Consider the following 72,089-nt stretch of genomic DNA (forward strand, 5'->3'; position numbering starts at 1 on the left):
ATCCTTATTTGTTATTTTTTTCTATTTGAACTTAATAAATATTAGGTAAAATCTTTATTACATACAGCTTGCTTAAAAAATAGTATATCTTAAACCTTACTCTCACTGGAATTGGCTTAGAGATCTTACTTAGAGAAGTAGAAGGGGAATAAGAAAGTGGGTCACAGGGAGGGGAGCAATATATGGGAGGGAGAAGTTGGACAGGCGATTAAAAGCAAAACAATGGTGTGGAAAGAGTAAAAGGAGAAAGGATAGGATTAAAAGAGGAAATCAAGAGGGAGGGAAATTCACAGATGGTAATTACAACTGTGAATGGAAATGGGATGAACTCACCCATAAAATGGAAGTGGATAGCAGAGTGGATTAAAAACCAGAATCTGTTTTTACAAGACATTTAAGGCAGGTAGACACAGAGTAAAGAAAAGAGGCTGAAGCAGAATCTATTATGTTTCAACTGAGACAAAAAAAAAAAGCAGGAGTAGCAATCATGATCTCAGACAAAGCTAAAACAAAAATAGATCTGATTAAAAGAGCTGTGGAAGTTATGGAATTCAGGTTGATAAAAGATGCTATAGACAGTGAAATAATATCAGTACTTAATATATATGCACCAAATGGCATAGCATCCAGATTTTTAAAGGAGAAATGAAAGGAGCTTAAGGAGGAAATAGTAAAACTATACTAGTGGGGACCTCAACCTTCCCCTATCAGAACTAGATAAATCTAACAAAAAAAGATGTAAAGGAAGTGAATAAGGATAAAAAGGAATATACCTTCTTTTCAGCAGCAAATGGTACATATACAAAAATTGACCATGTACTAGGGTATAAACTTCACAACCAAATGCAAAAAAAGCAAAAATAATAAATGTAACTTTTTCAGATTACAATGTAATAAAAATTATAATCAATAAGGGCACATGGAAATGCAAATTAAAAATTAATTAGAAACTAAATAATCAGATTATTTATATATATATATACACACACACACATATATATATATATGATCATGGCTTTCAAAGTTATTCTGCTTTGTGTTTTTTCTGCATAAAAAGATACTTTAATCCCTCTTCATCTTTGGTTGCCCTCTCCCTGTTCCCCCCTTAGTTTTCCATCACCCCAGTGAAAAAAGAAAAACCAAGCCCTTGCATTACCAAACAAAACAAATGCCCATCTTGGTGGTGTTCAAAAAATTATTTCCATCCTTATCTTTATGTTTTCCTAGGTTTCTCTCAAGCTTCTTGAGAGTATACTGTGTAAGAATATTCTATTATATTTATATACCATGATTTATACAACCATTTTCCAATAGATGAGCACCTCTTTCCCCTATTTTCTATGCTACTTAAAAAAAAGCTGCTATAAAAAGTCATATATATATATATATGTATATACATATATGGGTTTTTTCTTCTTTAATTTTGCTGGGGGTAGAGGTCAAAGGGCATGCACAACATAACGATTTTGGGGGCATAGTTCCAAATTGTTTTCCAAAATGGTTGGACTGATTCATGGCTCTACCAATGGTCCATTTGTGAGTCTTTTTTCTTGTAGCCCTTCCAACACCTGTAGTTAAATGATATTTAACTATACTCTTAAGAAAAGCTTGGAAATGAGCAATAAGGTTTTTAAAAGATTTACTTTAAAATTGTTTAAAGTAAACTCTTTTGTCTCCTTGGGGTGGGGGTCCTCAATCATCCGAAAAGATCTATTATTTTAATGCACTAGAATGATATATGATTTCAAAAGATTTACAGTTTTTAAAAATGGTTTAAAATAAGATTTTTTTTTCTCCCAGAAGATTTCAGTTATTTGGAAAGTTCAATGCATTTTAATGCACACTGGGAAAGGTGTCACAATATAACATTTGAAAGCACTGTATTGTGACTAGATGAATGTAGCAGCATATTAGTAGCCTGATTTCACGCTATCTCCTCCCCTCTGCCTTTTAAACTGATATTTCCTCCAAAGCACTTCCTTATTTGTATAGTGATTTCATTAATTTGGTAAAACTCCAGGTTCTTCTAGCCAAATTTGACAGGTTTCCCCAGTTTCATTGCTTACACAAGAGGGGATTTGGGCTCTGTAGACTCATGGAACACTGAACTTCCAAAGAAAGGAGCTAAACAGTAACCTAACTGGAACTTCAACAGGGAAAGCCTAATTCATACTTGTTTTGATCTAGCACTTGCCACTCAAATATATTTATTTAAAATGTTACAGAGTAGTGAAAGTATATGATTTATCATTTGTTTATTTAGGGATATGTTTTGGGGGTTTGGGTTTTATAAGATTATTCACTTAAAAAATGAACAACCTGGAAATATGTTTTGCATGATAACACATGTTTAACCCAGATTGAATTGTTGCCAGCTTTAGGAAAAGGGGAAGGAGACAATTTGGATCATATAACTTCAGAAAATTTATTAAAATAAAAAATAAAATTTTTAAAAACTAAAAAGTCAGAACAATGAAAAAATGTGGGGAAAAGGACAATGTTAAAATCTTTTTATTCAAAGTTTTTATGACAATATGTAGCAATATAACTATCCAAAGGAACAACAAAAAACTAACCAGTTACTCCTTCAGGAACAAAGTAGAATGACTCTTGTGTGAATTACGCTAAGTATAGGCCAAAAATAGATTATTCAAACTTTTACAATTTTAATATTTTGCCCTTTTAAAGTCTCAAGTTCTACTTGTCAGCTTAAATTTTTTTTTGCCATTTATTTACATCTCCAATTTTATACATGATTTTCTCCTGTTCTAGTTTTAGCAAAATGTCACTAAATTATAGTAATGCTTCATTGGGGAATGGAAGTGCCCCTGCATTTTCAGAACTATATCAAAAGAATGCAAACTCTGGCAGATCTCTTCTAAGCTTGAAATGACTAAGTTCAGGGCAGAGAATCTGCTCTGATGTCTCATCTGAGGCCCCGCCTACGTAAGTCTGGTGAGGGAACCAGGGGATGAATATTTTTGGCCACGGCAACTCACCAGACTTTTACACTAAGTCCTGGAGGAACTGCAGTCTACTCCAGTGGACTTGGGTGCTTATGAAATTAGATTAAGGATCCATGAGGTATTAGGCAAAATGTCACTGGCAAAGCTGTAAGCGACAGTAAAAAAGTACACTACTACCATAGTAGGAAAAGCACTACATTCAAAGTCAGGAACACCTTGGTTTGAATCTTGACTATGTTATTTACTATTTTTGTGATTTTGGTAAAATCACAGTTTAGGGCTTCTGTTTCCTTATTTGTAAACATGAAGGGGTTGGATGAGACAGCTTCCTTTCCAATTCTAAAATTTTATAATATGAGCTACTTAAAAAAAACCAATAGGAAGGAATCTTGCTATATGATAGATTTGACATTTATACAAACAAATTCTAATTTTCTAGGTTTAGAATCTTTCTTTGCCTTAATCATGATGGGCAAATCATTCATTCCCATTTTCCTGGGAGAAAGGCCCTTTGGGGGAGGTCTGGGGGGGGGCGTCAATGGTATATCAAAGCTAACATAAACCAACCCAACTGACTAAAAAAGAGTGAGAAGAGTGACTGAAGTCTATTGAATTCTCTAAGACGACAGGTACTAGGAAAATTACTTAGGTTAAATGAATAGTACAAGTTACAGAAACTATTAAATGGGAATTTTAAAAAATTTCCTAAGAAAATATAATATCTACAAAGTCCTAAAGTTACAAATTCATTAATATTCTATTATAAATTATCAAAATATTTTTCTGTGTAAGAATATTTATATGTATATCCATGTAATATCCATAATATGAAGTATACACTGTGTATCAATACAGGGTTGGTCACACACAGTAGGCACTTAATTTATTTAACTAGAATTATTAAATCAGCTCTTAATTGAGTTTTCTTTGGAAAAGGAGTCTTTAAAAATTCAGAAAAAAACAGAATGAATTTTGTCATCAGGCAAAGTAAAAAGTATGAATTAAAACTGAAGTAATTTTAAAAGAGAAAAGTGCAAATGTATAACTCCTAAAGTTTCTAGCATTTAGATTATAAATCAGATTCTTTCAAGCCAAAACTTTACAATTTTAGAGGGCTTCTCTCTAAAGCATAGAAAGTACTGTTTCATCTCAGAGTCAGTCTTTTAACCAGAAGCTGATGAAATTATGTGACTACTAGTAAGGCTCAAATTCCACTGGAATTTGTCAATGAATCTGGGAGGCAAATTCCATGTATCTTGGCAGCATTTGGGGAAGTCAGGGGTCAGGGAGCAGAGGTTGTTTTGTAGGAAAGTAACTGTAATAAAGGTCCAAACTTTCTTATGTTGGGCTTTAGCTGCCTTAAAAAGAACTATCCTACACACCTGATTTTGTGCTATAGGAAAAGTCCTCCAAATTAAACTAGAGTACTAGGCACTAGGATCAAACACTTTCAATATGTATTTTTGGTGATAACCTGGGAGAAAAAGAAAATATTTGGTGCCTTTTTTCCATAAGTCCATATCTGATAAATAAAATAAAAGTGGAGCCAGTGTGGTCAGATAGAGTTCCCAATCAGTTTGTCTCACAAATGGCTTGGGCTTTGAGTCGCTCCAATGTCAAATATGGGAGAACAAGATAAAGCTAGAATGGGAATCTTTGGGGAAATGGGTCTTTGCAGGTAGTGTAGTATAAGATAGGAGGCCTCCAAAGAGCATATGGGGATGAAAAAAGAGGAATCAGGCAACAGAAACTCACCCAATTTAGCACAGCTTCTTAAATCTACTTTTCAACTCTGTTCTCTAGAAGATAATTTCCTTCTCATTAAACCAAAAGCTCCTTGAAGGAAGAGGCCATGTTTTACTTCATCTTTGTACCCCCGGGGCCTACTTTGGTGTCTTGCACACTTATATAAACTGTGGCTGAGGGGCCTGCTAGGTGGCTTGGAGGATGGAGAGCCAGGCTTGGAGATAGTAGTTCCTGGGTTCGAATCTGGCCTCAGACGCTTCCCAGATGTGTGAACCTGGGCAAGTCACATAATCTCTGTTTGTCCTCATCTATAAAATGGGGATAATAAAAATAGCAACGGCCTCCCAGGATGAGGATCAAATGGGATAATGATTGTGGAGGGCTTAGTGCAGTACCTGGTGCACAGGAAGCACTATAAAAGTTTTTGCTATTATTGTAATCGTAATTGTTATTATTTTTACCCTCAGACAGGACACTTGAGGTTCTTGAGGGCAAGGATGGCTTTTTCTCCCCTGTATCTTCAGCACATAGCACAGTGCCTTGAACAGAGAAGAGACTTAGTAAGCGCTTGCTCAAATTGAACTGAATTATAAGGCCATTTAAGGAAGGGGATCATTTTTTCTGGCCCTTGCAGGCCATAAGGCACATCTGTGACACGGGCCCAAAAGCAGGCAGAGGGATGTGCTGTCCAGGCCAAGTTAGTTCTGTAGCTTCCTTTTGTGAGCTGATGGGACTAGGCCCGAGGCCTGGCACCCTGAAGACCAAAAGCTGCTCACACTACACAGAGGGGCCGACTGTGGAGTTATGAATAAGAATGCTGGATGGTGCTGTGCTTGGTGATTCTGGTGGAAGACGCAGTCATGGTAGAATGAGATGGAAGAGATTCCTGTAAATCTGAATTCTGTAGGGAGGCCATCTTTGAGGTCTGTAGGTTAGAGGCAGGCTCCAGCCCTCCTTCCGTCACCATCACGGTCTGTAGGCCCGAGCTCGGGGCCAGGAAGCTCTCTCTCTCCCTTACCATAACATAGCTCGAATCCGGAAGATCTGAAATGTTTCCTAGGCTACCAGCCATGTTGCCCTGAGGCCGGAGCACGTGCTCAGTGACCACCATATTGCTTTGGTCTTTGCGCTGCTGGAGGAGCTGCTGTTCTACCAAAGCGGAGGCGGGGGCGTATACCCTCTCAGTGACCACCATATTGCTTTGTTCCTCGCGCTGCCGGACGAGCGGCTGGTCGACCAAAGCGGAGGTGGGAGCGTATACCCTCTCGGTCACCACGAGGCTCTGCGGGGGCCTGGAATTGAGGATCAGAGTGCTGGGGGGTAACGGGGAGCCTGTGGCATAGGATGTTTCTGTGATGACGATATTCCCAGGAGGCAGCAGATCCGGGCCGGGTCTCACCACCTTCAGCCCCTGCCTGGAAGATAAGGATCGCTCAGTGACTACTTCCTGAGTTGTGGTCTCTGAGGCTGACTCACTCAGAGGCTTCGGAGCCTGGAAGCTGATGCCGGACGAGGAGGAGTGGGACTTTTCTGTCTGAAGAGTATTCTGCTCATAAACGGAATGGGAAGCGGTACTCGTACTGGCTTTGGTGGGAAGTTTGGGCCCTGGGCTGGGCTCGCTATCTGTCTCTATCTTTTGTCCCGTACAGATTTCTGCTAGCATTTTGAATTTGATTCCCAAATCATCCAGGTAACGGTCATCCCAGTCACCCTCGATGAAGCTGCAACAGCCGATAGAGCCATGAAGAGACTGTGAATCTTCCTGAGAATAAACTAGAAGACAGTCTTTTGCTGCTTGAAGCTCGTCATTGTCAACATAGGAAGCAGCTTTCTAAATAGGAAATAAGAATAAAAAAATATATCGCTTAGGAATAAGGTCACTTTCAAATAACTGTATTAGAATTTAGAAAAGAGAAAAAATTCAATTGGATCTCAAAATCTTGGGTAGAATTTTAAAAAAAGAACAGGAACCCCCTCTCCCCCAATTTCTTATTTCCCCTAATTTGTCAATTGAGATAATGATTAGCACATCACTTGGAACATTGTAGGTGCTATACAAATGCTTATTTCCTCACACCCTAACAAAATCCTTTTACTCTTCTAGTATTGAAAAGGAAGAAATTAAAAAAAAAAAAAAAAAAAAGGGAGGTGGGAGCAGAACTTTGTAATTTATAAGCATTTAGACATGGTAGAGCATAATTAAATTTGCAGAATGAACTAGAGAACTCTCTTGACCCCTTTTAATTCTTCTTGGTGCTTCTCAAGCCCACAAATTCAGCCAAAGCCCCATGGACAGTCAGGTAGTCACTGTTCTTAAGAACCCCAAACTCCTAAAAGTAATCTGTCCTCATTTCTAAACCTACTTTCCAAATACTAAGAGGCAGTATTTTTTGGGGGGGAAAAGAGGGGGATTGGCATTTAAGCATCATTTCCATTTATTAAAAAAAGGGGAAAAAAAGTAATAATGGTTACCCTCTTTTTAATTCCTTCCAAATTTCTCATGAATAATTTAAGTTACTTAATATATAGTATTATGCTAATAGCAAAATCACCTATTTTTGCTTATTCTTTCTTTTTTCTTTTGAAAAACACTTACCTTCCATCTTAGAATCAATACTGTGTATTGGCTCTAAGGCAGAAGAGCAGTACGGGCTAGACAATGAGGTTAAGTGACTTCCTAGGGAGAGAAGTGTCTGAAACCAGCTTTGAACCTCCTGTCTCTATGCCTCTAGATTTTTGATTCACTCTGCCCCCCCACCCCCTTTCCCCTTTGCTTATTATTTCTAAGCTTTCTGCTGAAAAAAAAATCTGAATTAGCAAATGTTTATTTTACAGTTTGATTATTCTTATATCCTTGCCACATTCCTATACAAATGATCTCCAAACAGATTCTTACATCACTAAAGTAGCTTTTCAGATATTCTTCATTCAGTGCCACAGTGGTTGTCCTGGCTCCAGCTGCCCCCGTGGCTCCAGCTGTTCCCATGGCTCCAGCTGCCCCCAACACTGTGGCACCACTCATGGCTCCAGCTGCCCCCATCACTGTGGCACCACTCATGGCTCCAGCTACCCCCATCGTTGTGGCACCACTCATGGCTCCAGCTGACCCAACAGTTCTTGTAATTCCACTAGTCAGAAGGTTTCTATGTTCTTCCCATCCTCCATCTATCACAGTCATAGTATGATGGCCTGAGCTACTTTCCCTCTTGGTTGATTCATTGCTTATAATTCCTACTCTAGTTAATCCTCCAGGGGTTGCTCCAAAATTTACTCCGGCATCTGTGGCCAGGAGAGGTGTCACTACCTATGAAAACAAAAAAAGATACATTAGAGATGCTAGAGGGATGGAGGATAAGAACAGGATTTTTAGAGCCTAGGACTCATGAGAATAGGGGCAGAATGAGCACATTACAGTGTTTGGAAGGAATGGACCCTTCCTTGCTGAGGGGTATGGGGCTTAATTTGCACAGTTTCTTCCTCTTCTTTATACTCATGGTATTGCTTCCTGGAGCCTTTGCATACCAACCAAATGCAAATGGTCTCCTATGAGTCTGAAATATTGGGCAAATGTCCTACAATACACCTGAAATGCAAAAGGAAAATAATTTTTATAACATCTGATAGACATGCCTTGTCTTCAGGTGGTGCCCCTTCATTGTTCCACGGATGCAGCATCTCTACAGTACCAGGTATGGCTGTGAAGCCATGGGCTCCTCCTCCTCCTCCACCACCACAGTGGCACAGAAGCAGTAAAAGGGGTAAAACTGGAGAAGAAAAAAAATAAGTATGGGTTAAATTAGTTTTTATATATTAATAATTCTTTGCATTCAATTCAGGCTTAAGAATGGCATTTCTGTCTCATTCTGCCCTGTAATTAGATCACAGAGATGGACTGGCTCTTAGAGGTTACCTAGACCAACCCTTTTATTTTAAAGATGAGGAAACTGAGGCTTGGATAGGAAATAACTTCCTTAAGATTATCTAGGTTGGCAACTGGGTAGCTCAATGGATTGAGAGCCAGGCCTAGAGACGGGAGGTCCTAGGTTCAAATCTGGCCTCAGACACTTCCCAGCTGTGTGACCCTGGGCAAGTCACTTGACTCCCATTGCCTACCCTTACTACTCTTCTGCCTTGGAACCAATACACAGTATCGACTCCAAGATGGAAGGTAAGGGTTAAAAAAAAAGATATTATCTAGGTTAAGTGGTGTGTCCAATATTTGAACCTACCTTATTGAGTCTAAATCCAATAGTCTTTTAAACAATCCACACTACCCCTCTTTCTGACACTCTACACCTTATGAAGATTTTCCTTTTCATCTTGTCCTTCCTTACTGTATATTTTGTTGGGATCTCAAGCAAAGATTGTAGACTCTTAGCCAGAAGTGTCAAACAAGCAGCATTGTAGCCTACAACACTGCTGAGTATTACCCAAATCAGATTAAAAAGTAACTGGGAGGGGAGCATCTGGGTAGCTCAGTGGATTGAGAGCCAGGCCTAGAGATAGGAGGTCCTAGGTTGAAATCTAGCCTCAGACACTTCCCAGCTGTGTGACCCTGGGCAAGTCACTTGACCCCCATTGCCTACCCTTACCACTCTTCTGCCTTGGAGCTAATACACAGTATTGACTCCAAGATGGAAGGTAAGGATAAAAAAAAAAAAAATAACTGGGAGGGGGCAGCTAGGTGGTTCAGTGGATTGAGAGCCAGATCCAGAGACAGGAGGTCCTGGTTTCAAATATGGCCTCAGATACTTCCTAGCTGTGTGACCTTGGGCAAGTCACTTAACCCTGATTTTTTAGCCCTTTCTGCTTTTCTGCCTTGGAATCAATAGAATTGAAGGAAGGTTAAAGGTTTAGGGAAAAAACTTAATTGGGAAATAACATTTAATAAAATAAATTAAAATACAGTAAAACATGGGTAATATGAATAGGTGTTTTTCTAAGTCAATGTCTCTCTCAAGGATCCTTAAGTATGGTTAGTGGCTTGCATTTCTATTTGAGTTTGACACTACCACTTGTTGTTGCATAATGAGTGCCTCAAACGATAGCAGTTTTAGTTTCATGTAGATTATCTAAGATCACTGTGTGTTTTAAAGTGACATCTCTCCTGGCCATAGATCCTGGAGTAAATTTTGGAGCAACCATTGTTAAATAAATAAGAGTAGGTGTTATAAGCAGTGAATTGACTTCAGATATTTGTTCTGAAGCCATAATTGAATATTTCTGTCTCTTCCCTATTATCAAGACAGGATTCCTCAACAGGATATAAGTGGCACAGTGGATAGTGCTAAAACCAAGTGTCAGGAAGACTTATCTTCCCAAGTTAAAATCTGGCCTCAGATATTTACTAGCCATGTGACTCTGGATAAACCACTTAACCCTGTTTACCTCATTTTCCTCATCTGTAAATTGAACTGGAGAAGGAAATGGCAAACCACCCCAATATTTCTGCCAAGAAACCTCAAATGGGTTATGAAGAGTTGGACATGACTGAACAACAAATTCCTCAATAAGGCACTCCTATTTTCAGGCTCTAGCTTACGGGTCCTTATCCTTTTTTGTGTCTTGGGTCCTTCTAGCAGTTTGGTCAAACTTATGGACTGTAACTCAAAACAATTCTTAATGCATAAAAAAAGTACATAGAGTATAAAATAAATCATTTACATTGAAATACTTTATCGAAATAAGATAAAGAAAAGTTCATGAACTCCAGGTTAAAAACCCTTGCTCTGGGTTTTGTTATATTAGTTTAGAGGTAAGAAGTGGAGTATTTAGTATATTATTTTTATAGGGCAGCTGGGTTGCTCAGTGGTTTGAGAACCAGGTCCAGAGATGGGAGATCCTGGGTTCAAATTTGACCTCAGATATTGCCTAGCTGTGTGATCCAAAGCAAGTCACTTAACCCCCATTGCCTAGCTTTTACCATTCTTCTATTCTAGAATCTATTGATTCTAAGACAAAAGATAAGAGCTTAAAAAATAAATAATGACAATCAATTTTAAGGTTAATTGGTAAGTCTTAAATCTAGACAGGCAGATCTCTAAAATGGGCAAAGACTTAAAACATTTAGAACTGAAGAAATCTTCTGAGTTTAAAAAAACAAAAACTAAGGAAACTACATTTGAACCTTGCTATGTTTCATCAGAGCAGAATTTGGTTCTTAGGTTCTATTCAAATTTGAGAAGTACCAAAAGGATTTCATTAAAAAGCATTTTTGTATCTTGGACAATTTCAGGTCACAGGCTTGCATCTTGTTTAGGTTCTCAATGAAGAAGGAAGGATGACCTCTTTTTGGTTTACAGAGGCAGAAATCAATGTCAAGAGAATTATTGACTTGACTAGATTCAAATGAGCCTGAAATTGTGACAAAAATAGAGATGGGTAGTTCTGAATCCTTTAGTCCATGATGGCTGCCTCAGCACTGGCTGATTCATCATGCCTTCCTTTTTTCAAAAGGTAGAAACATTTATTCAAACCATGGCAGGCAGCCAATCCCACATTAATCTACTTTGCTGCATTTGCTGACTTTAGGCAAAACTGCCATCTTCCATGATTCTTTTTTAATATAGAAGAGCTGACAAAATATACATCTGTAAGACCATTATAAGCAATGAAAAGACTGGGCTCAAAATACAGTGTAACAGAAGGCAGGCACCCAGGATGAGCTGTCTGTTGACCAAGGGTTCAACTCACGAGTTACCTGTTGGGGTTCTTAAAAAAAACATAAAGTCAACAAAGAAAGGCTGTTTTAATACTTACGTAGCAACAGAAGCAGTGCGAAAATCATGAGCCCAATTGCTCCAGACCCCAGCCCCACATAGGGTTCAAAAAGGGGTTCAGCACAGCCACTACCACTCACACAGTTACAGACTGTCAACTTTAGGATCTGTTTTTCAGGGCAGCTTAAACCTTGGTTGTCACTCACTGACAGGTGGACTTCACTTCTACCTACTTTTAATTCTTTGGGTATTAACCATGCGCTTGTACCTAGAGTATACAAAGGAAAGAAAAAGAGAAAAAGAAAAATACAAAAAAGTTTGATAATGAAAAAAAATTTTTCTGGGCACTAAAAAAATATTCTGTTCCATTCACAGATTTTATTTTTATTTCTGCCCTTACTTAATGAATTTCTACATGTAAATCCTATGGTTTAGTAGGGAAGGAATAAAAATGGCATCAGAGCCCAAAATGACCTATTTGGCAAAATGACATTACCATGACTTTTTCTGATCCTCACAGCAACCCTATGATACAGGTTTGTGACAAGTCCAATGTTTCTTTAGTACGTCACTCTGTTTCTCAGGTTGTTGCTTCTATCTTACATTCACTGATTACACAACCAGGAATTCCTGTACCTTCTTCTGTACATTCTATTTCTCCCATGTTTAAAGTAATTATCTTTAGCTATTTTCATACTTGGTACTTGATAGTACTTGGTACTGTACATCAGGGCAGATCTGGATTCAAATTGCATCTTCGATATTAGCTATGTATCTCGGGCAAGTCATTTATCCTTTCTGGTCTTTGAGTTTTAGTTTCCTAATCTGTAAAATGAGGATAATGATATTTATAGTATCTGCCTCTCACAGGTTTTTTCTTTTTTGTGTGTGAAAATCAAACAATATAATTTTACAAAGACATAAAGATCTTTGTAAACTTCACATTTAAATATTGGCCATTATTATTGTATACATATTTTATTTCTGCTTGTTAGATTTTAAGGCCCATGAGCTAATATTTTATACATTGCTTATAGTGTCTTCTACATAGTAGACAGTATATCTATATGGAATGAAAGGATTGTTCAGAGACAACTAGTACCTCTGGTGTGAGAGTTTGCCAGCTCTTTTTAGGACTATTAATCCACTTTTGGTATCTTCCTCTCAATCCTCTCACTTGTGGCCCCAAGAAGCTGTAGGATACACAGCAGTCACATTCTAGTAAAACTATCTCAGCAGATGGGCTAAACTATGTTAAGGGTAACCAACAGGCCAACAAACAAATTTGTCAGTGAGTTTGGGGTGGGACAGGAGGAGTCTACCCCAAACTTCCCACAGTGGAATGGGTGAATGAGAACAATTTATTTCAGCAACTATGAAGGTGGCTTTTTTTTTTTTAAGTTCTCTGTGGAGAACTTAAAGCTTGGTTAGACATCAAAGAAGTCAAGGCTAACCACTGCATCTTGGGTTGGCACCAGTTACTCTGAACTTTTGTCTTGCCATTGGATGTTGATGTCTCTGGAAGAGAGCATGAGCCTGAGAACTCTGTGCAACTCTGCCTCATTTAAATCTAATTCACTTTTGAGGCAAGAAATGACCCTGTGATGTTACTGGTCCTCTCTGAAAATAAAGGATGATGGGGCAGCTAGGTAGCACAGTGGACAGAGCACCAGGCTTGTAGTTAGAAGGTCCTAGGTTCAAATTTGGCCTCAGACACTTCCTCGCTGTGTGAACCTAGGCAAGTCAATTAACCCCAATTGCCTGGACCATGCCACTCTTCTATTTTAGACTTGATCCCAAGACAGAAGGTAAGTATTTAAAAAAAAAAAAGAAAAAGACGAGAGATGAACAAAATACAGATAGTATATATAAATGTTATTCTTTGACCACAAAATTACCATGAGATTTGTCCACAGTAATATTCCAACCTTTATTTCACATTATTATAAGCCTGAGATGGGTTTTTGTACAAGTGCTGGAGCAAACTGAGTTCCTCACTTGACCACTAATTACATTTAAGAAAAAGTTAACAATTTGATATCTTGCCTCACATATCCCTAAAACCCTGCCAAACAAAATCACAACAGCTTCTAGATCTAGAAAGAGCAGAAGATTTCTGAGCTCTACTACCTACTCAGGGTCACAAATGAGTTCCAAGTAATTACATGGGAACCTTGAAAAACTTGCACTCATTAGGATATTAGATAGCACTTTATGGTTTGCAACATGCTTTACAAATATTTTCTCATTTTATTCTTAAGACAATTCTGGGAAGTATTCTTCTCTTTAGCAACCCTTCCCACTATTAATTATTGCTAGTCTTTATATAAGAGGTTTAAGGGTTATAAAGTAATTTGCAATAATTATCCCACTTTATTCTCATGATAACCCTGGGATGTAGGTAGCTAGACTCTGTAGCTACAAAAAAGAAGGTATTTCTTTGTCTGAAAAGTTTTAGGTATCCAAACACATATACAGAGATACAATCTCATTTTAGGATGTAGACAAAATTTTCTGGTTAGGTCTAATATTTAGAGAAATATGGGAAAAACGAGTCTATTATGCATATGAAAAAGGGAGCTGAACTATCAGAAGAAACAGGGCTTCCTGAGTATGCTTACTTTGTTGGTGTCCAAAGTACCAATTCTCTGCCATTCCAGCTGGTTTGTCAATGACCGCAAAGCTGAAAGGGGCACTATACGGATAACCATCCAGGTCCCTGGCAGTAACATTCACATATGTTGAATCATCACAGATAGTTTGTACTGGATTTACAAGTTCTGGACAGTTATCATTAATATCTTTTACCATGATTTCAATGGTACCAGTGACTGTTTTGCTAGGAATGTCTGAAAAAAAAAAGTGTGCATTGATTAAAAATCTTGAAAGAAATCCGTATTATGAATTTTCTTCAAAATCAAGCATAACAAAGAAGAGAATCTCAGAATCACATTTCCCCCACATATTACACACAATCACAATTTACATTCAGATGACAAGATTTTTATCATGCTTGAAGTGAATAGAAATACAATATTATACACTTGGAAGATGATCTGACTTCTTACACAAAATCAGAAAGCATGAATTATTAGGAAAAAACACAATGATGCAACTCACTTAAAAACTTACCTTTAGTGATAGCCAGGATCTTTGCAATGTAAGTACCATTAACGACATATTTAGATTCATAATCAGGAATTTTAGCAAGTTTGATTTCAGACGTGACAGAATCCACTGTGATCCAATTGTCAACATCTTCTCCTTTGGCATACCTGTTCAGAGATTATAAATAAAAATGACTTCATTGTAAACAAATTGACCATTCACTTTTCACAGAAAATGTGGAAGAGCAAAACCTAAACTTGAAGTCAGGAAAAAAATTCCTAATGAATTATGGATAATACTAATTCCAAATAAATACTAATTCCTAAAAAATTCCTAATAAATTATAGATAATCCTAATGAAAAATTCCTAATGAATTATGGATAATACGGAGTGGACTTCATGAAGTCCCAGCTTCCCATCTTTTATAGGAAATTTTTCCCAAGCCCTCTTAATTTTAGTATCTTCCTTCTATTTATTATTTCTTATTTATCCTGAAATATAGCTTGTTTGTATATAGTTGTCTGTAGATTGTATCCCCCCCATAGACTGTGAACTCCTTGAGAGCAGGAGCTGTCTTTTGCCCTTTTTTGCCTTCCAAGTACTCAGCACAATGCCTAGAACATAGTAGGTGCTTAATAAATAGTAAATTGTTAGATTGAAGAAGGGATAGGCTCTCTTTCAGTGAAGGTCTTCAAGCACAGGCTATATGGCCACCTGTTAGTTATGTGTCTATTTTGTCTAGGTATGGATTGAACTGGATGGCTGATGGGGTTCCTTCTAACTTTCAAATGTTAAGATTCTTTCACTTCCAATTCTAGGATTCCAATATCTCTTTCTTGTGTAACACACACCCACAGATACACCAGCATCTTGCGCCAAAGGAAGCTGTAACTGATTAAAATTTCTCTTGGAATGAAGGAAACATGGTTCCTAGAATTAGCAAGATGACAATTCTACTGTACAATAACTTGCTGTGAACATATACAGAATTCAGCTCTAAATACCCCATTCTGGAAAAGCCACTCAGAAAGTGGAACACATCCTGAGCAGGATAACCAGAAGAAGAAGTTTAGAAACCATACAGCAAAGAGCAGATGGAAGGTCCTTGGGATGACCTTTGGCTCTGGAGGACAGAGCTTGGTGAAATGAATAGAAGTTGCAGGGTGTCAAATTTATCTTCAGTATCAAGAGCACAATTAAGAGGCTGAGGTTAGAGCTTAGCATAGTGCCTAGCACATAGTAGGCACTTAATAAATGTTTATTGATTGTTCAGAGATGAAATGGACTGCCTCAGGAGAGAGGTAAGTGTTTTTCCCATCCTTGAAGGTCTCTGAACCAACGTAAGCTGAACTAATTTTTAGGAATTGGATAGAAGGCATTTTTATGTAAGTATTAGTCAGAATCAGTTGTCTTGGAAGCCTCTTCCAACTCTGAGATTCTGTAAAATTTTTGGAGAGAAGAATACAAAGAGTAGAGCCTAGAAACTCGTGAGGTCTCCAAATTCCATCATAATTTTAATGAAACAGAAACAACTTACTAAAAGAAAGTCAGGGGCAGCTGGGTAGCTCAATGAATTGAGAACCAGGCCTAGAGAGGGGAGGTCCTAGGTTCAAATCTGGCCTCAGACACTTCCCAGCTGTGTGACCCTGGGCAAGTCACTTGACCCCCATTGCCTACCCTTACCACTCTTCTGCCTTGGAGCCAATACACAGTATTGACTCCGAGACAGAAGGTAAGGGTTTTGAAAAGAGAAAGAAAGAAAGAAAGAAAGAAAGAAAGAAAGTTAACAAATATCTTACGTTACATGGGCTATCTGCCCAGTGTCCTGATCATAGGCTTGAAATTTTCCAATAGTTCTACCTATTTCCGACCTTTCCATTTGTTCACTAGTTTCGATCCTGATTGATTTGCTTCGAAAATAAACACCTTCCACTACATTTTTCACTTTGATCTTGAGAGGAACGGATTTTGCTTTGAACTTATTTTTAATTGATTTGTGAAATGGTGCTTTGTTGGTGACAATGAACTTCAAGTCAAGACTCTTCAGAACTTCATAATCCAATTCCTAGAAAAGAAAAATAATGGATTTTTTTTAATTTTTGCTAAAATCCTCAAGCCTTGGATATAATGGGAAGACTCATTAATTTTAAATTTAAATATAAAATAAACATTTATCAACCTCTGAAAATTCTACTTACCTTAACAAGAGTCACAATTCCTTCATTTGTTTTATTATCTGTTTCTACACGGAAATAACCTTCTTCATTTCCTGAAATAAATGTAAAATTTGCCAGCCAGTTATCTGAGCCTACTTCATCCAAGTCAGTTACTTTTATCCGCATGACTTCCACATTTGCTTGATTTTCTTCAATTGTATTCTCATACTACAAAAGATGGATACATCGTTTTGAATTAATTATACACCATTTGATCCAATTTCATGTAAACTGAGATGATTTTTTCATACAGCTAGATTGCATTAGCACAAAAATATGTAAACACACCTAGCATAAATACTCACCATCTCAAATTCAGCCACAGGTATGTTATCATTGACATCTAAAATGTTAATTTGTACTTTGGCTTGACTGGCTGGCTTATCTGTTTTTTGTCCATTTCTATCACTTGCTTCAACAATCAGACTGTAGTGGCTCTGTTTCTGTTTTTAGCAGGGAAAAATAATCATTAATGAAAGTCAATTATTTTTCTGGTGTAATGGAAAGAAGGCAGGATTTAAAAGAATCAGCAGATTGGGTTTAAGCTCCAGGTTCTATCAAGCTGTATTTTGGACAAGTCACTTAACCTCCTTGGGCTTCAGTTTCCTTTTCTATAAAATCAGTGGATTGGATTAAATAACCCATTAAACCCCTCTTCCAGCACTGTAAGCTTATTATCATCTCTTTTTGATTATTTTCTTGGAATAGGCTATAGCAAAATATACTTCATTTACTGAAAAAACTCACAGCTCATGGTCTCAAGTAAGATTCTCTTTATGAACAATATGCAAATTAAGAATATATTTGCTTATTAGCTGACAATTACTTTGTAAGAATATGGAAGGGGTTGGGGCAGGAAGAACTATAACTGGTGATCCTGTGTAAGTGAGGTACTTTTCATTAAAAAATAATACCACCATCTTGATGCTTTTATTATGGAGCCCATACAAGAATAAAAAGATTACTGGTTCTGGAGTACAGAAGTTGGATTCAAATCCTGCCTGTGATATTAACTATCTCTATAATCTTGACTCAATCAACTTCTCTAAGCCTCAGCTTCATCGTGTATAAAATGAGGGGGTTAGACTAGACTTCTTCTGAGGTTTCTCTTAGCTCTAGATAAATGATCCTATAAAAAATTGTATTTTCAACATTGTATAAGTACAATACCCATAAGCCTTGCTTCTTGCCTCCCTTTCTTTCCTAGCCACCAATTAACACAAGAAAACTGTCCCAACTAATAACCTTATCAGTGGTCAGGTACTAATTTCCCATATTATGACTTGAGATTCTTGGGAACTGGTGGTCCAGCCATTTAAAATAAGTTTTGAAGTAACAAAGAAAGTTCTTGACAAAGAAAATTCAATCCCAGGACAGGTTTTTGTATTTCTCTCCCATTTAGTGCTACCATGTTATTGACAACATTTAGTATGACCTAATGGACTCTTATGTTAGTGGAGTCAAGAACTTTATTTAGCTGGCTTTAAGGACACTAACTAGAGATAGGAATTCTTTTCCCAATGAAGTTGAAAAGAAAGCACGAGATATTGAGAGTATTTTATGAATATTTTAATCCAGAGGACCTGGGTTAAAAAAAAATCACCTCTACTACTCTCTGTATAAACTCCAGTATAAACTAATTTCTTCCCACCCATACAGTGATGAAGTTATTTTGCTGAAGTCTATTCTAGCTCTAAAACTATGATCCTTGAATTCCTTCTACCTAAATTTTTCTATTAAAAAAATTTCTATTAAAGTATTCTGAAGCACTTATGAAAAGAATGTTATCTACTTCCAGAGAAAGAACTGCTGGAGTTAGATACAGATCAAAGCATACTATTTTTCATATTAGTTTATTTACTGTTTTGTTTTGGAATTTTGGTTTTATAAGAGTATTATCTTGCAAAAATGACCAATATAGAACTATGTTTTCCATGATGATATGTATAATTCAGATAAAATTCTTATAGCCTACAAGGGGAAGAGGGAAGGAAGTGTTATGTAGAGATGGATGCATGGAATCCCTGCAAAGATACAGGGACTGCCCCCTCACCCAAAGTTCTCCAGGGGGGTCCCCTGGAATTCTGGGTGATGCTGTCCCTGTATCTTTGCAGGGATTCTATGCATCCATCTCTACATAACAGAAGGAAGGAAGGGAGATAATTTGGATTTTATAATTTTGGAAAATGTATATGGAAACTTGTTATTACATGTAACTGGGAAAATAAAATATCTTCGAATAAAATAAAGAAAAAGAAAACCCCTTACAATGGGGGATTCTAAACTTAGGAGTCTGTGAATTTGTTTTTTAAATAAATATTTTGATAATAAGTTAAAAATAATTAGATTCCTTTGTAATCTTATGTATTTTATTTTGTGCATTTAAAAACATGATTTTGAAAAGGAGTCCATAGATTTCATGAAATTGTCAAAAGGGACGATGACATGAAAATAGTTACTAACCCCTGCCTTAGTGCAAAGAGTAAAGAAGATCATAGAGAACCCTGTTTCAAATCAATTATCATGAGGGAACTGCAAATCAAATTAACTGTGAGGTTTTACTTCTTTTAATAAAGTCAAAAAACATTTATTTAGTGTCTACTATATGCCAGGTACCGCTAAGCATTAGACCCAACAAACTGGCAAAGATGACAGAAAATGAGAATAGTCAATGCTGGAGAGGTTGTGGAAAGAGAGGCATGTTAATAGGCAGCTAGAAGGCACTGTGGATACAATGCTAGACGTGGCCTGAGACACTAGCTGTGTAACCTTGGGTCAGTCACTCGACCTTAGTTTGCTCATCTGTCAAATAGTGTTGATAATAGGATCTACCTCCCAGGGGTTGTTATGGAAATCAAATGAGGTAATATTTATAAAGTGCTTTATAAACAAATGCTTAGTTATTGATTTATTGTTTGTTGGTGTAGTATTTTTATTCTAAATCTATACAAATATGGGGGCAGCTGGGTGGTTCAGTGGATTGAGAGCCAGACCTAGAGACAGGAGGACCTGGGTTCAAATCTAAGATCAGACACCTCTTAGCTGTGTGATCCTGGGCAAGTCCTTTGCCTAGCCTTTACTGCTCTTCTGTCTTGGAACCAACACACAGTATTGATTGTAAGAAGGTAAGGGCTTTAAAAAAATTGCTATTGTTATACTTGGCTTCAAAGTATATGAGAAGGTATCTTCCCATTCCTTCAATGATGGTGAAATAAAAATATTTTTTAAAATGGAGGAAGGAAACTAAAATATACATGATATAGAAAATATATAATATAAAAATTATAATGCATAATTTATATAATTTAAAATATAATTATAAATATTATATAAATATATAAAAATATAATAATCATTTGAACCCAGGAGAAATGAAACAAGAATGTGAAAGTACTCTTTTACCTCTCTATCCAGAATAAATGCTGTTGTTAGAATCTCTCCTTTGTCTTTATCAAGGAAGAAGACAAAAGGCTGGGCTGGTTCCTGAGACACAATCTTATAAGAAACTTGGGAATTGACATGATTTTCCTCATCAGCATCTGTTGCACTAATTTTCATCACAAGTGTATCTGGAAACAGAACAAAAATATTTTCCACTTGATTCAACCTCCTCTCTCTATAGTTTCATACTTTAGATGGGCTTTCATTTAACTTTAAAATTAAGAACAGAGTTGTCAAATGTGGGAATATAAACCAAAGGAAAACAATTCTTTACTTGCATTTTGTATTAGAAGTGGGTATGCTTCTATTTTCCTACCTTTAAAATTTGTGTATGTTAAATCTATAATCCCCAACTCTAACCCTACTATCTTACACAGCACTTTTTAAACTTTTTAAAAGAAAGATTATAATTAGCCTAGAATAATTTTATTTTAAAAATATATTCCTGGTAGTTCTTTTATTCCAATAAGATATTGGGTTAGGAGTATACTTGCTCAAAAATATTTAAAAATTCCTTTAAGTGCTTACTGATAAACATTAAGAACTTACTTGTTGAGCTTAGTTCTTCAACAGACCCAACAAAGACATCTTGGGTGAACACGGGCTCATTGTCATTTATATCAAGAACTTTAATTCTCAAGTCCAGTGGCTTTTCCAGGTTGTTTCCCCTCTCATCCAAAGCATAGCCTGTTAGCTGAAATTATATTGCACAATTAAATAAGGAATGAAATATTTCATGTTAAGTAAAATTAAAAGGTTATTTGAAAATTAAAGTTGTTAAATCTCACATTAAAACAAATGCAAACTAATCCCACTTACGTTATACATTGGAACTTCTTCTCGGTCAAGAATCTTAGTAACATTCAGTTCACCAGTAATTCTATCAAAGACAAATACACCAAAAGGTGCTTCTGTAATCCCTTGTCCAGTGTAACGATATGTAACTTTTAGGTTTTGTTCATGGGCAATATCAGAGTGTATCTGGCAGAAAAAAGATAGATTGAATACATTAATAAGTTTTTAAAAATCCCTTTATAATTTTTAGGTGAAAGCTTTTATAAAAGAAAAATTTCCTTTGAAAAGGTTAGAATTCTACAAGGTAGAGTTATTTTTCCCTGAAAATTCTTAAAATTAGGGAAAAAAATATATATATATATGTATATATATATAAGAGAAATATGATCAGTGATACTTCATTTTTTTTTTGAAGGAACTCTATGGAGAAACAAGCAAGAACCAGACAATACAATACCTCTGAGAAGTAGATACAGCTGTTGGAGTCTGTGCACTAAAACTAAGGGAGTTTATTCAAGTGAATGGCTTAGAACAAGACTTCTTATTTTAGTTTAATGATTCTTGTTTAGTCAACTTTAAGATAATTGTTGATCTTATTTCCAGGACCAGTAGAGAATAAAAGATGAAAATAGGAAAGGCAGAACTCAGTCATACTGAGGACTGGCACAGCATTAGAACTAAAATCTATGATGCTTATTATACTCATCAAAGAAGTAGTAAAATATTTTTAGAATGCTTTCTATTCGAGACTGCTAAGACCATTATTTTGACATTAAAAGGATTAGGACTAAACATCAGTTATCTGGAAAATTCACTCATGAGAAATATAAGGAATACCTCATTTCCCAATGAGGTTGGACAAAAGAAGTACTGCTGATGTTGGATGATGTTATTGTACAAGTTTTAATACTGGTTCTTAACCAAGGATGTTATAAACCAATAATTGAAAACATCACTTTAATATTTCCCCAAAACTAGGACAAAAGCCTGGATTTGGTTCTGCCACACAATCCACATATTTCAAATGGCACAGGAGTTTTATCTTGCCTCTCTGACTTACTCTGGCAATTGGATTCTTCTTTGAGAGGTCCTCCCCTTCCCTAAGGGCTACAGGAGCAGTGATCCACTCCCGCTTTTGTCGGATTAAGTACCCTCTTGGAGTGATCTGATCATTTTCATTATCTGTATGTAAAACCTATGAAGATAAAAGGAGGAAGAATTATGAGTCTCTAAAATCTTTGAGATTATGCTATGGATATACATATAGTTTTCAAAGTATAATTTCCTACAAGTTTATTTGACTAAACTGGTTTTTAAATGCCTACTTTCCTCCTCCAAATTCCATTAAAAAAAGATAAATATGACTTTTAAAGAAGGACAGAAGTAGAATATCAGTTTTTGGTTTCTGTGGTAGTATAATCCTTTTGGCCTCTTCTTCATTTTCACTGAAGGCTGAAAGGCATACAAGATTTTTTAGAGTTTACAAACTAGTAAAGTACTGTTAATAGGTCATATCTCAATTTATTATTAAATAAAAACCAGTTTCATTTTTCTACTAAATTTTGGAGCTAGTCAGCTGCTCAAAGTTATAAGAAAAAAACAACCTTAATGAAAAGCTGACTTAAATTTGGTCAATATCAAGTAAAATTATTGGCTTGTAAAATTTACAGGTTTAAGGAATGGCTAAAAGGGATAAGTTTCTCTTGCTTTTGGAAGTCATCTTTAGAAAACGTTAGCCATAAAAGCAGTGAAGATGATTTTTAAAAAAAATCAAAACAGGGGGCAGCTGGGTAGCTCAGTGGATTGAGAGCCAGGCCTAGAGATGGGAGGTCCTAGGTTCAAATCCAGCCTCAGACACTTCCCAGCTGTGTGACCCTGGGCAAGTCACTTGACCCCTATTGCCTAACACTCTTCTGCCTTGGAGCCAATACAAGACAGAAGGTAAGGGCTTTAAAACAAACAAACAAATAAATAAAAATAAGTAAAAACAAAACAACAATGACCTTTGACCAGAAGACTTAGCAACTTAATTAAATCAGACCATGATACTAATACCTTAAAATTCAATCCTTTTCTCTCTCATTCTGATGTTCAAAATAATGAGTAATAGTGGGGGAAAAAATGTGAGAATTTATTTTAAAATCTTTACAATAGCCATTATAAAATCTTCTAAAGACCTTATATATAAGGTGAAACATTTCTTTTGTCAATAAGCTTCTGTTCTCCAAACTATTCCCTTTCCTCCACTTCTCATGCTTACCTTTAAATAAAGTCCATTTCCAAAGTGAAAGCAGATCTGTAAAATAAAAGATATGTTTACTTGTTTATAAGTTCCTATTTGTTTAAAATATCCTATCACTATGATAGTTGGGTATAGCAATAATATTTTAAAGAATAATTTGATTAAAACACAGTTTAAAAAAATGTATTAGTGAAAAAAATGTCAAAATTCAAAATCAAAATGATCTGATTAACATACTAAACAACTAGTGAACAATAATTAAATTTATGATATGTCATTTAAAGGTACTTGGGTAACTTCTTCTTTGAGACCTCTATCCTCATTTTAAAATCTGACATTATAAAGTAACAATGTTGACTTATTAAAAGTTCCCCTAAATATTCCTCATTATTTTCATCCATCTTCTGTTCCTTCACTTGTGTCTCAGGGAAAGAGATAATCCTCCTTCTTTCTAAGACTAACTGCTCTACCTGTTCCCTTCATCAAGTCACCTACCACCTCTATCCAGGTCCACTGCTCCACTCATACATTTTTGAGATCTCGTTCCACTGCATTCCTCTCCTTTAGTTAAAAATTCTGTCAGTTACACAGAATTCATTGTTTTCTGTTCTTTCCAGTTACACTGTTGTAGTCATTGTCTATCTTGTTTTCTTTGTTCTTCATATTTCATTTGGCATCGGTCCATATGTCTTGCAATGCTTCTCTGAATTCACATTCATCACTTTTTAAAGGCACAGTAATGTTTCATTGAAGCAGCTAGATGGCTCAGTAGATAGAGCACTGAGTCTGAAGTCAAGAAGACTCAAGTTCAAATCTAGCCTCAGGCAGTTACTAGCTATGTGACCATGGGTAAGTCACTAACCAGTTTGCCTTAATCCACTAGAGAAGGAAATGGCAAATCACTCCAGGATTTTTGCCAAGAAAATCCTATAACTGTATTGTCCACTGAGTCATGAAGAGCCAGACATGAATGAGCAACATTATTTCATTATATTAAGTAATGTACCAAAATTTGTGTTGTGATTCCCCTATCAATGAGCATCACCTTAGTTTCCAGTTTTTTTTATCAAAATAAATTCTTGATTTCATTTTAATTACCAGAGTTTTTGAGAATGTTTTGAACTTAACTACCTATATTGCCCACTCTTTTAACTCTTTGCTATCTAACTTTTTCTACAATCATAGTAGTGAACTTCACTGTCTTTAAGGTTATTAAGAAGCCATCTAATTCCCAGAGATGAACTCTGAAAAAAGATATTGGTCTTGAGACTGTGGGTCATCCCCTTCCTTTTTTTTTTTTTTTTAACCTTTATCTTACTAAATATTGGTTCCAAGGCAGAAGAGCAGTAAACTAGGGTTATTAAAATGCCTTGCCCAGCACCTCCTGTTTCCAGGCTTGGCCCTCAATACACTGAGCCACCTAGTTGCCCCCATTTCTTTTGAACTTCTTTTGTCCTTTGGATTTCAGGAACATGGGAAAGTAATAAAATAGCTTTGTCTCTTGAAAAAAGAAAGACCCAGGTTCAAAACCTGGGTATATCACTAAACCTCCCATGTTGTCATTATTATTGTTCAATCATTCAGTCATGTCTGACTCTTCATGACCCCATGAACCATACTGTCCATTTCTTGACAGATACTCGAGTGGTTTGCCATTTCCTTCTCCAGCTAAACTCCCTTAGTTTCTGCAATATTCGCTCCATCAGTTTTGTGAATAGACTGCTAATAACTGACTTATTTCTCTTGGCTCCAATTTTATCTACTCCTACTCTATGTTCTTTTTTGGCTCCTCTTCCTTTTCTTGTTTCCTGAGTTTCTTTCTAAGTCCTCTTCTCATAACAGTCTCCCTTGATAATCTTGCTTATTCTCCTTTATTTTACTGTGAATGTCTCTTGGGCCTCCCTTTAGCCTGGATGCCTCTCAAGTCAAAGACTCACGCTGTTAATAGCTTGCTGACTGTCCCTAGCAGGGTGTGCTGGGCAGCACAGTGGACTTGGATGTCAGAAAGACCTCTCGCTTCAGAGGCTTGTTAGCTGTGTGGTCTTGGGTCAGTTACCTTACTTCTTTATCTATAAAATGAGACATTTGGACTCAGTGGCCTTTTAATGTACATTTCGATTTTCAACCTACAATCTTATGATGCACTCCTAGTCCTGGCAACACTATAAATCAACTCTTTTTCCCTGAAAACATGCTTCTTCTCTTGAATTCCCTATTTCTCTTCATGGGACCATTGTTCAAGATCACTGGGGCTCAGAACTTTGGCAGCATTTTTAAGGCCTCTCTCTTACTCCCCCAACAGTGTTTTTGAGTGCAGCTAATCTTATGACTATAATGTCTCTTTTCCCCTCTCTGTATAACATTTTATTAATAAGGACATTTGATCTATTAATAAAGGACAGGTGCTTGTGGCTCTGTGTGGAGAAGACCTACCATTATGTCTCTCAGATCTATTCTACTCTTTTCATTATTCTAACCATTTAGGTTAATATAGGACTTCAAAGATTACAAAGCTGTTTCTTCTAAAAAACCATCTGAGCTAGGCAGTCCTGTAGTCATGACACATAATTCGAGTTCTTACCAATTCTCATCAGAAGAACATTTAACTGGTCTTCTTATCTCTCCAATCTACCCCATTACTACTTCATGATTAACCTTAGGATCATAGATACAGAGCTTTCAGAGAACTTAGAGATTGAGTCTAACATCTAGTCTAACCCTTACATTCCATCCATTTATTTATTTAGTTAGTTTTAATTTTATTTTATACTTTTGTTTGTTTATTTTTTAATTTTAATTTTGAATATTTCCCCTAGTTACATATTTCATGTTCTTTTCCTCTCCCCCAAACCCCACTCACCTCCCTTAGCAGATGTAACCCTTACATTTTGTAGATGATGGAAAGACTTCTGAGAAAGGATAGTGATTTGTCCAAGGTCACAGAGTAAAAATAAGTAGTAGGGCTGGCATGACTCCCATAGTCCCCTTGAGGAAGCATTTTGAAGTTCGGAAATATGCACCTACCTCACAGATTTGTCATAAAGATCAAGTGAGAAAACATAGGTAAAGCCTTTTGCAAACCTTTATGAGCTATATAAATGTTAACTTTTGTTATTATTTGAAAAATCTTTGATTTACTTATTCTTTTAATTCTGAGATGCTCTCACAAGAAAAATCAGTAGAGGGCTCTTATGGATTCTTCTCAGCATATTTTATTCCATCTAGCACTTTTTAAAAAATGTTCAAATATAGAGCAGCATAAATTGTAGTAGGATAGCCAAAAGATATTATCTGGGAGAAAGAAACAGAAGTTTTTTTTTTTTTTTTTAAGTACAGAGTTAATATAATCTTTGAATTTCTGTCAGCCTCACAACAAACTTGGGGGTAGGGGGTTAGGTGCTATTATTATTCCCATTTTATATATGAAGAAACTGAGACTGACAAGAGATTCAGTGGGCAAAAGCCCACAGTCACATGACTGGTAAATATTTGTGTCTGGATCTGAACTGGGATCTCTGACTTCAGGCTCAGTGCTCTAGCTGCCTAGGCTATGTGTCCCAATGGTCTTAATTTATGGTGGAAATCAAAAGTCTAGATTGAGAGGGGGGCAGAGCCAATATGGCAGAGAAGGTATAAATCCTCATCTGATCTCTATCAAGTAACCTTCCAAAAAAACTGTGATATAATATCTTAGAATGAATCCTAGCGCAGCATAACCCACAAAAAGACAAAGAGAAGTAACTTTCTTATACAAAACAACTTAGAAGGCTGACATGATGGATCTAGCACACTGGGGTGGAGGTGGAGCATCCAGGGCAGACCCCACAACAGCAAAGGCTTCTGGAGCTCTTGGCTATAGATAAGGGAAGGGGGGATCGGACAATTGCCCAGAAGGAGATTACAGGGCCCCTTTGCTGGCTCTGCGTGCAGGACTCTTGCCTCATTGCCCATACGCAGAACCAGGTAGCAATCAGGAATACAATCTCAGGGTGAGGAGGAACACTAGCAGACACCAGTGTTTGTAGTTACAGGAGAGCAGGGGACGCCGGTCACAGTTCCAAAGGGAAAAAGAGTGCTTGGATTTACTCACAGACCAGAGCCCAAGCTTGGAGAGTGTGAAACACAGCTCTCCTTACTTCATACCACCTTGGAAGAACTGAAAGCTGATAGATCCCCAGAGCCAGCTCTGAAGACAGCTGCACAAGGAAGCTAAAGCTTGGAATAGTGCTCTTTTCAACAAAGGTACAGAGCCCAACTTTTACAGTTTTTTTTTTTTTAATGGAAAGAAAAGAAAAAAGGCTGGAAAATGCAACATAAAATGAGAAGACAACAAAACCAATACTGCTACATCTAAAGTGTCTAAGAAAAATAGCAATTGCTCTCAAGATCCCCAAGAATTAATGGAGGGGTTCAAAAAAGATTTTAAAAAATCAGTTATGAGAGGTAGAAGAAAAACTGGGAAAATAAATGAGAGTGATACAGGATAATCATGGAAAAAATAGATAAATTTTGTGTTATCCTGACTAGCTCCATGATATTTGAATTGTTTCTTTTTGGCTGCTTGCAATATTTTTCCTTGACTTGAGAGTTTTAGTAAAGGAGGCACAAAAAATACTGACAAAATTAATATCTTTAAAAACAGAAAAGGCCAATTGGTATAAGAGGCACAAAAATCCACTGGTGAGAAATTATTAAAAAGCAGAATAGGCTAAATGGAAAGAGAGGAATAAAAATTTACTGAGGAAAAGAACATTTTAAAAAGTAGGATTGGTCAAATGGAAGAAAGAGAACCAAAGCTCACTTAAGACAATCCTACTTAAGGGGGGAACTGGGTAGCTCAGTAGATTGGGAGTCAGGACTAGAGTTGGGAGGTCCTAGGTTCAAATCTGGCCTCAGACACTTCTTAGCTGTGTGACCTGAGCAAGCCACTTGACCCGCATTGCCTAGCCTTTATCTCTCTTCTGCCTTGGAATCAATCAATACATAGTATTGATTCCAAGGTAGAAGGTAAGGGTTTTTTAAAAAATTAAAAAAGGAGAAAAAAAGAAAAAAAATCCATACTTAAAAATAAGAATTGGGCAAGTGGAAGTTAATGACTACTTGAGACATCAAGAAACAATCAAACAAAGACAAAAGAATGAAAAAATAGAAGGAAATGTGAACTATCTAATTGGAAAAAGAACTGACCTCGAAAATAAATCCAGGAGAGATAATATAAGAATCATTGGACTACCTACAAGTCAGGGTAGAAAAGAAACAAACAGTTTACACATTATCTTTCAAAAAATTATCAAGGAAAACTGCCTTGATATTGTAGAACCAGAGAGCAAAACAGAAATGGAAAGAATCCTCTGATCACTTCCTGAAAGAGATCCGAAAAGGAGAACTCACACGAATATTACAGCCACATTTCAAAACTCTCAAGTCAAGGAAAAATATTGCAAGCAGCCAAAAAGAAACAATTCAAATATCATGAAGCTAGTCAGGATAACACAAAATTTATCTATTTCTACATTAAAGGATTAGAGGTCCTAGAATATGATATGCCCTAGGGCAAAGGAGCTAGGACTTCAACCAAAAATCACTTACCCAGCAAAACTGAGCATAAACCTTCAAGGGGGAAAAAAAAGGCTATTAAATAAAATAGAGTACTATCAAACATTCCTGATGAAAAGACTAGAGCTGAATGGAAAATCTGATTCTCAAATACAAGACTCAAGAAAAGCACAGATAAATTTTAAACTGTGTACATCCTTACAAGGGGAAATGATTCTTGTGACTCTAAGAACTCTGTCACTATTAGGACAGTTAGAAGTAGTATACATAGAGGGCAAGGGTGTGAGTTGAATATGATGGGATGACATAAAATAAAATAATATTAAGGCATGAGAAAGAGGAATGTATTGGGGAGGGGGGAAGAGAAAAACAAAAAAGGATGAAATTGTTGCACATGAAAGAGCTTTTACAGTGGAGGGGAATATGGGGAAGTTCAGAAGTGGAACACATGAACCTTACTCTCATCAGAATTGGTTCAATGAGGGAAGAACATACATAATTAACTGGGTATAAAACAAAAATAACAAAAAAACTATCTTACCATACAGGAAAGTAGGAGAGGAAGAGTTGATAAAAGAAGGGGGCTGGGGTTGAAAGAAAAAAGGCCAAATTGACTATTACATCAAAAAGGAAAATGACAAAACTTGGAGGGGATATGGGAAAGTTGAGACACTAAAGTCCAGTTAGGGGAGTTATGGATTGGTCCAATTATTCTGGAGAGCAATTTGGACCTATGTCCAAAGGAGGCATACCCTTTGATTCAGCAATACCATTATTAGTATCCCAAAGAGATGAAAAAAAAAATAAAGGGAAAGAAGCTATGTGTACAAAATTAATTAAAGCAGTTCTTTTGGGGGAGGGACAAAGAATTGGAAAGTGAGGAAATACTCATCAACTGGGGAATGGCAGATTATAGTAAATTATTGTAAAGGAATGCTATTGTATTGTAAGAAATGACAAATAGGAGGGGCTCAGAAAAACCTGGAAAGTCTTACATTGGTGGTTCCCAAACTTTTTTGGCCTACTGTCCCCTTTCCAGAAAAAATATTACTTAGCGCCCCGTCACATACTACCACTGCCCCCTTACAGTTATTCACCGCCCCCAAATATACCGGTGGCCATCACCGTTCCCATGGATTGCTGCAGCATCTACAAGGGGGCAGTGGTGCCCACTTTGGGAATCACTGTCTTACATGAACTGAAGCAGAGTGAAATAAGCAGAAGCAGAAGAACATTGAACATAGTGACAGGAATACTTTACAATGAATAACTGTGAATAACAGTTATCCTAATCATTACAATGATCCAAAACTATCCCAAAAGACTTGATAAAAAAAATTGCTATCTGCTTCCCAAGAAAAAAAACTGATAAAGTCTAAATTCAGACCAAAACAAACTTTTTTTCAGTTTCTTTCTTAAATTTTTAGTTTGAGTTTCCTTCCATAAAAGGATTTAAAATAAAAAAGAAAAATTTTATTTGTCATTCAAAACGCAATTTATTCCAGGGGAAATGCATGTCATATATGGGGAGAGGGGGGTGAAGGAGGGGTAAAGGGGAAAGTAAAAACATGAATGATGTAACCATGGGAAATTTTACTAAAAAATAAAACATATTAAAAAACAAAAACAAAAACAAAGCAACAAAAAAACCCACACACTTTATTATTGGTCACTGTTGTAAAAGCATACTCATACATAACCAAAATCCCAAATACACTGACTATAAAAGGATTAATATGGAAAAATTTTTTACATGATTGTACAGGTCTATATAAAATTGCTTACCATCTCAACATGGGTGAGGGGGAAGGGAGCAAGAGAATTCAAGACTCAATATTCTTTGAAAAATGTTTAAAACTGTTGTTACATATACTTGAGAAAAATAAAATTAAAAGAAATATGGAAACTAAATCTAGAAAGTTCCAAAATACCTGAAAATTTTGATCTGACTCCATTTCTCTAATTTCCTCTCCCCTCTATTTTCCTGCCCCGACATTCATCTTACACCCTGTAGGTGCCTCCCTTTACAAGCAAACAAAACATTCTCAGGGACTCATTCTAACCTTGAACCAAATCTATTGGCCTCTAGCCCCCTAGCCTCACAATTTCTGAACTCCCTTCCCTATGTCCTTCATATTCAAGTTTCCTCTTGAGCTTATTATAATTTATTGTAGTCTCTCAAAAGATCTCAAGCTCTGAGCTTCCCCTCTCTGACCATAGTCTATTTAATATGCACAAGTTCAGAAAAAAAACAGGCAAAAGAATGTGGAAAAGCTTAAACAATTTGGTAAAAACATAATCTAAGCTATTAACCACTCCCTTTGTTCAGAGAAAGGAGAGCTTCAGAAGAGATTGTGGGTTCTGACTTTCTGTTATTAATGTGCCCTGCTTGAATCTAGCAGAACATTCTGTATCCCTAGGAAACTCAGGCATGTACCTACCACTCTGTTCAAATATTGTTTGGAGCCTCCTTGAACCATCACTAGAAACCCAATGATATCCTGATTTGTCCAGGAAAATATGGTTACTTCAGGCAAAAACTTAATTCTATTCTTCTTAGGAAAAAAATTTAAAAACTCCGCAATCATAATATAAGACTTGGTTTCTGGAATACAGAGCTCCATTTGTGTGTTAGGTTAAAGCTCTAAAAATCCTGAGCTGTTAACATTTTGTCTATCATTTTGATCATGTAATGAAAGACAAAAGATAGCAATGTTGGTGTTCAGTTGAGTACTTCTAACTACCTTGATTTTTAAACAAATATATTCTGTGGCCATCAGCCATGAGAGTGAAAAATTTTCAACGCTTTCAGAGAAACATGAAAGATAAGATTCACTTCAACAATTAAGGGTCTCCTATGTGTAAAGCACTGGGGATAAAAAAAAAATGAAAAAAATCCAGTTGTAGTCTTTAAGAAGTTTACAATCTACCAACAAGAAGCTGCAAAAATGCCTATATAGAAAGAAAGGTCCTCTACATATCAAATATTCATAACAGGACTTTTTGTAGCAAAGAATTAGATATAAATGTCTATTCATTGGACAATCCCTGAATAAAATGCTGTACATTCATTTATTGAAGATATTACTATATCATAAAAAGGTGAGTGTGAAGAATTGGGACAAGAATGAGAAACCATGAACTGATGCAGAGTAAAGTAAATAACACTGATACTTAATATTTATATGGCATTTACTATGTGCCAGGCACTAATCTAAATGCTTTCCAATTATTGTCTCATTTGTCCTTACAACAATCATTATTTAACATATAAGGAAACTGATGCAAACAGAAGGCTAAGTGACTTAGCCAGAGTCACAAGCTACTAAGTGCCTCACCTCCACTTATAAAATTTTTTTTTTGTTACAAGAGGTGGTTTAGTGGGTATGGAGAAAGAGCACATTTGCGAATGAAAGTCATGTAAAAATAATTATCAATAAAAAAATCAAAAGATGGGACTGTATGCATCCTTGAAACTATGCAAAACATAAACAATAAATTATGTTTCCACATGGGATGATGGATTTGCAATGATCTGGCCACTCTGTCCAGAGCCCCTTCAACTTGTGGTAAATATGATTTAGCATTTTCACCCCAGTCCACAGAACCAAATTCCCATGACAAGGACAATGTCCCTTCTCATCTCCACCTCCTGGTTTCTCTGGCTTCCTTCAAGACTCAGTTTAAATGACATCTTCTGCAAACAGACTGTTCTCTCTTCTCTTCCTCTTTCCTTCACCCAATGGCCTCCCAGCACCCCCTTTCTGGGACTGCCATCAATTTACCTGTGCTTATCTTATATGTATTGTCATATTCAAACTCTAGGAGTTGAGAGTCACACCTTGATTGACAGGTGAAGACAGTTGGACATCGGAATGTTCCCAGAGGCCATGAGGACAGGAGGAAAGGCAGTTGGCCAGAATGAGTATAAATACCCTGGCAGCCCCTGTCAGGGACCTCTTGGACCCCTTGTCTTTTGGGACCTTAGCTTTGCTTTGGCTGAGCCTTGCCTAAACTCTTGCCTTGGACATTTGAGCTTGAACATTGATTGACCTGTGGATCCTCTGATTCTCTCTGAATCCCTAGATATTTAGGCATCCTGGGGTCCGGGGGAGAGGGGAGAGGAATCTGGAAAGTGGGTAGGAGAAGAAGAAGAGGGTGGTGAAGGGTGGAATTTCCTGAAGGCTGTAGCAAACAACTAGCAGTAAGAAGCTGGGAGGAACCATCATCAATATTTGCATCATCCAAACAGTTTGCTTACTCTGGTTTGGCTGTGGCCAGGCTGAGCCAGAGGAGGTGAAGAACAAGCCAGCATTACTGAACAGCCTACAGTCCTGAGGAATTATTGTCCTAGATTTAGTGATAGGGTCACCTATTCCCCAACCCTTAGTGATCATTCCTTTCCCTTGTTAAACAACATAGATAAAGTTATTAAGTACCTTCCTGGAGTAGTTATTCCATCACCACTCTGGGGAGGGTGCAACACAGTCAGATGAACGTTATCCAAGGCTGATAGAGCCTAATACCAATAATTAATCAACCCCAGGTGGGACCTGAAAGGGTTACCCATCCATTGACCTTTAGGGATCCTGCCTGGGCACTGTTATAAAGAATGGCAGTTATTATACCAGCCAGCTGGGTGGCAGGACTCATGTCCCTGTACCAGCCATTAGGGAACCAAACCAAAGCTTCCTCAGATTAATATCTCAGATTACTACTACTAATAACCAGCCCAATAGTGGTAGTATCAAGATTACTCTCTTCTTTATAACAGTATGTAGTTACTCACATTTGTCTCCCTAACTAGAATATGAGTTCCTTGAAGTTACTGTTTCTGCTTCTCAATGTATCCCTGGTACTTAACACAGTGCCTGGAACATACAAGTCCTTCAGAAATGCTTACTGACCTGAAGCCTTGACCTGAAAATAAGGAGCTAACAGAAGGACTGAACCCTGGTCACTGGCTTATTTTGGTTCCTCTCCCCCAGCTCCCCTCAATAATAATGCATGTAATTTTATTTTGTGTTTTGGATGTGTCAAATTAAGAGGTATTTCACAAAGAACAGAATGACCATAGTAAGGCTGAACCATGCAGGCATATTGCAGTTATTTTTCCTATGCTTTTTGTTATAAAAAGCCTTCCCTTCTGTCTTAGAATGTATAGTTCCAAGAAAGAAGAGCTGAAAGGGATAGGCAATTGGAGTTGAGCGGTTTGCCCAGGGTCCTACAGCTGGGAAGGATCCACCAAGCCCCCTAACTGCCCCTCATGTCTTTTTATCTTTTTTCTCCAGGTGTGTAAAAGCCCAAAGGGAGGGAAAATACATAGGATTAGCCTTTGAGGGGATGGTAGTAGTAAAGGGATTTTTTTTTTTTAAGTTCTTGGGCATGTTTACAGGCAACAAAGAAGGATCCCAGTAGAGAAGGAGAGATGGAAAATTAGAGAGGGTTGGGAATGATTATTGGGGCAAAGTTCTAGAGGAAATAGGTGAAGGGCACAAGTAGATAAGTTAGCTTTTCTGAGCAGGGAGGCTACTTCTTTATTAAGAGAGGAGAATGATGTCAAGAGGTCCTGAGATGACAGATTAGCGGAGAAGAGGAAGCCCACTGTGAAATGGCTTCTACTTCCTCAGGGAAGTATAAGGCAAGGTTCTTTGCTAAATATTCATTGAATATTACTGAGCACATCACAACAAAATTATAACCCAGTTAAGTTTTGGAGATATGAGCAAAACAATGAACAAAAACATAACAATAATTATGATAAAACAAAGCAGAGGGTTTTGTGGTTGGTTCATCATTAATTTCTTGGACAACCTAGGAAGGACCTACTGAGTTATGTCTTCACTCACTCAATAATTCAAAAATAATCACTGAGGATCTACTCATAGGTAACGCACCCTAAGGTAAACAAAGTGGAATGAGATAAGGCTTAGATTCTAGTATAGCTTATATACACAAAAATAAGCTAGTGTACCTAAATCCGAGTACAACTTCTATGCTTATCAGAAAATAGAAATTTTCCTAAATATGAAAAAACCTCCAGCAAGTAACTCCCAAGTTCTAAGCTACAAATACAATGAAGTTGCCCTTTTGTACCTGGGGCTGAAATGTGGTTTATGACACCTATAGTCACCACCCTGAAAGAGTGAGAAATGGTTACTAAGTGAATGAATCATAAAATTTTTATGTCAAGGACTATTCCTGTTAGGACAAGCCACCTCCTATGAAGAAATTAACCATAACTCTATTGATTCCCTTAGAAATTATTACAAAGTACAGTCCACCCAAGATACATGTTCTCTTTAAAGCCAAGAGGAAATAAGTGAGGGTTCTTAATGAAATAAATGGAACAGAGATTTAAGTACCACATTTTTACTGTTCAATAAATTCCTACAAAAATGCATTATTGCTGAAAAGCATTTAAGTCTGAAACAAAAAATATATATCATTGAAGGGTCTGACCTATAAAAATTAATTAGATTATATATATAGATCAGACCCTTCACTGGCATATTTTTTATACCATTGAATGAAGATAAACGAATCTAATAAAACAGGAAGTACTAACTTTTAATGTTTATTTTTATTTTGAGGAACAATGCTACAGTCCTACCACTTCTTGTTATGAGATAAATATTAACTTTAAAAGCACAATACAGACACAGTAGGACAAAGTAAGATCTCAGTTCGAGTCCAGTGATAGATTCTAGTTGTATGTTCCAAGGCAAGTCCTTAATTTCTTAGTGTTCTGGACAATTCTCTACCACTGTAAATTGTAGAGAGGGAGTCTCTGGACTGGGCTAGGGAGTTTCATTACCCATAAGTTATCTATTTTAATTAAATCACAAGGTCAATCATTACCCCTGAAAAAAACAAACCTTAAATGTGGGCTATTAAAATTGTTAAGGTTTTAGTGGGAATTAAAGACCATTTGGCTAGAGTGATTGAATATAACATTTACTGGGCAGCTAATCATGTGAAATGAACTCTGGGAGATATGAAAATAAGTCCCTGCTCTCTATTTGCCATGTTTATCACTATCCTGCTAGGAAAGGCCTCCAAGACAACTATCAACAAATATGCCAGAGTATTTAAGGAACTTTTGGGAAGAGGGAGGGAAGGGATTTCTTTAGCTTTTTTTAAAAAAATGAATTTTATGAAATGCATATTATGAAAATTGGTTCTCTTCAAAGTCGGGTCCACATTAAGGCAGTCACAATAAGCTATTTCCATCAATCTTGATTAGTTTTGTGTGTGTGTGTGTGTGTTTTTTCCTCTTTTCAGCTATTAAAGGATCGAATAACATCTGGCACAGAAAAGAGTTTGGTCAGTCTACTTGGAAACCTTTTAGGTCATAACGGAATTAGTATAAAAGCCAAAGCAGCCAAACAAGATAGGACATGATTATCATTGTTATTATCAGACATGATTTTAAAAATTGTTGTTCTCCTCTGACCATCTTTTAGGAATCTAAGTATTTCTAGAAGAGTATCATAATCATTAGGCTGGTTTCAAGGGTTAAAAGTCATGTGATGCTGCCTCTAGGCCAGAAGGGTCACTTTAGGAAAAGAGAGTCTTCTAGGATGTCTATAGCAGTATGAAAGAGTTGGTATTGGTGGCAGTGGGTCCAAACATTCCTGTTTTTTTGCTTTGTTATTTTCATTTTTGAAAATCTTTGTTAAACTTCTTCACTTGGTGCTCAGTTGTTACCTTACATCCTAAATAAGTCAGTGAGAATTTGATTTAAGTTTTGGAAACTACTGACAAAAAAACCCCCTACAACTAAGAAACAATATTTTGGTTTAAGTGTTATGGAGTAAGCATCTTGAAAAAAAGAAAAAAAAACCACCTAATTCTCTGCAGTAATGTAAGTAATCATTTTAATAAAAATAGTTTTTATGTTGTATGTTTCCCAGGTATTTGTGTACTAGATGAAACTCAACTTCACGCATCTTTAGAAGTATCCTTAAGTGTGACTCAAAAAGACAGGGATTTTCTTTAGAAAATGGACTTCATGCAAGTTACAGATTAAAAAAAATTAACTGTAGGTTTTGTTGAGTAACATAAAACACATGGGTATATATTGTATATATACAAAAAAAAAGCTGAAATTAGGAGATAAATATACCCTCATTTTGTGGCAAAGAATTTTACTTGTATTAAATAGCTGAATAATTTGTGTACATAGCAATACAGGGATTCACTTGCATTTTTATACATATTTATAAAATAGTGCCCACCTGTAAATAAAGGCATTTGATACGGAAAATAAAAAGTAAACTCCTAGAGTGGTGATTATTTCATTCTTTGCATCTGTATGCTCTGGGATACAAAGTGATGTAGTTAAATGTATAGCGCACTGGGCCTGGAGTCAGGAAGACCAGAGTTCAAATTTGGCTTCACACAAGCTGTGTGACCGTGGGCAAGTCACTTAACCTCTGCCTGCCTCAGTTTCCTCAACTATAAAATGAGAAAAATAATAGCACCTACTTCCTGGGGTGGTTGTGTAGAGCAAATGAGATAATATTTGTAAAGTGCTTTAGCACAGTGTTTTGCACTAGTTGGCACTTCATAAATGCTTGTTTCCTTCTCTCTTGTCTTGTAAACCATAAAGATCTACTTGAATGAAAGTTTTATCAACTGATTTTAAAGGCCTGGTTTGTATATATTCAACAATTTAAAAATGGTTGAATAAATTGTGGTATATTAATATAAGCAGATCATCAGATTATAAGAAATAAGGAATCTGAGGAATTTAAAGAAATATGGGAAAAATAAGAAGTGAAACAAAGCCAATAATCCCAACTCTGCCACTTGGTATGCTGAGCAAGTTGCCTAAACTCTGTGAGCCTCAGTTTCCTCATCTGTAAAATAAGGTGGGTTGGACTAAGTAACCTGTAAGGTCTCTTCCAGCTCTAAACCTATGATCTTGTGATTCTGCACAATGATTTAAACTCTCATATGGTAGATAAGCAGTTGGGAAATAGTAGGGGCATTTTCAATGATGATCAAGGCATTGATGGAAAAGCAGATGAGCCAATCATGTAAGGAGATTGAGGGCTGAAAGACTGATGGTCTGGCATTATACAGATATCCACAAAATGTAAAAATACTGGTTTTAAGTAAGGGTCAATGTAACCCCTAGCCAAATATATCTCAAGGTATTTATTACATGGTTACTGCCTTCTAAATAAACACATTTATTGGTCTCATGTTTAGTGTGACTAAGAGAATCTGTTTTGTTCTAGTTACAAACCATTTTTGTTAATTTACTAAAATGCTGATGCTTGTAGATCTCCTATTGAAGAACTATCTTCTCCCTCTCAGACCTCCCAACAATGTGGATCAACTTACATTTGGATACTATTATTTTTACATCCAACTAAACAAATGTCGATTTGGGTCTTTTCTTCTGAATTAGTGTCATTAGCTGACTGGTAAAAAACTAAGTCTAGTTGTTTGGTTTTTTTTGGGATTTTTTTTTTTTTAGTTTCCATTTAATACAAAACAAAGACCAATTCTACACAATGGAAGAATATTAATAATAGAAGCAGCTTATGTGTCCAAGCTGTATAAGAGGCTGTCTCCTTCTGACAGGAATACTGAATTCATCTACTAATTCCAGCCAGTTCAATTGGTGAAACTAAGAATGGGTCCTCAACCCTTAAAAGTCTACAGCTCTTTCATTAGTCTTTATTTGTTTGTTTGTTTTTAATTTTTTTCTTTCATTAGTCTTAATGAGACATTTAGTTGGACTTCTGAATGCAGGTTGACACATACTTTTTTAAACTTTATTTTTCTTGTTTTTTTTTGTCTGTTTTCTTTCATAACATGGCTAATATGGAAATACGTTTTACATGACCTCACATGTATAATTGATATCAAATTGCTTGCTTTCTCAAGAATGGGAGAGATATGAGGAATGGAGAAAATTTAGAACTCAAAAATTTTAAACTATCAAAAAATTTTAAATGTTAACAGAAAAATTTAATGTAATAGCAAAGAATGGGATGGAGGGGAGAGAAAGAGAGATGGAGACAGAGAGACAGAGACAGACAGACAGAGAGAACAGTATGAGCCACATGTGGCTGGCTAGTTCTTTCAGGTGTCTCCTTCTAGAGCAGGCTGAGCCAGCTAGCCAGATGCTGCTCACCCTCTTAAGTCCCTGGTACCAGGAAAAAAGGCTTTTTTTTTTTTTTAATTAAAATTCAGAGAAATTTTAAGTATTTGGTCAATAGTCCTCTCCTGGGGCCCCCCACCTTCTCCTAGAAGGGGAAGGGAAATAATAGAGATCATACAAGAGGCTACTATGCTGAACTGGAAAGGCTTACATTTGTGAGACTAAGAAGAGATGGTAGAGGGTAAATATTGCAGCCTCCCAAGTACCAAGAGAAACAAGAGCCTTTGGCAAAATTGAAAAATGTGTCCTATTTTGAGCCCTGTTTTCACCTGTGTGAGAGGGAATTTTGGGAAGGAGAGACAGGTTTGCAGCAAAGGGAAATTCCCTCTCACACCTATTAGCTATTGCTACTAACTTTTTCATAAACTCATATTTTAATTTCACAATTAGCTTTCTGTCCCCCAAGGGAAAGATGAAGTTACCCACCCCCATTTAAACTCCACGATTCATGGTCATCAGATAACCCAGTTCTATTATTTTAAAATAAACTCAATTATATTCCAAGAGTTGAAGTGATTCCCCAAATCATTCTTGAAGTCAGTAACTAGGGTCAGCTCCTTAAATTTTATCAGAAATCCTGACAATTGTGTTATACTTCAGCAGGTGGCTTATTTTAAAGCCTGTCAGAATGAACTATCTCTTAACCGAAAATATATAAAAATATGTACAAGCAGCTTGTCATACTACATTGTAGAATGCTTTTAGTTTTCAATGGCATATGGTACTAAATAAAAAAACAATTTGAGAAGCTATTAAAAGTAATATTTTTACCAACTTATTTTTATAGCTGAATATATATATGTTGGTTCTCATTCTATTAAAATAAACCTTGTGTATTTTGTACCTCATTTATGTTATCAAAAAAGCACCAGAACTACACCAGGTTAATGTTTGTCTTTAAAAAATAAAATAAAACAAGCATTCTTTCTAATATCAAACCCATAGATAGTTTCTTTTAAGGATTGCCAAATGAAAGAATTTTGGACTTGGACTTGGAGGCAGAAAAGACTTCCTTTCAAAAGCTGTTAAAAAAAACCCCCAACAACTCGATGGCTATGGGAAATAAATGAGTTAGGCTTTATAGCTTTTAAGATCCCTAGCACCTAGAAATCTGTGATCTTATAAACAAATAATTATGGATGCATTTATAGGTTAAATTAAATTTATATTCAATGGACCATCATTTTAGAGTGATTTTAGGATTTATGCCAATGTCAGTGTTTAGAGATCAATAACTGATGGTAGCACAGTAGATAAAGAGTGCAGGACTTGACATCAAGAATTATTAAGTTAGGGGGCAGCTAGGTAGTTCAGTGTATTGAAAGCTAGAGACAGAAAGCCCTCAGTTCAAGTTCGATCAGACACTTCCTAGCTGTGTGATTCTGGGCAAGTCACTTAACTGTAGTTGGCCTTAGTTGCTTCTCACCTGTAAAATGAGCCAAAGAAAAAAATGGCAAACCACTTCCAGTATCTTTGCCATGAAAACCCTCGATGAAGTCACAAAGAGTCAGACATGACTGAAAAATGACTAAACAAATCATCCTCACTTACTAATCTCTATGTCTACTATCATTATATACTACCAAGAATTTACGTTTGCTTTGTTGTTTCTTAACACATGAATGAAGCACAGTTTTAAAATTATAAAAGTTTTAATAATAGTGTCTGAATGTTCAAGGGCTTTACCACAGGTAAAATGGAGGGTTGATGAATTGTTCAGATAATGAAAGAAAAAACTAGCAAAGTATTGAAGCAATCAATTACTTAGATAATTCAAGTAAAAAAAAAAAGGTTAAGTGGAAAATTATTCATGATTGCAGTCAAGAATTTAATTTATATCATAACAGTAAGAGCTGATTTTACTTTTTTTCCTCTAAAATAAATTTTTTGTAAGTTAATATAAACATGCTACTTTAGAAATAAACACAATGTTCTAAGGAAAGTTATGTATCATTCATTTGGAAACAACAGATTAAAAAATATTTTAGAAAATTAAAACAATGCTGAATGATTTTTGTTATTTACCAAAGCTAACTGAAACAAATATTTGCAGATATTTGGAATAGAGTATCCTTCTTTCCTTTTGACCACCCCTGTATGAGGTCAGAGAATCCTTCAATAGGAAACATACTCCCCCACATTAACATTCATGTATTCTGGCTAAAATTATTTTGATGAAACAGACAAAAATATCTTATACATTTTTAATCATTTGCAATAAGTTAAAAAATAAACAGGTTTTTAAAACAGTAAAAACCAATTAGGCTATTTCGGCCAGATTCAGTCAACAAGCTTTTATTTATTTAGTTTAATATGTCAGGCACTGTACTAACTGGTAGAGATCAGAGAGGAAATGAGTCTGACCTCAAGTAGCTTATATTCTATGAAACAAACTATTTCCCTTCATCTTTATAATTTACACTTAAGCAGTATTTTTTTGAGAGACAAATCCAGTTTTGAGAATGGAAAATAAGCTTAACAATCACTGATCACCTAGACCAGGAGTTCTTGACTGATTTTTGTCATTTGCCTTTTTGGCAGTCTGGTGAAGGCTGGGAGCTCCTTTCTTCTCAGGATATTTTTTAAGTACAAAAGTAAAATACATAGGATTATAAAAGAAACATTATTATATTGAATTATCAAACAATTAAAAAAACAGTTAAGAGGACCTCGGGTTAAAGAATCCCTAATCCAAGGCTAAGTACCCAATGTGAAAAAAGTTGGGAGGGGGGGGGAAGCTGAATGGCTCAGTGGATTGAGAGCCAAACTTTGAGACAGGAGGTCCTAGGTTCAAATTTGACCTCAGACACTTCCTAGCTATGTGATCCTGGACAAGTCACTTAACCCCCATTGCCTAGCCCTTACCACTCTTCTACCTTGGAGCCAATACATAATATTGACTTCAAGACGAAAAATAAGGGTTTAAAAGAAAAAAAAAAGTTGGCTTTCTTTGACTTTTTAAAAGTATTATTCTAGGGGATCAATGGGGAAGATACAACATCTAGGCGACTGATCCTTGCCTTCAAGGAGCTTACAGTATAGTAGTAAAAGGATGACACATACAAGATACCTAGAATAAATAAAAAAAAAATACATGGAGAGAGCAGCAAAGTGCTAGAAAAGGCTCAAGAGACTGTCATTACCAGCTACTTCGGTTTTTAAAAATTTCATGGGTAGCCAGTATTCTATGAAAAACCAAATCATTTGTATCCTAAATCTAGAATGTAAGTTCTTATTTAGTAGTAACTAATAAACATTAAACATCAAAAATATCCTAGGTCTGTGTTCAATGACTAATCTCAATATCTACCTTCATACACTACCAAGAACTTTTGTCTGCTTTTGTTTCCTTGGAATATGAAACACAATTTTAAAGTTATAAATGATTTAATGTGTCTGAATAAGCAAGGGCTTTTAGCCCTGTTGAAAGAAAGGAGAAGGTGGCACCCGTTTCCTTTTGTCTTTATCCTTTCGTCCCTGGTATTTAGAAATGCCCCGGACATAGTAGGTGCTTAATAAATGCTTGCTGAGTGGAACTGACTGAAACCAAAGTACTTGGCTTTGGCCCAGTCCTCCATTGGGCTGCCTTGCCTGGGCGTGGACAGCATAGGTAACTAACCACAAAGAGCTGCTTCTTCTAAGAAGCTCAAGGATAGAGACAGGGCTCTGGCTTAATAACTGCCTCCACTCCCCTCCACCCGCCCCGGGTAAAGAAAAGAAGAACCAAACTCGCTTCTGTCCGAAGCCCCAGGTGTTTGGCAGCCCTGGCTCCAGAAACTCGCCTTTAGGAAGCTCGGAGCCTGGGTGTGGCGGGAAGACTGAACAAGGAGAGGAATAGACAAGCCCTGACTCCCACTTTACTACTGGGGAATATCCGTTTTGGGGCAGCGGAGGCACTCCCAGAGATACCATCTTGCCCCAGCCTTTAAGCAGCCTCCGGGCACGCTGAGCGAACCAGAGAGCTGCGGGCTCCAGCAGGTTATGAATCAATCAAACAAGCTCGTTAATGAGCTCACTCAAAAGACAGACGTAGCAGGTTCCAGGTGTGGTTCCCCATCCCTCCGCCGAAGGCGGGGGCCAGGGCGTGCAGTTAGCCCTAGGAACCCCCTGGAGAACCCCAACTCACCAGGAGCAGCAGCGCGCCCAGCCTCCGGGCTCCCGCCGCGGGGAGCGCAGCCATAGCCGAGTCCAGTCCAGCTACGTCCTGCGCCCCGGCCTCCAGTACAGTCCCGACCCGTCCCCGGCCACCACCCGCTGCCCGCTCCGCCCCGGGGCAGGTCCTCCCAGGCCTTTGGCTTCCCTCCGGGCTCACTATAGCACCGCCCCCACTTCCAACAGCGCTGACAGTGCAGTCCCTCCGGGCCCTCCTAGCTCCTAGGTGTGTGGCGGAGACCAGGTGTGTCCCGCCCTCCTCGGAGATAATGGCGCCGCGGGCCTGGCAGTTAAGGAAAGCAAAGGAAGCAAGAGTTCCCTGACCCTTCTCCTCTTTTCCTCCGCCCCCCAACGCCCACAGGGACACCTGGGACGGTGACTTCCCCAAAGAGGGGACCTTGGCTTGCAGGCTCCGCCTCGCTGCTTCCTCCTCCTCCTGGGAACCACCTCCCCCATGCTACTAAACCTAAGGGTCTGGGATTGGGAGGAGGCGGTCCCGGGAGAGGCGCGGGATCTGGGACTGAGCCCTCCCGGGTGCTGAGGTCGGACTTGTGTGTGTATTAATACTATGCCGCCTTGGGGCCGGCAGCTAGGGACGGATGACTCTCAGAGAGTGCCTTGTGGGCTGTGCACGGGTGTGTGTGCTCCCAGGGCCAGGCAGGTATAGGCGGATTTGGAGACCGAGTGACGTGACTGCTTAACAATTGCTGCTTTCCTAGGTAGAAGCTTCGAGATGGGGAGAAGTGACGATAAAGTATTTCAGGCCGCTGCTGGAGAAAGAAAGCTTCCCCCAGACACCATTTCCTCCGCCTGTGCCTTCCTACAAGCTTATCTGGCTGTGGGAGAAAGAGAGTTATTAATAGAAAAGCTCTCAGGCAATAATCTGAATTCCTTTGGCTACCACTGACCTAGACTGAATTTGAATGCATTTTTGTTTTTCTATATTCAAAGAGATTTTATTTTCCCAATTACAAATAATAACATTTCAACATACATTTTCTGAAATTATGAGATCCAAATTGTCTTCTCTTCCCTCCCTCCTTTTGGAGACGGTAAGAGATTTGATCTGGGTTTTCATGCAAAACATACTTCCTTATTGGTCATGGTTGTAAGAGAATACTTATATAAAACCCAAACCCCAAAATAAAAACATAAATAAGCTAAAGTGAAAAATACTGTGCTTTGAACAACATCCGACCCCACAGTTCTTTCTTTAGAGGTGGATAGCATTCCTTGTCATAATTGTCCTGGATTCAGAATTGTCCTGGATCATTGTATTGTTGAAAAAATAAGTTAAAAAAACTTTTTAGAATTTTTTCTTATCACTAGGTTCGGTTTTCTGAAGAAAGCATATATACATACATATATATACATATATATATATGCCCATTTATCAGCAACAAATTCTCTTTCTACCTAGCTCAAACTAGGATCTGTCCAAAGGGAGGAAAAATTAGGTGTCAGGAAATCTTTAAACTTCTACAGTGGAAAAGGATATTCTTTCTCATAAAAGCTAGATTTTAGAATATTTGGAAGCTTCTAAAGTTAGAAGTAAGAGTTAATTATTATACACAGGAATTACTATACAGGGAGCAGTGGCTGTGATTCTTCTTTGTTCATATTTTCTTTTCCCTCTACCTCATTGGGCCTTCCCACTTCCACCTCCCTCTTTTATGCAAATCATAGTCTCCCTAAAAGGCCCAGTTCAACTCTCTAGGTGGATGCTCTGGAGCTGAAGCCTAAGCCCTTTTACTCTGTATGCTAGCCAGTCCAATGCTCCCCTGTTTGGCGCTTGTAGCCCTTCATAAATTGAATGCAACTTAGGTTCTATCTACAATTTTTACAAATTACTCCATTTCATAGACCCTACATTCCAACCAATTCTAACTAGTTTCTTTTTGCAAAACTATCTGCAATCACGTGTGAGACAATCTACCTCCTTTCTTGCTTTTGCATACCAGCTTCTTAGCATCCTTAGTTTACTTCAAAAATTACTTCAAAAAGAAATCAAAACTATCAATAATCACATGAAAAAAGTATTTTAAATCCCTCCTGATCAGAGAAATGCAAATCAAAATGACTCTGAGGTACCACCTTACACCTAGTAGATTGGCCAATATGACAGTAAAGGAAAATAATAAATGTTGGAGGGGATGTGGCAAAATTGGGATGCTAATACACTGCTGGTGGAGTTGTGAATTGATCCTACCATTCTGGGAGGCAATTTGGAATTATGCCCAAAGGACTTTAAAAGAATGCATGCCCGGGGGGCAACTGGGTAGCTCAGTGGATTGAGAGCCAGGCCTAGTGACCTGAGGTCCTAGGTTCAAATCCGGCCTCAGACACTTCCCACCTGTGTGACCCTGGGCAAGTCACTTGACCCCCATTGCCCACCCTTACCACTCTTCCATCAAGGAGACAATACACAGAAGTTAAGGGTTTAAAATAAAAAATAAAAAAAAGAAAAGAAAAAGAATGCATGCCCTTTGATCCAGCAATACTATTATTACTAGTTTTGTACCCCAAAGAGATAATAAAAAAGGGTTGTACAAAAATATTCATAGCCATGCTCTTTGTGGTGGCAAAAAAATGGAAAATGAGGGGGGTGTCCCTTGATTGGGGAATGTCTGAACAAATTGTAGTGTATGATGGTGATGGAATACTATTGTGCTGTAAAGAATGATGAATTGGGGGATTTCTATATGAACTGGAAGAACTTCCATGAACCGATGCAGAGTGAAAGGAGCAGAATCAAGAGAAACATTACACAGAAACATTGTGGAATGACCTAATGTAATGGACTTTGCTATTAGTAACTATGCAATGATCCAGGACAATCCTGAGGGACGTATGAGAAAGAATGAAAGAAAGAAAAAAGTTCAAGAGAAAGAACTGTGGGAGTAGAAATGCAGAAGAAAAACATATGATATCACATATTCATATGGGTACATGATTTGGGGTTTTGGTTTCAAAAGATTGCTCTATTGCAAAAATGAATACTATAGAAATAGGTATCAAGTTATAACATTTGTGTAACTCAGTGGAATTGCTTATCATCTCTGGGAGTGGGAAGGAAGATGGGAGGGAAAGAAAATGTATCATGTAAATATGGAAAAATATATTTAAAAATTTTTAAAAAATCACTTCAAAAGTTCCCTCCAAGCTTCTTCCCACAATCCTCTGAAATTACTTTCTATTTACCTTGAGTATATTTTTCATTTACTTTTTTGTGTTCATGTTATGCTCCCTCCTTCCATAGAATTTAAGTTCCGTTGGTGCAGGAATTTTAAAGAGATTTTTCAAGCACAGTGGCTGACACATAATAGACATTTTATACTTGACGATTAATTGTTCCTGTTCTTATGAGTGCATAGCATTTGTTGTCTGCACTATTCATTTGGTGCTTCATCAGATATTGCTCATTACATTTTTTTAATTGCTGTCTTATATTCCTATCCTGTTCTTGTGTTATTATTTTGTATACGTGTATTTTTTTCTAGTAGTGTGTTATAGGAAAGAGTGCTGGTTTTAGTATCAGAGGACCTGGGTTTTAAATCCTGGCTCCACCACAATGTTGTGTAAGTCATTTCATTTGCCCCTGCCTGAATTTTGTCATTTGTAAAATCAAAAATTTTCATCTGTAAGATTCCTTCCTCATTTAAACCTTTGGCACTATAAACTAATATTTAACCTGTTTGATCATATTTTATATGTATGTCCTTCATACATATGTACTTAAATATTTAAATGAATGTATGTAAGAATAATTCCTAGGGTCTTTCATTGTTTTCCTTTTTCTCCTAAGGAAAAAATCATAGCTACTGGTACCATTGATTGGGATGGGATTTTTTACCTTTTATCAAGGCAACCCTTCTGACCAGGAGTGTAATCCTTCCTTATCAGAACATCACCCCAAAATAATCTGCAGTTCTGTTAGCTTAACACAGTGCCTGGCACATAGTAAGTAAATTTAACAACCGTCCTTATCTATCATTTCTCTTTCTAATGTTTCTAATTTGTGCCTGTCTGTCTATTTATGTGTATGTAGGTCTATCATCTATCTAAAAGGAAAGGAAGCTTTGTGCTTTTACATTTGAAACCTGAACCCAAGACATATAAAATTACTTCGATTTCCTTCAACTGTTGGAAGATTTCACTTCAGCATGTGAAAGAGACAGAATTTTACTGGGGGTGAAAATATGAGAACATTTTTGCTCATTTTTGATGGGCTGTTAAACTTCCCTATGATGCTTTTCAAAGTAAGTTTGGGGGTAGCAAATCCTTCTACAACAGAGCACATTCATCTTCTGAAACTTTGAGTGAAGTAGTTGGCATTGAGCAACATTCTGACATGGTCACTACATCATCAAACATCATAGTACGTGGTTGGTACTTCTCATTCATTTGTTATTCATTATCTTTATTATAGTTTGTGAATGTGTTACATCTCCCTATTAAATGATAATTGGTCCATGAAAGCAGAAGCTACGTGTTGGTATCTACCTTAATGTTTAGCACAGTGCTATGTATATGGTAGGCACTTAAGTGTTCTATACATTATGTTTTAGAATGGTTTATTAGGTCCTTTTTTTTCAAACCCTTAGCTCCCATCTTAGAATCAATGCTGTGTATTGGTTCCAAGGCAGAAGAGCAGTAAGGGCAAGGCAAGGGGGTCAAGTGACTTGCCCAGGGTCACACAGTTAGGAAGTATCTGAGGTCACATTTGAACCCAGGACCTCTTGTCCCAGGCTTGGCTCTCAATCTTCTGAGTCACCAAGCTGCCCTCTATTAGGTCCTTTTGACAGAAACTATTGAACTGGTTTTAAGGGACTTATTAGTGATATGTGAGCCAGCGATGGAAACCATTTCCTCTGATCTCACATTTTGACAGGAAACAAATTTAAAATTTGGTTTTTAAGAACTTTATAAGGGCTCTGAATGAATCAAATTCAGTTTTAAAAAACCAAATACCTACATTTATTATCTATTGTATACATGGCCAATGGTTTGGCCATTCCAAACTACTAGATACTAATAACTTAAAAAGTTCTTTTGATCTTAGCTGACCCTTTACTGCTTCTTATTTGACCTTGTGTTCAATTCTCATTAATTCACTTTCTGTATTCCCTACAAAATTGTTTCCAAATGTATAGACTGTTCCATATATGTTAGGGGTTTGGCATGTGTATTTTGTTCAATGGAGCTAGAGTAATTTGTTGGTATCTTGATAGTCTACCTGTCTCTTTCCTTATTATAGTATAGAACACTTTGTATGTCATCATGCCACATGGAGAGGCTGAGGAGCTTACTTCTGGGTGCATTGTGATAACAAAGGATGGAAATACTTTAGAGAGACTGCAGATCATGAATTGATATTCTATAACTGGTTCTGGAATACCTTGGTGAATGGAAGGTTCCTGGCTATTAAGTCATTCAAAAGCTTAAGTTAATCTTAGCCCTTTTGTCTGCTCTGTGTGTAAGCTTCTTCGCTTTGGAATCTCCTGAAATACCATTCTATAGGTATATTCTTCTCCCATTCAAGGTGCCATGTGACTCTGTGAAATTGGCCTCAGTCCTTGGCCCCTGTTGGTTCTTTTCTTTTTCTTGTGAGTTTCAAGAGGTCAGTAGGACACCCTAGCATCCTGGTTCTAGACTCTGGATTTGCAGTGCTGTAAGAATGCCCAGAAGGTCCCTGGCCAGCAGTAGCTGAGAAGAGGACTCATCTGGCCTGCTGCATCTGGATGGGTGTTTGACTTGAACTTTGCCAAAATCATTAATATACAATAACTGAAATAAGATTGGGGAGGAGGGGCAGGGAAGAGTCTGTGCTTATCTTCTGTTTTGTATTCTGGTTACTTAGGTACTGGTCTTCCCATGAAGGGAAAGGGAACCTGCTCATTTGTTTTATTCATTTATTTATTTGCTTATAGGTAGCTGGTGGCAAGGCTCTGGGCTTAGAGCCAGGAAAACCTGAGTTAAAATCCAATTTGGACACTAACTAGATGTGAGATCTTGGGCAAGTCATTTAAACTCTGTTCCAATGTAGCTCAAATCATGAATCATGGACCTAAAGTGATTTGTACAAAGTTAAACAGGATTTTAGGAGGAAAGCTGATACTGGAAACCAGGTCCTCAGCTCAAAACTGAATGCCCTTTATACTACATTTACTATATTGATCTGGGAGTTCTATAGTGGCAATAATGTCTTGTGATAATTTTTTTAGATATATATGTACATATATACATATACATTAGGCAAATGTAATAAATGATTTATTTACTTTGAGTAAAGCTACATCCATCTGAATGTATCCATGATTCATGATTTGAGCTAAATGCTCTCACCCAATTCCATTGTTTTTTTTAAAACATCTTTAAATGGAAAGTTTATTAAAATTGTTTCTTTTTATCATTTTTAAGAAATTCTTGGCTTTCATATCACTACCAGGCAGTTTATTTTTAAAACTGGATTAGAATCCTGGTGGCATCAGCACTTCATTATTTCTCCAAATAATAACTCACTTTTAGATACAAATAAATAAAAGCCACATCTTGGCATATAGTATGATAGAACACTCAGAAGAGAAGGAGATAATTCTGTCTTTTCTTGGACCAAAGAACAGAACAGAAAGACCTGTAATCTGCTATTTAAAAACTGTGATCCTGAGGCTGAGGCAGTTAGAGAAATATAAGGATGTGTCCTTATATATCTTGTTTTGTCAGTTCTCCTCAGCATCTATCTATTTTCACATTACTGTAAGCATAGTCTTGACCCTCATTATTTCTTATCTGGACATTGTAATATTCCTCTAATTAGTGTCCTTATAGCCAACCTTTTCCCTCTCTAATCTATCCTCCACACAGCAGGTAAATTGATATTACTAAAGCCAGGTTTGTCAATGTCACTCATCTTCTCATGAGGCTTTAGTGGTTCCCCATTATCTTTAGCTCCTTTTTTGTCATTTAAAGATTTCCGTTTTGATAATACATTATTCCCCCTCGTGTATTCTATTCTTCAATGGGGGTGCTTGCTTGCTCCTTCTATGACATCCTATTCCCATCAAGGAATGCTCTCTCATTTCACTTCTAACCATATGGAACCCCAAGTTTTCTTCAATGCTCAGCTCAAGTAACTGCCTTAATTGTATTAGAGTAAAGAGACAAGGAAAGCTTCATAGTGGGAGAAAATGCTTTGGGCCTTATTTCACCCCATCCTCACAAGTAGTGAGACTTTGGACTTACTTCCCCACCCCGTCAGAGTTCTAGAGGTGCTCCCTGAGAGAATGGAACTGACTTTGATTTTATTAGCTCAAGCTCCCCATTCTAGTGTATTCTCTGAAATGTTAATAACTGCCAATGATAAGCATTCTAGTTCCATTTAACTTTTACAACAGGCTAACTACTGGAAAAATATAGCAAGAAGATAAATATAAATATTTTGCACTAACATTTTGGGGCAAAAATCTTCCTTTTACTTGATCCCTAAGAAGAGTGAGTTCAAAGTGAAAGTAGTTTCTAGATAGCATTCTGCACCACTAGGTTTACTTCTAAAGGGGATATAGCTGCTGGATGAGCCTTCATATTTACCTCTCCTCTGGATCTTTCAGATCATTTCCATATGAGGTAGCTGGAATGGCAGATATAAAGGCCTTCATGGAAGTAGACTCCGTGGCCTGTTCCACATGGGGATTGTGCTAACTGAGCACACTGTACATATTTGGTAGCCCTATTATACAACTAAAAAGAAAGAAAAAGAGATTTTTATAGGAAACTGTGGATCTCTAGGATATAGGTTTTTTAAAAATGACTATAGTAAAGTCAACATGCTGCAAAGCTGTCCTGCTTGCCTATGTCTACCCCAAAAATTCTTTATTCTGTTCTCTTCTGAGCATTTTTAACATAACTCTTTGATGTTCTTCCTTTTCTTTTTTGGGGAAGCATCTCTACCAGTATCACCATTCTACCTTTCCCATCCCTACATGTCTATTTTTTTTTTTTTATGTTTTATAGCTAGTCTGAAACATTAGTGACTATTAATACACTGTTTGGTTTTCTCAGACAGAAGTCATTTATTTATCCACCTTAAATTTATGGGACACTTAAAAATGTAATATACTATTACTAAACATATACTCACCTTAATATTTTAAAGATATGTGATTTTCCCCCCTCTATGGATAGATACACCTTTTGTTAATCTAAACGTAAACTTTCTACAATTTAGTTCTGTCAAGGAGGGTTTTTGTAGTCTTGGAATTCACTGACGACCTGGGGAATGAGCTTCTCTGAAGTTGGTTAGGCCAGTCCTTCAACAACTGAAACTCGACCTACCTCTGGGCCCATAATTAAAGCTATTCCAACCCCATAAGACCTGACAGAGGTTATATTCTGCTAGCACACTATTCAGTTATCAGTTCCCTTCCTTCTGCCATCTTAAAAAAATAACTGTTAAAGATCAAAAAACCAGTAAATAGATTTCCCATTACATTTAGAGGTCACTTAATCTGTTTGCTGGAAGCTTTCAGAAGGAGGTTTTCTCAATGATTGAATGCCTATAGAATTATCTAATGAAAAGCCTCATGAATAATTTGAATTTTTGACAGTTTTGCCCAAGGAGAGGAATGTAGAAGGACAGTGCTAAATTGAAGTTTTTAAGCCTCCTGTCATATTGAAACCAGTGGATGTACATGCAAAATAACTTGGGGGCTGAGTGTTGTAGTCTCTTACCTTGTTTAGTGTGCCATGAGTATGGGATCCTTTTTGACAAGAAAGACCTAGGACAAAATATTCCAAAATAGCATTAGAGAACAATATAGACATCTTTATTCACTATTTAATTGAGCCACAGTATTCTACATGAAGTTAACCACAAAGGAAATAGAACAAGAAGGTGTGACAGGATCAGGGATATTGGGAAAAAGTAACTTAGAACACAAGCTTTATTTACTATGGGCTAATAAGTTGCAGAGAAGGCTTAGCTGGGTTTGGAAGGGCATTATAATAGCTCACATTTTCAAAACCATTTACAATTTATAAAGGACTTTCCTTGGGAAAACTTGAGAAGGATGTAATTCAAGTATATTAATTATTATTATTATTTACTTCTTAAAAAAAAACTGATTTCATTATTTTGGGTATTCCTCCAATGGAGTAGATTGCAATCTCTTAATCTACATTGTTAATGGCATTGGGGAAGCCTATTCAAGATAACACAGAAGGAGAGAACTCATGCCTGCTTGTCTGCTGCGGGGTCCGCAGCGGCTTCTTCCCCCCCCCTTCCGAGCTCCATGGGTCGCCTCTGGTAGTTCAGGCAACTGCCGGAGCCTCATTGGTTAACAACAGAAGAAAGGAATCAAGTTATACATGACCTCAAAGCCTCAGGATGGTCAGAATTAAATGAAAGAGATGCTATATATAAAGAATTCTGTTTCAAAAATTTTAATCAGGCTTTTGGATTTATGTCCCGAGTTGCACTACAAGCAGAAAAGATGAATCACCACCCTGAATGGTTTAATGTATATAACAAGGTACAGATAACTCTTATTTCACACGACTGTGGTGGACTGACCAAGAGAGATGTAAAACTGGCACAGTTTATTGAGAAAGCTGCTGCTTTTGTTTAATGCCATGCAAAACTACATGCAAATAATCTTGACCATGTCTCTACTACAGAAGATGTTGAAGACAACTTACATGACCAATTAACTTCTAAATTTCTAATTTATTCTGTATTAAGATAAAGAAGATCTTAACTATTAAAATGATTTGAACTTTAAAAAAAAAAAAGATAACACAGAGGCTGCATTCCAAAGTATAGGTCAATAGATATAAGTGGACTGAACCTGTAATTCATTGATATAGAGAATTGCCAGAGACCATCTATCTAGGCTGATTGGGCATTTGCTTTGCTACTTATAAGGCCTAGGAGATGTCTAAATTCAGAGCGTAGCCAAAGGAAAAGAATCCAGCAGAGGAGGTAGAGAAGGACCAGTAAAAGAGTTAGGAGGGGGAAAGTCTGAATGACCTTCTGATATAACAGAAGCTAAAGAGGTTCTTGACCTTTGAAAATCTAGTGAGGCTTCTAGAACCCTTTTTAGAATAGTGTTTAACATAACTGAAGGAAATGCTAACTTTTAATTAGAGACTGATGAAAATTAAGATGTAATGTTTTACTCAGGCAAGTTTGTGGATCACCTGAAATCTATTTACCAGATCCTAGACTAAGAACCCTTTTTTAAGAGAGTTGCCTGGAGTTTGAATTTCCTATTACCTGTCACAGGCAGGATTTTAATCCAGATGTTCCTTACTCCGAGGCCACCTCTCTGACCATTATTTCATGTTTCCTAATGATTAAAATATGATCCCTATTTTACAGGTACATTCAAGAGATCAACTGTCAAATAGGTAAATCAGGATTTGAACCCACATCTTCCAACCTTGCATATACAGTGTGTTCTTTTCACTATCCCATGCTATATTTCTCAGACTACAATCCAAAAAATCTAATCTGCCCTCAGTGAGGAATAGGACTTTGTAAATGGTTGGATGTTTGGGATAAGAAAGAGGAAATAAATGAAAAAGGATTCCAGTATCTTGGATCTGGGTGTTTGGAGGAATGGTGGTAGCAGGGAAGTTAAGTTGGTTTGAGGAAAGAGACAATGAGCTTAGTTTTAGATATTTTGAGTATGAGTCATTTGGAGGACAATCTAGGATAATTTTCATCAGGCATTTGGAAATGTTGGCCCTGGAGTTTTGGAAAGAGACCAAGACTGGAGGCATCAATAAGAAGTAGCATTTATATAGTGCTTTACATTCTGCAAATCTCTTGTAATGACTGAAATTCTAGAGAGGCAGTCTTTCTTAATTTTAGGTTAATTTAATCATTTGACTACTGAAGACAATCTAAAACGATCAGTAAGTATCCTTTACTTTCTAAATAAGTGCCCACAAGAGAGTGGGGACTAAAGAGTGGAGAATCTGGAGGGAGAGAGAAAAGGAAAGGGAGAGAAAGGGGAAAGGAGAAATAGAGAAGTGGGAAGGGAGAGAGGGAGAGAGAAGAGAGAATTCCTCTGCAGGTCAATATATATTCCTTGTGAATATATTGCTTATTTATTGCAGTGTATAATATATTGACACCATTCTGTCCTTCCCCTGTACCTCCCAAGACATTTCTGATTGGTAAATAGCCATCGAGGAAGTGAACTTAAAGACCTCAACATCTCCCTCATTATATCCTCATAGGAAGAGATGAGTCTTAAGGATGCCAACACACCCTTTCCTCCTTTCCTCATGGCCACTGTAGTCCAACATGGCAGCAAGAGCTTGCTGACTTTTTTTACTCAAGAGAGTTCTTGTTTACAGATAAATAAGAAGCAGGTCCCTACCCTGCCTCTAACAAAAGCCTACCCTATGAGATGTCTTGAAGCCTGAGAGTAAGCCACTTTATCTTGGAAGCTGGCTGACCTTCAAAACCTGAGGTTCAAGAAAAGTTTCATAAAAAAATTGTAATAATTTAATATCAATTTCCATACTCTTTATATATGTGACAACTTTGTCTTCAAGAAACTCCAGATTGACCCTTGTCCCAGGTCAAACACTGAATCCTCAAGTACCTGTCAGTCACCCAAGGCAGAATTCAGCTGATGTCAATCATACCTCAAACACATCTTTATCATCCAAACTCCAGCAAATTCAGTAAACCAGATTGATGTCTTCCCTTTCTATGTAAACTCCCCACTTTGTGTAGTTCACTCTAGTTATCCCAGGATTGTGGTTCTATGAAGATTATAATATCTGCTCTGATTAAAGACTCTTGTTATAACTTTAGCAGTTGTGATTTATTTATAGGTTGACATATGTTATCTCATTTGATCCTCAAATAATCCTGTGAGGTAGGTGCTATCCTAATCTTCATTTTACACATGAGGTAACTGAGGCATAGAGAGGTTAAATGACTTGCCCAGAGTCACACAAGTGGTAATCATTTGAGGTGGTAATTTTAACTTGGTTAAATGATAACATGGTGACTCAGTGCCCTACCCTCTTACCTACTCTAACATCTAGTATTAGAAGGAGAAAATAAAGTCTTTAAGCAAAAAATAATAAAGAAAACAGGGGGGTAGTGGTGAAATCTAGGAAATGCCTAAATTTAGAGGGCAGCACCTCAAAGGAGAGGGAGAAGGAACTCTTGAGAGTTAGGAAGAGAAAAACCAGGATGGTCCAGTTAACAAAATCTAAGGATAAGGGGGGAATATTTAGAAGAGATCAGTCAAAAAAACTGCAAATAGTCATTTCTTAAACATTTATTAAGTACCTACTGTGTCAAGCATTGTCCTAAGCACAAAAAGAGGAAAGACAGTCCCTGGCCTCAAGGAGCTCACAAATCTAATGGAAGACAAGCAAATAACTATGTACAAAAAAGCTATATATAAAATAAATAGGAAACAAAAGAGCAAACAAGTTTTGGTTACTCGTTGAGATAGACCTTTAGGATTTTAATCAACTCAGAGCAAGAATTAAGCCCTGCAGTACCTTCAGTTGGAAAGAGTAATCTCTCTATCAGCAAAGTACACCCCAAAGCCACTCCTATCTGAAAAGAGTGAGGAATACCCACAAGGCAGGTGAGTCACTGTCTGACTGAGCAACCTATTTCCCCAAGACAACCACATTCCCTATGAGTTCAGCATACAGCAACTATTCTGTCTCTACAATGCTCCTGAAAACCTCATTTTTTTTGCTTGTTTGTTTGTAAGGAAGAGGATTGGGGACTTTATCACAAATTATAAAATAGAGTCTGCTACGGCAGATAATTCAAAATTGAACATCTTTGGAACCAAGTAATTATAACAGAAGTTTTTTTATTTTATAGGTTTTACATGTGACATAATGTATAATCTAAATGTGTCATAACATTAAGAGAAGTTTTTGTAGCCTCAATGAAGTTTCTGTTACCTTTATTATAGCTGTAAATACAGTGTAATAGTATGGGAATACTAAAAGTCAATTTTACCCTTTTGAAGAATCAACCAAAAAACCTGTTATTCACAAAAATATTCTTCTCCACCACTGCTACCTAGAACTCAGAAATTAGAGCTTAATTACTTTAATTTAAGGACATTTAAAAAATATGAACACTTCTAGGAGGAAAATATTTTAATTTGTTGTAAGTCATTTATATCTCAATAGTAATAATTCACCAGGTGATTTCCTTAGCCCAGTTTTTTTTTTTTGGGGGGTAGGGTGTAATGAAGGCTGTAATTGGAGGGGAAGAAATGAAGAAGATGGTGGTGACCTGTGAGAGGTGGGAATGGAGTGTTACTGCAGAAGGAAAAAGAGACAGAACTATATGGTATGAGTTTATGAGATGTCACTGAAATGAGGTTATCCTATAATATAAATATCTCTCAGGTAGCAGTTCACTAATACTACTTTCCTCAAGAATGTATTATCTTTCACACCTTGTCTTGAAGTGAAGAGATAGTATGAGAATTTGGCAGACAAGTAGCTCCTTCCCCAAAGGTGTAAATTAGGAAGAATGTATGTTTGAACGATACTATGTATATGAGACAGAGCAGAACCAGGAGACGTGGGTTAAAGTCTCACTTTAGATGTTTATCAACTGTATGATAAATCACAGCCTCTTGGAACTTTAGTTTTCCCATCTCTAAAATGGGAATAGTAATATTTGTCCAGGGTTTGCAAAAAACAAAACAAAAATAAAATTGCTTTGCCAGCTAAAAAGTATTATATAAATTATTAGACATCAAAGGATCTTATTTTTTAAAAAAAAATTAACCTCAGAGTAAAGCTATACATAACATAGTTTATTTCTGGAAATTCTTGAGCTGATAAGAGGACTGCCTAGTCAAACATAGACAGGAATGATTAATTGCAATGGAGCTAGAATGGAATCCACCCCCAAGCCACACAGGCTTAGCCAAGTAGTATGGGAAACATAAGCATTTATAGAGAATGTCAGGATTAAGGGAGTCTCTGCTGACTGGATGTGATTAATGGAGATAGAGTTACTTTGTTGAAAAAACTCAAAAGACCTAATAGCTGAGATTGGTTTCTTGGTAGTTACACTTATTTGACATGAGAAAGAGTGGAGTTATTAACAATGATAGCAGTAGAATAAATTGGTAGCTTTGGAGGATCCAAGGATGGCAAAGTATGTGCCCCCCCCCCCCCCGACCATATGAAAGGGATGATGGCAAATTCCTTGGTAGGAAGATGCTAAATACATTCAATATTGTAAGAGAAAAGGACCCAAATGTGTTAAATTCCCAATCCCAGTCTCCTCAAATTCACTTTGGGAGTTGGATTATTTTTAGGAGACTGGATTTGTTATGTTACCTTGTTTAGTAATATTATTGAAGGATTTTTCTAGGGTGATGAATTATTTCAATATTCTAGGGTAATGAATTATTATGTATGTATAGGACTTTTCTCATAATGAAAGCAAGTAAATACACAAATATGAAAAATGACATTAATTCTTTTACCAAGTGCCTGTAAAGGTGACTCATTCAAAGTGAATTGGAGAATTATGCCAACTATGCAAATGGTTTAAGCTAAGAACAACTTTTGTCTCTTTTATCTCCTTTCTTTCTTTTTTACTGGAATAGTCCTTAGCTAAAGTTTCCATTCCTTTCTCACTTTCTGTTATCTAACAAAAGATAGGCCTGGAACCCTGTGTAAACTAGGCAATAGGGAGAAATTATTCCAGAGAATAGAGAATTGACTATAGTCACAAGAAGGACAACCAGTGTGGTCAAGGATTTTTGTGCTTAGAAGATTCCTTTTCTATTATAATTAACATTTGTTGTTTACTAGACTCAGAAACTTCTAATCTTTGTTGCTAGGCAATTGTTTGCCAGTTTTTCATAAGGTCCTTTTTTTAGAAATTTTCTAACAAGAGACCTAGTGAAATGGTTTCTGAACTTTATCATGGCTTTTGATAGAGCCACACCTCTTTTGTGCTGAGTCAACTACAATAAAGGTAAGTCAACAAAGCCTGCTAGTGACTAATTTTTCAGTGGGTGGGAAAGAGGAAGAAAATGTATCAAGTTTTTTTAATCTTTCTTTTTAGAATTTTAGTAGCATTAATCTGAAGTCATGGGTAAATTTGCTGACCAATTCACATGTTAAATGGCTTAGAATAAATAGTATTCTGCTGAAGACTTAAGAGTAAAACCAATGAGCATTGCAAAAACAATGTTTTGAATGTTATGATAAGTGAGTAAAATGGCATCAGTTTATTGATGGCATTGTCTACTTAGAATTCCTAACAATTGAAAGCAGAGTTCCATAGATCACATCTTATAATTCCTTTTAATTTAGTGAGGATACAAGAAAGTTTATCAGTGATAACATTGTTTAAATGAAGGTCTTTTGTTTCCAGGTTTTTAGATATCTAAAATTCATCAGGATAATGGACCATAGACTGAGTTTTTGTTCATATTATTGCATGTTCATATTTCTCTAATGGAGAAGAGAAGGAAGTTCAATTATGCAAAATGGGCCCTTTGCTTAGGGGGCAGTAGATTGACTGCTCAGTGTTATAATTAGAAGGGTTCTGGCTACAAAAAAACTCATAAGCCAAACTTTTGCTTGTCCTTGAAACTTTACTATTTAGCTCTATTTTGTGGGGGAGAATTATAAGGGATTGTCCACTATTGAAATGTATATCTCTTGAAAGAATCATTAAGGTGTTCAGACCCATTTATATCTCGGTGCTAATTTTTTTTCAATTGGTTTCAATGCATATTTTGCTAATAACATGTTTTGATCAGTGAGGGGACAAAGAGAAAGACCATTGATAACATAGGAGGAATTTGAAGATTAGAAGGGGAAGCTGGAAGAACAAATACAACAAAAGTTACTTCTAATTTCCCATAGAATCAAGATTGCCTCAGTGGGCTAATTAGCTTTGTACCAAGAAGCACTGTAATGTGGCCACAAACTTTACTTCAGCCTATGGTCATTTTGTAGTGGTTACAAGAGAAATGAGAAAGAAACTATAAATGCTTCAGCACAAGTCATCATTAGCACTAGTAAAGTAGCTGAGTGTCCTGTTGAAGGTGGACCCATAGTATCATTTTTTGTTATGAAATACAGGACATATTTTTTGAAACTTTTTGCTCAATCTTTATGTACTAGCTATTTTAAATATGCCTGGAAGAAATAACAAAAGTTTAAAAAAAGCCTCCTAAAATTCTCTTAACATTTTCAAATGAAAGGGGAAGTTAATAGTTATCTTGTGTATTTGAACAATACAATCAGGCAGACCAGAAAAATTGAGACCCCCTTGGCCCTTCTCCTACCAGAAAAAGAGAAAAATCCATTTGGAAGCCAAAATCCAGTTTGCCAGGGAAAAGGAAATACAGAATTGGCATTCATCTAGTGGTTTTGATCTGTGGGAAAAGTCATATCAGATGATTAGAAAAAAGATCCCTCTTTTTCTTAAATTGCAATTTGACCTAAACGATCTCCATCCATCTATCTTCATTTGCCTATATAGACAGAGCCCAAATATTTTTATTTCAAGTGTTTAGAAAGAAGCAGCTTCATTATTACAGTAAAAGGACAGGGAGAGAAGGGAAGCCTTTCAGGGGCACTTTCAGTAGTTAAACAACTTGTGTTATTTTGTATGTTTATTTCATGGCTATATTTTGAGTCAATTTCATGTTAAAAAAATTCCCAAGGCCTCGAATAGATTTTTTTTTCTGTGTAAGCAGAGATGAAAGTTTAGTTGGTGATATAGATAAGATAGTGGATTATTGAAAATGTTACTGAAAAATAGACATACTGCATAAGTGAGAGTTTCTTCAATAAAGTTTTGATGCTTACTACATCTGTTAACAAGATTTTCTTTGCTCATTATTTCCTAGCATGATATTCAAGGGCAACCATGACCTCATCCTGACAGGCACATGATGTTTTCACACTCTTGGAGAAGAGTTGGTGGAACAGGAGCAACACGTTTTAACCTGTTTTGTAGTCCCAAAGAAGTCTAGCTACTTTTATGCCAGTTCTAAAGTACTCTGTATTCCTGGCCCCATATATATACCTGGCTGAGTTTGATGGATTTATTTGTGTTGTGATATAATGAGAATAACATTAGAATTGGAGTCAGATTACCTGCCAAGTTCAAGTCCCTGCTCTGACAATTTCTCTGTGACCTTGGACAATTTACTGCTAATTCTTTGAGCTTTAATATCTTTTTCTGTAAAATATGAATAATAATTCTTTCACAGTATCACTGGAGGAAAGTATTTTGTAAATTTGAAAGCACTAATAAGTAAATATAAATTATTTAAATTTAAATAAATTATTAAAATAAATTTAAATAAATATTTAAAGTAAATATCTGCCTTCAAAGAATAGTTAATTTCTGGGAGGGAAAAATTGTTTCAAGGTACAAATGATTGTTATAGAGTATTTTCATGTCCATCCTCCATAAAGTGCTATTCAAATGCATCATTGGGACATAGAATTGATGCTGAGTTTTCAGAGACTTTGCCAGAAAACCCAAACTCTGGAAGGTACAGAGAACAGAATGAGACTAATTTCTGAGGACCAGACTAGCTATGGGTGGAGGGGCCCATCTCTTTAATTCTAACCTTGTCCTGCTGATGTAATATGCCTGTTAAGGCTTCAGGGAAGAGTTAAAATTGTAGGTGAACAAAGAACAATGGAAAAATTCATAGCAAGTGAAGTGGCTTGCTGCATGTTATTGGTGAAACACTTGGGGGCACTCTTCACATTATTTCACTTGAAAAGCAGTACAAAAGACAACATGAAGGGCATATATGACCAGGAAAGGATATGAATTAGTCATGGAGTGATTCACTAACAGTGAGATAGAATAGATGGAGATGCACAATGCTTCACTGGGAGCCTCAAGTTATAATAATAATAATAATAATAATAATTTTTCAAGGAGTAAAGCAACCAGCATATTAGATGGTTCCTCCAGGCAAGATTTACAGAAAGACAAAGGTGAAAATAACCCAGAGTGAGAATTTGATTTATGAAAGTGGATAAAATAATACTAGCAACAAGAATGATAACTGACATTTAAATGAATGAATGAATTAAAAAAAAAACATTTAAGCTAGGGTGATTGAGGTCATAGAAATACACTCTTTTTCATGAATAGGGGGCTTGATTTCCCTGATATCTCTCATCTCTGATTTGGCAGGAATTGTGTTAAATGCTAGAATTTCAAATACAAAAATTTATAAGGAGCTTATGTTTTAATAAGGGAAGGCAGAAGAGAGAAGAGAAGACAACTTTGAGGTTTGCAAAACACTTATTATACCTTTATCTCATTTGATGAGACCCAAATATCAATGTCCACTTATAATCCCAAATAGTTTAGCAATATATTATTTAAATAAATTTATTATTGCTGCTCTTTAAATTTTAATTAAAATATTATTGTGTTCTTATTTTGTCAAAAAAGACTAGGAAAACCTTTTTAAGTCCTTTAAATACTACACTCTTGTTTATTATTAATAGATATCTGTGTTCTCAAATTCAACAAATACCTGTTCATTGTGTTTTATCTAGTCAAAAGAATACAAAAGAACACAGATAGCTTGACAACAGAATAATAATAATAGTAATTGTAATGATGATGATAGGTAGCATTTATATAGTGCTTTATGGTTGGTAAAGCATATTACAATATGTCATTTTCATCATATTTTATCCAACAATCTGGGAACAGAGGTGCTAGTAATAATAATAATAATGATAATAAATAATGATAGCATCATTTATATAGCTCTATGTGCCAGGCACTGTACTAAGTGCTTATAATTATTATTTCATTTGATTTTCATAATGACCCTGTGAAATAGGTGGTATTATTATCCCATTTTACAGATAAGGAGGCAAACAAAGGTTAAATGACTTACCCAGAGTCACCTAGCTAGTGTCTGAGGTGAGAGCTGAACTTAGGTCTTCTTGATTCTATGTCCAAAGCTCTATCAGCCGTACCAACTTGTTGCCTTCATGGTTCACAAGAATGGAAATCTGAAAACAAAATGACCATGTGAAACATTTTGTTTTTATGGTAAGATTTTTACAAGTCTAATATTGTACAGCTTCCACTAGAGTTTTATATCCATGTTTTGGCTGATTAAGAAAGGCAAAAACAGTCTCTGCCCTCAATGAGGTCACATTCTAATGTGGGAGACCAGATTGTTATAACTCCCATTTTCTGTTTAGGTAAGGAACAGCTAGCTGCTCATGAATGCCTACCAGATCCAAGAGACTGATCAAGACTTGTGCAGTGAAGAGTGACATGTTGGTCTCTGGGCTCCAGTATATCATATTTGCATAAGTTATTCCTACTTCATTTATTTTTCATATACTTCAGGCATCACTGATTAACATAAGAGTGTTGTTATTTGTTATTTTTCTGGATGCATGGAGATTCTTCTTCTCTGTCCCATTCCCTTAATCCCCCTCACCCACCAACCTTATTTCTTTAGGCCCTCACTCACTTCTCCAACTTGCAATGAGATTTCTGGATGTTTGCATAAAAATGAACCACATAAACAGAATCAAATAAAATGACTCAAAGGAAAAGATAATACCCAAGGAGAGTCAAATGTCTTACGTTATGCTTTAAATGTCAGCAAACTCCAGCTCAAAAAAAGCAGAGAAAGGAGATATAGATTTTTCATGAAAATTTCTCAGTTTTAGGCATCTGAAATTTGTTTAAAGTATTATTGTTACTTTCTTCTGATTTTTTTCCTCCCAGAGAAAATTTTCCAGCACATGCATGAACAGGTCATAAATTGGAGAGTTTAATTTTTACCTTTTGTAGAATGAAGGAGATAAGCATGTCCTTACTGAAAAGGTTAAATTTAGTGGTTGGACTTAAATTATATGAAATAACGTGGGGTTGCCAGAGTTATTATATTTCAAGTCAGAAGTTTAGTTACCAAATTAGAGAGGAAACAATAGAGTAGAGAAATGTGAGAGAGTTTAGAGAAAATACCTCTACTAGTCCTCAGCCAGGAGGGCCAGTAGTGGGTAACTACGAGGCCTCCTCTAAGATGGAAGCTAGTCTCTTAGAAACTAGGAAAGGAGTCAGCCCTTTTCACTCACCAAACAAAGTAGTCCAGGAGTCAGAGTCCAAGTTAATGCCATGATACAAGCTGCAGTCTCCAGTGAAATTCCCTCGAAGACTATCTTTAGGAGATACTTTCCACCAGACTCAACTTCACCAGCCTGACTGCTAAGGGATTTCATTGCTTTTATGGTGGTTTCCTATTCCTGTCCCTCTTCACAGGGGCCAATCACAGTTTCCAAATTGTCCAGACACTACTGTCCAGACCTGCCCAGGGGCAGTGTCTGTGGGACCTACTTATCACGTCTAAAGGTATCAATTCTCCTCCTAGGATTCACACATTTCTGAGTTGTCATCCAGTTTAGATTCTGTTACTGAGTTAGTAGGTGGGTTGCAGTCTTTCTTTTGAAGGTACAAACTCCTATAGTAAGAGTTTCCCTTATTTTAGGGTTAAGTATGGATGTATTTTCTTTTGTTGATTAATTCAAAAGTAGACAAAGGAGAGTTAATCCTGTCCTCACAATCTAGTGAGGTACTAAGTAGGGGCATTTAAGTTATTGTTTCAGAACAGACAAAGAGAACCAAGAATTTCTTTTCACATTACATGTATTTCTTACTTTCTTGGACATTTTAAGTTGAGTCCTCCAGCTCACTAATGTGAATGATAATTTACCCATATAACTGAGCCAGTAATTGTTTTCAAAAGTTATTATAATAAAACATTGATTTTATTTTTCTTATTCTTTGTGCTTTCAATGAAAAGGACAAATAGTTAACATTTTTGATACTTACCTTATCTGCAAGTTTGTGTTAAAATGTCTTCTTGTAATATCAACTTGGCTTTTCTGACAATACTCAGCATTTTTCTCTTAAAAAAAAAAGAATGTAAATAGGATGAATTCACCCATAAAATAGAAATGGGCATTAGAATGGATTAAAAACCCAAACCCAATGATATGTTGCTTATAATATACACATTTAAAAATGAGAGACTCACATAGAGTAAAAATGGATGGAATAAATATATTGTGCATTAGCTGACAAAAAAAAATAAAGCAGAGTAGCAACAATGATCTCAGAAAAGATTAAAGGTGAAGTAGGTCTAATTAAAAGAGATAAACAGGGATGCTACATATGTTAAAAGGCACCATAGATAATGAAGCATTATCAATACTAGACTTATATCACCAAATGTTATAGCATTAACAGTTTTAAAGGAAAAGCTAAAGGACATTATAGGTGGAAATAGCCTGCCTCCCTCAGAACTGGATAAATCTAACCAAAAAATAAACTAGAAAAAGTTACAGAGAAAAACAAAATCTTAGATGATCTAAATACAATAGGTATCTGGAGAGAACTGTGTGGGGATCAAAAGGAATATATATTTTTTTTGCAGTGGCATATGAAACTTTCACAAAAATTGACCATATAATAAAAAACACAAAATTTCATAATTAAATACAGAAAAGCAGAAATATTAAACACATCCTATTCAGATCTTAATGCAATAAAATTATATATGATAAGGGACCATGGAATCAAAGAATAAAAATTAATTGGAGACTAAATAACTCAAAGAATGGGTGGATTAAAGAACAAATCATAGAAACAATAAATAATTGCATTAAGGAAAATGACAACAATGAAACAACATACCAAATCTTATGGGATACAGCAAAAGCAATAGGTAGAGGAAAATTTATATTGCTAAATGCTTATATCAATAAAATAGAGAAAGAATAGATCAATTAATTGGATATACAATTAAAAATATTAGAAAAAGAATAAGTTAAAAATCTCTAATTAAACAATAACTTAGAAATTCTAAAAATTAAAGATGAAATTAACAAAATTGAATAATTGAATTAATAAATAAAAATAAGAGATGATTTTTATGAAGAAAAAGAAAACCCAAAATAAAACCCAAAGCCATTGGTTAATATAGTTTTTAAAAAAAGAGAAAAAAGCCAAATCACCAGTATCAAAAATGAAAAAGGTGAATTTACCACTAATAAAGATTAAATCAAATAATCATTAGGAATTATTTTGCCCAATTATATGCAAATAAATTAAATAATTTAAGTGAAATGGATGAATGCTTACAAAAAATGCAAATTGCCTAGACTGACAAAAGATAAACCTATTTTAAATAAACCTATTTTAGAAGAAGAAATTAAACAGGCTATAAAAGTACTTTCTAAGAAAAACATCATCAAGACCAGAAGAATTAATAAGTGAATTTTACCAAACATTTAAAGATCATCTAATTCCAATATCATATCAATTATTTATAATAATTGGTAAATAAGGAGTCCTACCAAACTCTTTTTTACAAAACAAGCATAATACTGATAACTAAACTAGGAAGAGCAAAATCAGAAAGAAAACTATCGGCCAATTTCATTAATGAATATAGATGCAAAGATGCCAATTAAAATATTAATCAGGTGACTACAACAATATATAACAAAGATTTAGATTAATAAGAATAATATATTTAAAACCATCAGCAAACATTATCTATAATAGACCTAAGTTAGAAGCCTTACCAATAAGATCAGGAATAAAAAAAAAGATGCCTGTTATCATCAGTATTATTTAATATTATACTATAAATACTAGCAGTAGCAGAAGAAAAAGAAAAAGAAAGAATAGGCAAAGAGGGAATAACACTATCTCTTGTTATAGATGATATGATTATATATGGAAGTCAATATATATGCATATGTGTGTGATATATATAGAAATTAAACTAAAAATTAATTGAAACTATAAATAACTTTAGCAAAGTAATAGTATATAAAATAAACTCACACAAATTATCAACATTTTTATATATCACTAACAATGTTCTGCAAGAAAAGATAGTAAGAGATAACCCATTTAAATTAAGCATAGATAAAATAAAAAACCAAGGAATGTATCCTCTGAAACAAATCCAGGAACTATCTGAACATAATTATAAAATATTTTTATACAAATAAATTCAGATCTAAATAAATGGAGAGATATTAATTCTTGATGGGTGGGCAAAGCCAATATAATTAAGATGACAATCCTACCTAAATTCATCTACTTAGTCAATGTTATCCCAATTAAATAACCAAAAAATTATTTTAAGCTAAAAAATTTACAAGATTTATTTATAAAAACAAAAGATCAAGAATATTATAGGAAATAATAAAAAAAAATCATAAGGAGATCTAGCAGTACCAGATTTCAAGCTACATTATAAAGCAGCAATTATAAAGCCTATCTGATACTGCTAAGAAATAGGAAAGAAGGTCAGTGGGAAAGAATAAACATATAAAAGTCATAAAAAGATTATAGTAACCTTGTGTTTGACAAAAGTAATGATCCAAGTTTTTGGAAAAAAAATTCATTATTTGGTAAAAATTGTTGGGAAAATAGGAAAGCAGTATGGCAGAAACTAGACATAGACCAGTACTTTACATTATTTACTAAGATAAGATCAAAATGGATACATGACCTAGGTATAAAGGAAGATATAAACAAATTAGAAAAGCAGGAAACATTATCTATCATATTTATGGATAGAAGTTATGAATAAATGTGATAGAAATTATTGTGAAATATAAAATGGATAATTTAAAATGCATTAAATTGAAAATTTTTGTACAAATAAAATTACTGTTATCAAGCTTAGAAGGAAGGCAATAAGTTGGGAAAAAATTTATAGACAGTTTCTCAGATAGAAGATTCATATAAAAAATATATAGAAAATTTTGTCAAATTCATAAGAACAAGCCATCCCCCAACTGAAAAGATATGGTCAAAAGATGTGAACAAAAGTTTAGGTTGAAGAAATTAAAGCTTTATTTAGCTATAGAAAAAAAATATTCTAAATCATTTTTGATTAGAGAGATGCAATCAAAACAACCCAGGGATATCATCTCACACCTATCAGATTGGTTAAAATGATAAAATGACAAATGTTGGGAAATTTAAAAAGAAAGGGACAACAATACATTGTTGGTAGACCTGTGACCTCATCCAACCATTTTTGGAGGGCAATCTGGAATTACTCAGAGTTGTAAAACTGTGTGTCCCTTTTGATCCAGCAATACCACTATTTGTTTTATTTCCTAAGATGATTAAGGAAAAAGAAATTATATGTTCTAAAACATTTATAGTGATTCTTTTTCTGTTGGAAAATAACTAGAAACTGAAGGAATGTCAATCAATTGGGGAATGGCTGAACAAGTTGTTATATATGATTGCAATGGTATACTATTGTGTCATAAGAAATGACAAACAAGATGATAAGAAAAAAAAACTGGACTTGTATGAAATGATGCAAAGTGAAGTGAGCAGAACCAGGAGAACATTGTACATTGTAACAACAATGTGTGATGATCATTTGTGAATGACTTAACTATTATCAGCAAGGCAAGGATCAAGGACAACTGCACAGGACTCATGATGAAAAAATGAAATATATATATATATATATATATACACACACTATCATAGAAGGAACAGAGTCTGAATGTAGGTTGAAGCATTATTCTTCATTGTATTTCCTCCATAAAATTTTCTCTAGTGTAAGCACTGTATGTCTTATTTCATAATATGATGAATGGGAGAATACATATTATATGATGATAAAGGTACAACCTATATCATATTACTTGCCTTTTGAGGGAGAGTGAGAGATGTGGGTGGGAGGGAAAAAAAAGACATATTTTTGGACATAGTTAAGGTGAGAATTTGTTTCTTTTGGATGAATATTTGCTATAATTTGTTACATGTTTTAACAAATAATTTGTGCTATATTATTTACATATTGTCATATGTAAAATATAAAAAATGGTAACTCAAAAAAAGAAAGAAAAGAAAAAAACACCAGAGGGATTCTTTGAATACAAACCAAATCTGGTGCAAGAGCTTTTGGATTTAGTATGTTTTTTTAAGCGCAATAGAGATTTGTTCCCTTCCTTTTCTTCCCTTCCCCCTGCCCTTATCTATGCTAGATCTTAGAGGACAGTTTTCTGTTTTTTTTTTTTTTTTTTAACTTCTATGACACATTCCCCATGGAATGTCAGGATTTTACCTAGTAGCAGACTGCAAAAAAAGAAAAAAAGGAACCAGTTTCAACAGTCACAACCAATCATAAGCATTCTGTCTTGGTTATCCCTAATTTGGTCTGGGCATGAACAGAACCGGACCTGTCTCTTTGCCTATAACAATTACCCATTGGAAAAGAGTAAAGTAATTATTTTGTTAAAATCAATATTTATTTTCAGCTTTCTCCACCCCTCAATGGCACACTCTTATTTTCTTATAACCCTGAGTTCCACAATTATGATTTGTGGATAATTCTTTGATTTCTATTAAATAATTAAGAAAATATTCACAAAATAGATATTTGGCAAAAATATTTTAATATAACAAAGTTTCATTGTTAAAGGATGCACATTTACTATTCAGAATTAATAATAATACAAATAAAAATATGAACTTTTTTTTCTTTTCTTTACCTCAAATTTTACTTTGGTGAAAAAAGTACCAAAAAAATAACATCTTAGTGTTGAATTGAATTCAACATAGAAACTTAAAGCTACATGACAAATTCAAAGAACTCTACTTTTTTCAACTTAAAACACAATTAATCTTAATTTTTCATTTATATAAACATCTTACTTAAACAAAATTCCACTCCCCACAAGAGAAACATTTTGTCCTGAGTATTCTTAAAGTTATGGAGCCAGAAAGGACATAGAGATCATCTGTCCAACCATTTAACTTTACCGAAAAGGAAATTGAGGCAAGGGAGGTATAGGAAGTCATAAGCAAGTTAATGATAGAAATAGAACTATGACCTACATCTTTGGATTCCTAGTCCAATACTCTTTCTATTATACTATACTGTTCCTATTGGTCTTTCTGTTTCTTGTTAATGTAATAAAACACATTGTTATTACACAAGTTCGATAGTCTAGTATTAGGAAGGAAATAAAGATACTCTGAAGGTACATAGATAAACACTTTAGCCACTGATGAAAAACAGTGCACTTTCATTTACATAGTACCAAAGTTGTGTATACCCTAGACTCAGTTTCTTTTTGAGGGTTTTTTTTAATGGCAGAGCTATGTCAGTTTTCTCTTGGTAACTGCTATTATAACCACAGTGGCACATTTGTGCTTCAAAGTAGGAACTTCTACCTCTTTAAAGAAAGAGGAGGACAGGCATGGTCCTGGAGAAGCCCTTTAGCAAATATTTATTGAGTTGCTCTCAATGTTTTCACTCATTCAGCACTCAAACATTCAATTAGGGCTATAGGAGAGCAAATGTTGGGTTTCCATTCTTCCTTAGGAATCCTAGAGCCTGTACTCTCCTACAGAAAGCAATTTTGTAATCAGCAATTCTCAAATTCTACTACTTTGCATTGAATCTGAAGAAAGTAACAAAATATTTGCTGGATTATATCAAGAAACTGAGGAGAAAAGCAAATGTTTTACATTTCAAGAAAAATAAGAATGAAATCTGGTAGTAATTTTTAGAAAAGATTGTGCACAAAATGGTAGGCTATGTTAATCTCTCTAAAGGTTGAATTTCTTGAATGAGTGGAAAGAGCTTGAAAAACTAAGAGAACAACATTTATCGTCAAGGCAATGTATTCTAATCTTTCAGAACTCAACTCACACCTCTGGCAGAGCACAAAATTGCTGCCTTCATCATGGCTGCAGAATTAGCACCACTAGTGTTTAAAAAGTGGCCCTTGATGCCTTGGCACATCCTTGTGCTTTATCTGAAGGAGATTTGGTGCTAGATTTTTCTGAAAGGTTATTTAGGATGCCTAGATACATGGCTATCATAATCAGGGAGCACTTATTCTTTAGAACCCTCATGCCATCCTATTATGGTTGTACCTGACCACCTAGATAGATGACATCTTTCCACTAACACGTTTTCACATGGAACTATTTACACTCTATAGGTAAGCGTAGTAATACTTACCAATATCACTATGAGAAATACTTGAAGCTAGAGATGCTGAGTTGGAATCTTTGGATGAGATTCTTTCAAGGTAATAAAATATATTAATTATTGCTCACAAAACAACAACGGTTTGCTCACATACTTCTGGAAGTTCCTCTATATTTCAACATGTCTTTAGGGTGCAGTTTGCTTTTTTTCCTGACCAGTATAGTATGGCAGATGTAGCAAAAGATCTATGCATGAGAATGACTTCACATATATATGTACATATATATATACACATATCTTTTGCATAAATGTTGCTTCCTCTAGTAAGAAATGAGAGATTATATTGAGTATACATTGTTATTTTTCTCTCCTACCAACTGAAAGTGCTTTTGAAGACAGCTTTTGATGCCTACCATATACCAACAATAAGAAAGGGTGACAGTGTCAAGAAAAAACCCATTTCTCCTACTTTCAAAGTTGGAACTAAGCCCTCTAAATTGCATGCTTTTGGAGGTACAAATCTACTATTTGCCTTTATCAAATTTTAAATTAGGATCTCTAATTTTATTAGGCTAAGGAAAGCCTCATCTGGAAATTCCCTACACCAATACATATGGGGAACTTGTTTGTAATTCACTTTCTTAGAGGGAAGTAGGGGCAGACTGTGAGACTGACTCACTTACCCCAAGGACATAGAACTAGTATGTATTAGAAGCACAACTTGAACCCAGTTCTTCTTGACTCTGTGCTATGTTGCTCTTATTAGCAAGGCAAAAAGAGAATGACTGAAAACTTCATCACACAATTTTGCCTGGTGAAAAAGTTCTTAGGTTTCTTTTTGATGTCAGCATCCTCATCATTCAAGTAATGTTTTTATATCAGATATAATAACATATTATTGTCTGAGTTTAAGAATTTGGGTCATAATTCTAGACGTATAAAAATAGCCAATAATGTCTTTGGGCTATGTAATAGGGCAAAATGGACAACTTTGGTTATTTCATTCCAATTGATTTTGGTCATATCAGTCGAGAACATGGATCTTCTGTGCAGGCCACATTACATGACCCTCCTAACTGAGTAGGACCATGTAAGTTGCCTTGAATTCCAGAAACACCTGAAATGGGGCAAATCACCCTTTCTGTTACTGTCACATTTTCTGTGAGCCGAGGATCAAAGACTACAGTGGAAGGCTGAGTGAATGAGCCAGAAGCAGTATAAGACTCGGTCACCAAGAAATTACCCTGGAGTAAAGGATCAGGTATTGGAATTGCAGGCTGAAACACAGGCCCAGAAGCTGAGAGAGTTGGAATTTCATTGCTGTAGAAAGTTGTAGGTGGACAGGTAACATTGGCGGTAGGTTGACAAGTTCCATATGTGGATGAAGCAGGTGCTGACTGTGATCCAGGTATCCCTGCTGCAGTAATGTTTGTTTTCTCAGGTGCCTGAGAGAGTTTGGGTTCATCATCGATACCCATGCTTATATCTGCTAACTTCTTAAATTTTGGCCCTAATGAATCCAAGAAGTTGTCATCAAAATCATCTGCGATGAAACTACAACAGCCAACAGAACCTACAGGAGAACTAGGGGCTTCTTCTATTCCTTCATCATCGTATATTAAGAGGCAGTCAGATATACCTTGACCATCATCTTCATCTGCACAGGCAAATGCTTTCTAAAAAAAAGTAGAGAAAAATTAAGTATCTTAAAAAAATCATTTTGATCACATTTTGGTCCTCTTTATGTTCTCTGGGGTGAAACAGAGCATCTTATACAAGATGACCCTTCAAATATTAGAGGACTGGGATGCAATTATTTTTTTCAAAATTCTTTGCACAGGCACTGGTGCTTTGAAACAGATGTAGTTGGTATTTATCTCAGATATAGTACTATATTAGGCACTTGTCTGGTTACCAAGAAAAAGG

General features: G+C 36.1%; 3 protein-coding genes across 3 annotated transcripts in view; 1 reads left to right on the top strand and 2 right to left on the bottom strand.

The window, feature by feature from the left end:
- Nucleotides 1-5,514: 5,514 nt before the first annotated feature.
- DSG2 (desmoglein 2) lies at nt 5,515-43,578 on the bottom strand. The gene is made up of 17 exons (XM_044682867.1): nt 43,447-43,578; nt 43,097-43,405; nt 42,704-42,788; nt 23,253-23,326; nt 22,053-22,187; nt 21,017-21,178; nt 20,747-20,891; nt 20,159-20,325; nt 17,062-17,199; nt 16,739-16,924; nt 16,340-16,605; nt 14,564-14,706; nt 14,053-14,280; nt 11,472-11,699; nt 8,343-8,476; nt 7,609-8,016; nt 5,515-6,543 (listed from the first exon to the last, which is right to left on the bottom strand). Exons 1-17 carry the CDS (start codon nt 43,576-43,578, stop codon nt 5,515-5,517), a joined length of 3,969 nt encoding a protein of 1,322 aa, XP_044538802.1.
- A 112-nt stretch (nt 43,579-43,690) lies between these two features.
- Nucleotides 43,691-52,745, top strand: LOC123253724 (pterin-4-alpha-carbinolamine dehydratase 2-like). Its single transcript, XM_044682876.1, has 3 exons — nt 43,691-43,757; nt 43,842-43,960; nt 52,428-52,745. The coding sequence occupies exons 1-3, from the start codon at nt 43,691-43,693 to the stop codon at nt 52,743-52,745; spliced, it is 504 nt and encodes a 167-aa protein (XP_044538811.1).
- An 18,437-nt stretch (nt 52,746-71,182) lies between these two features.
- Nucleotides 71,183-72,089, bottom strand: part of DSG3 (desmoglein 3) — a 49,766-nt gene continuing 48,859 nt past the window's right edge. Inside the window, exon 14 of the mRNA XM_044682885.1 lies at nt 71,183-71,839. Within this exon, the coding sequence (XP_044538820.1) occupies nt 71,183-71,839 (657 nt within the window). The remainder of the gene's footprint in view (nt 71,840-72,089) is intronic.

The sequence above is a fragment of the Gracilinanus agilis genome, chromosome 1, assembly GCF_016433145.1.
Source record: "Gracilinanus agilis isolate LMUSP501 chromosome 1, AgileGrace, whole genome shotgun sequence".
NCBI lineage: Eukaryota > Metazoa > Chordata > Mammalia > Didelphimorphia > Didelphidae > Gracilinanus > Gracilinanus agilis.

Excerpts from the sequence above, each read along its gene's own strand:
- DSG2 (XM_044682867.1), bottom strand. The coding sequence starts at position 43,578 with ATGGGGGAGGTGGTTCCCAGGAGGAGGAGGAAGCAGCGAGGCGGAGCC. Across the intron at positions 20,326-20,746 it reads TGAAGAACTAAGCTCAACAA|ATACACTTGTGATGAAAATT; the intron begins GTAAGTTCTTAA and ends TTCTGTTTCCAG. Across the intron at positions 14,707-16,339 it reads GGGCAGATAGCCCATGTAAC|GTATGCCAAAGGAGAAGATG; the intron begins GTAAGATATTTG and ends ATCTCTGAACAG.
- LOC123253724 (XM_044682876.1), top strand. The coding sequence starts at position 43,691 with ATGCCGCCTTGGGGCCGGCAGCTAGGGACGGATGACTCTCAGAGAGTG. Across the intron at positions 43,758-43,841 it reads GCCTTGTGGGCTGTGCACGG|GTAGAAGCTTCGAGATGGGG; the intron begins GTGTGTGTGCTC and ends CTGCTTTCCTAG. Across the intron at positions 43,961-52,427 it reads TCCTACAAGCTTATCTGGCT|TTCAGGCAACTGCCGGAGCC; the intron begins GTGGGAGAAAGA and ends CGCCTCTGGTAG.